This window comes from Zea mays, chromosome 4 (genome assembly GCF_902167145.1).
Source record: "Zea mays cultivar B73 chromosome 4, Zm-B73-REFERENCE-NAM-5.0, whole genome shotgun sequence".
NCBI classification, from domain to species: Eukaryota; Viridiplantae; Streptophyta; class Magnoliopsida; order Poales; family Poaceae; genus Zea; species Zea mays.
Window position 1 is genome coordinate 208,676,542 of NC_050099.1, and position 71,853 is coordinate 208,748,394.

Here is a 71,853-nt window from a genome sequence, read left to right on the forward strand (position 1 = left end):
AGTGGTTCGCGGGGCAGCCGTTGTGCGTGCGCGAGCCATTCGAGGAACAGGCGTCTTGCCTTTGAGTTTTGAATCTCGCGGCGGGTTCGGGCGAAGTGTTGAACGGGTCTTGCCTGTGCCTTTATATATTCGGGAGAGGGGCCGGTGACAGTTCTTTACTCTGCTGCTCGCCTCCCACTTAGGTTTCCGCAACCTGAGGGAATAGCCAGAGAAAGAAAACCACGCACCTCGTCCGCTCCGCCGCCACCTCTTCTGCTTGGTGATGGAAGACCGGGTGACCGTTGTTTCGTCGCGCGACCCGTGGCCTTTCTCCACCGTCACGGCGGATGATCTGGAGGCCCTTGTTGCCGATGGTTTGCTTCGTCCTCTCTCCGGTGACTCGCAGCCAGAGTGGATGGCCCCTCCGAGCGGAGCCGCCCCGTCCCCGCCGCCGGGGTATGTGCTGAGCTTCGTCTCTTTTCATGAGCGGGGGTTCGGAGTGCCGGCAAGTCGTTTCATGCGGGCGATTCTGCACGTCTATGGGGTGGAGCTGCATAATCTCAGCCCCAACTCCATCGCGCAAGCAACCATCTTCACGGCGGTTTGCGAAGGGTTTTTGGGGATTGCCCCCCACTGGGACCTGTGGACCCATCTCTTCTCCGCGGAGCTTTTTGCCTCGACAACGGGGGAAAGAAGAGTTCGCATGGCTGTGCGGGCTGGTGGCTGCATCCTCCAGTTGAGGCAGGCACGGGCGCAGCAGTACATCCCTGCTATCCTCGCGTCTTCGAACAAGGGGTGGCAGCGCCGGTGGTTTTATCTCCGAAATGACGACGGGAGGCTCCCGTTGTTTTCTCAACGAGTGGTGATCGCCGCCGGCGGTAACTGGCGCTACGGGGCCCCGCGCGAGAAACAGAAGAATCTCCAGCCCCTTTTGAAGGCCTTGGAGGAGCTGCGAGAAGGAGGGCTCACCGCCGCGGGGGTGGTTGCCGCCATTCATCGCCGGAGGGTGCTCCCCTTGACGGAGCGGCGACTACCACTTTGGGAGATGACGCCGGGGTCGACTTGGAGGGTTCGCAGATGTCCTCGGTCCCCCTTCCCGCCGATGACCTCCACAGGCGGGTAGCCGACACGGTAGGGAAGTTAGATGCCGGCGCCTTTACCCAGCTCTCGATGCGTCCCGATCGTGGGTGTGTGTCCCTGGTGAGTGTCCGCTCCTTCTTCCTTTTTGTGTCGGATTGCCCTTGGTTCTCACAGCCAAGACTTTTCGTCCGTCTCCAGGAGGTGGGGTTTCACAAGCCTTCCCTGCCACCGGTCCCGGAGGACGCGGTGGACCGAGCCGCGCGGAGGGTCACCGCGGAGAAGAGGAAGGAGAAGAAAGACGCGAAGAAGGCTCAGGCCCGCGAGCGGATGCGGGCTCGGGACGCCTTGGAGAGGCTTCGTCGTCGGCAGGAGAGGGATGGGCTCCTGAGGGAGCCGTCACTGGAGACGCCTGACAATGACGACAACGACGACGATGATGATGATGAAGACGATGACATGGCTGCCCGCCTCGGCCTCAGTCCGGATCTGAGGCTGGGCCAGGGGTCATCAAGCCAGCCCCCGAGCGGGCTGGCGCCGTCGGTATCCAGTGCCGGGACGTCGGGGTCCCGGTCCGAAGAACGGGGGCAGGCCGAGGGGGTACTTGACCCCTTGGCCGAGGTAGTTGAGGTGACCCCGGGGAGTCAGGCCGACCCACCTGTTCCCCAAGAACCGTTGCCCGTGCCGACTGCACAGGAGGGTGATCCTCGGGTCGTTGTGGCTGCGTCTGGGCAGTCTGCCCCTCTGGTGCCTCGGGCGCCCGAGGCAAGGATGGTACCGAAGCCGTCAGCGGGGCTAACCTCGGTGGTACCTTCACGGACCGAGGCTCGAAGGACCTCCCCGCAGGCACGATTGGTCGTGGCCCGGAGTGGGTAAGTATCTTAGGATATCTTCGTCCTGGCTCCTCCTTCGTGTGTCCTGATCCTGCTCTTCCTTTTCTTCTCAGCACACGGAGGCACGGTTCGACCGGTCTGGCTCCCCGGAAGGTCCTCAAGACGGCGTCGGCTTCTGCAGCCAGTGCCACACCGGGCCTCGCCGGCCAGCTGGCCTCCTCACAAGATGCCCCCAAAGCGGGGGGCCAGGCGGCACAAGTTGCCGTGGGGCGAGCTCCCGAGGCCGACTCCTCCGTCGAGGCGGTCGTCGTGCCGAGGGAGATTGATGGCGCGGCTGTGGCCTCGAGCCCACCAGACGTGTTGCCGGCGCTGGCACCGGCTCCTGCCGAGGCTGTTGCCGTTCTGGCCGTGGAGCCACCCGTCGCCGCCGACGCTGAGATGGCCGAGGCATCGCTACTTGATGCCTCGGAGGAGGGGGGCTCAGAACCGCGACCCGTCCTAGGGAGCGGCAACCTTGTCCCCGCGCGGCGCAGTCCCGACGGGCGGCGTCAGTCGCTCCGGTTCTAGACCCGTGGTGCTTCGGATCCCCTCTTCGTTCTCGACGATGAGCGAGAGGAGCAGTCTTGGGACGGGCTTCGTGAGTGTGCCGAGGCGATGGTGGGGTCGCTTCGGTTGACCTTGGAGGTCCTTTGCAGGGACGTTCCCAAGATCCTCTAGGTACATATTTCAGGCATATCTTTCACGTGATCAAGGCATTCTTTGTGACGCCCCGCTTCCTTTCCTCAGGATCTGGCGGATCTGAGCGCCGCCAAGTCGTCGTTCATCCGCCGCGAGGCCGATGTCTGGGGTTCGCTGCGGTTCCTGAGGACCACGCTTGACGAGGCTACCGAGCGCCTCTCCCAGCGGAGCGCCAAGGTGGCAGACCTTCGGTTGCTCTGTGTCGATCTGGGAGCGGAGGCGGCGGCGGCACGCGCAGAGGCGCAGTGGCAACAGTTGGAGCTTGGCCAGGTCATCGGCGAGCGGGACCAATCTCGGGGCTGGGCCGCCGAGGCTGAAAGTCGGGCTGAGGCCCTTGGAGACCAGCTAGCCGAGGCGTCTGCTCGGGCCGAAGCCCTTGCGGCAGACCAAGCCGTGGCCCAAGCTACATCCTCGGAGCAGCGTGCCCGAGCCGAAGGTATGTCTTCACTGTTTTAAGATTTTGATTCAGCTTCATTCTTCAACTCGTGTTTGAAGACTTCTGCTTTGGCTGTTTGCAGAGCTCGAGTCTGCTCTCGACGAGTCCACCAAGGCACTTGCCCAGGCGGCCGAGCAGAGGGAGGCCGACCACGTGGCCATGTCCGAGGCCATCTCGGCCTTCTGCCGGGTCTTTAGTTTCGACGACGTCCCCTCGGGGAGCTCCCCTCAGAGTCGCCTTCAGGCCTTGGGTGACCACACGCGCGGCAGGCTCCGCGAGGCGCTGCATCACGGCGTCAGGTGGGCCTTCACCGTGCTCGCTTCCCACTACGACGTGGATCTGGAGCGGGTCAGTGAGGGGTATTGCCTTCCCGACGAAGATGAAGCTGCCCTGGCCGAAGTCCAGAGGCTTGACACGGCCGCCGCGGGCCCAAGCGCGGTGCTGGCGACCACCTTCGAAGCAGAGATCCTTCCACTTGCGCCGTCGTCCGAGGCTGGGGCGGATCTCGCCGAAGGTAGAAACAAAGCCGAGGGCACAGCTCCTTCTCCGGGCGACGACTGATTCTGCCGGGGCAGTTTATCTTGAATGCGTATGTGTCTTTTGCGGCCGCCGAGGCCCGAACATTTTGTCGTCGTAATATAAAGTTGTGTCTCTTTTCCTCCTGTTTTGCGTATCCGGATTCGTTCGTCAGTAGCAGGATTGCTTTCTCAAGTAAGAGTTATTTTTCGCGGCAGGTGACGAGTGAGGTATCTGTATCTCGGAGGCGTAGGAGTCCCTCGGCTCGGTCGACCTTGCCGCTTACATGCACTCTTATTCATTTCTCAGGGTCCTGTTACTGATATAGCTGGGAGACGCGAAAGTCATTTTGGTGGAAGACTTCTCTCGAGGAAAATTTTGACGCAGAGGGGGTTCGCCCCTTCTAGCCCCCGAGGGAGGGTCGGGCTTTGCCGAGGCAAGGCTGACCCTTCCTTGATGGTTAGACTTTATTGGCGTATGTAAACGAGGTGTATGAACGACTTGAAAACATCTTAAGGGTAGAAGCAACGTAGCTGTCGGATGTTCCAAGCGTTGCTGTAGACCTCGCCTTGACTGTTGGCCAGCTTGTACGTTCCGGGCTTCAAAATCTTGGCGATGATGAATGGCCCTTCCCAGGGAGGCGTGAGCTTGTGACGCCCTCGGGCGTCTTGTCGCAGCCGAAGCACCAAGTCGCCCACCTGGAGGTCTCGGGACCGAACCCCTCGGGCGTGGTAGCGTCGCAGGGACTGCTGATACCGCGCCGAGTGTAGTAAGGCCATGTCCCGAGCCTCTTCCAGCTGGTCCAGTGAGTCTTCTCGGTCGGTTCGATTGCTTTGGTCGTCGTACGCCCTCGTCCTCGGGGAACCGTATTCTAAGTCTGTGGGCAAGATGGCCTCGGCCCCATAGACTAGAAAAAACGGCGTGAAGCCCGTGGCTCGGCTTGGCGTTGTCCTCAGACTCCAAACCACCGAGGGGAGTTCCTTCATCCATCGCTTGCCGAACTTGTTGAGGTCATTGTAGATTCGTGGCTTGAGTCCTTGCAGAATCATGCCGTTGGCACGCTCTACTTGCCCATTCGTCATGGGGTGAGCTACGGCGGCCCAGTCCACCCAGATGTGGTGATCCTCGCAGAAGTCCAGGAACTTTCTGCCGGTGAACTGGGTGCTGTTGTCGGTGATGATGGAGTTTGGGACTTCAAAGCGATGGATGATGTTGGTGAAGAACGCCACCGCCTGTTCGGACCTGATGCTGTTTTAGGGGTCAGACCTCGATCCACTTGGAGAATTTGTCGATGGCGACCAGCAGGTGCGTGTAGCCCCCGGGTGCCTTCTGCAAGGGACCGACGAGGTCCAGACCCCACACAGCAAACGACCAGGTGATGGGTATTGTCTGCAGAGCCTGAGCGGGCAGGTGGGTCTGCTTCGCGTAGAATTGACACCCTTGGCAGGTGCGTACAATCCTAGTGGCGTCGGCCACCGCAGTTGGCAAGTAGAAACCCTGTCGGAAGGCATTCCCAACGAGGGCTCGAGGTGCTGCGTGGTGACCGCAAGCCCCCGAGTGTATTTCTTGTATTAACTCCTGACCTTCGGCGATGGATATGCATCGCTGGAGGATGCCTGAGGGGCTGCGGTGGTTGAGCTCCTTCCCGTCCCCCAGCAAGACGAATGACTTGGCATGCCGCGCCAGTCGCCGAGCTTTGGCCCGGTCGAGGGGCAGCTCTCCTCGGTGGAGATATTGCAGGTACGGGATCTGCCAGTCTCGATTAGGCGGGACCCCATTCTGCTCTTCCTCGACGCGCAGTGCCTCACCCTCGGGGGCCGAGGGTGCCTCGGGCTGAGCCGAGGGCGCCTCAGGCTGACCCGAGGGCGCCTCGGGCAGGGCCGGGACCTTCTCGGGCTCGGGCGTGTCGTCGGTCTTGACTGAGGGTTGATGTAGGTCTCGAGAGAAGACGTCCGGGGGGAACCGTTGTCCGCCCCGAGGCTATCTTAGCCAGCTCGTCCGCAATCTCGTTGTATCGTCGGGTGATGTGGTTGAGCTCGAGCCCGTAGAACTTGTCCTCCAGGCGCCGAACCTCATCGCAGTAGGCTTCCATATTCGGGTCGCGGCAATGGGAGTTCTTCATGACTTGGTCGATGACAAGCTGCGAGTCGCCACGAGCGTCGAGGCATCAGACCCCTAGCTCGATGGCGATGCGCAACCCGTTAACCAGAGCCTCGTATTCGGCCACATTGTTGGACGCCGGGAAATGGAGGCGCAGCACGTAGCAGAGGTGCTTCCCGAGGGGTGAGATGAAGAGCAGGCCCGCGCCCGCTCCTGTTTTCATCAGCGACCCGTCGAAAAACATGGTCCAGAGTTCCGGCTGGATCAGAGCTGCTGGAAGCTGGGTGTCGACCCATTCAGCCACAAAGTCCGCCAAGACTTGGGACTTGATGGCCTTCCGAGGGGCGAACGAGATTGTCTCACCTGTTGGGGGCCTTCGGCTTCCGAAGGTCCTCAAAAACATAATTTGACAATGCTTTCTAAGTATGCGAGCAGGTATCTTCGGAATAAGAAATCAGGTTGCGGGTATACAGAAGCATGGTCAAGACGAAGCTTAGCTAGGACGGAGACGATCACGAAGCGATATGTGGAAGAGCTTCGGCATCACGACGGGAAGGGGAAACCGACTTAAAGATGAAAAGCCAAACTAGACCTCGAAGAATTACTATAGGTTCATTGATAAATGTAAAGGGCATTAATGTAATTTTGCATGGGCTGCGACCCGTGCCTATAAATAGATGAGCAGTATTCCCGTACTGTTCACGCTGATTTGGCATTGACTTTTGCGTCACACTTGTACTTTTACCTTCTCACGAGCCGAAGGTACATTTGTAATTTGATATTATTTCTATTCCGTCATCATAATAAAATAGAAATGGGTTGTCAATAATACATAACCGTTTATGTTAACTTATATGTTTCATATGATTCCTTCCTCATTATTATATTTTATGCTTATAAAGGTATGTCCTTCATAACCTTCGTCCAAAAATCATTATGTCCTTAGGGAAATAATGTTTCGAAGGACGAAGGATATTAACATTTAACATTTCGTGTTGCCTTGTTCTTAATTCATCGCATTTGAGAACAAGTCCCCAACATTGGCGCCCACCTCCGGTGAACTCACTTCCATTTTTTGAGTCTTGAACACTCGGCAAGCATCACCTTCGTCATGCCGCCGAAAAAAGCTTCAGCGACAGGGGCTGGCACTTTGCAGCCGCTGGATCCCAATCAGGATGTCCTTTCTCTTAGAGAGGCCCAAAGCCAGAAGAGGAAGGCTGTTAGTCCAACACCTCCGGAGGATGACCTGGATCAGGAGATCCAAAACCTGGAGATCCTTCAGCAATAGGTGCAACGCAAGAAGGAGAAGATGGCTCGTCTAGCTGATCTTCAGAGACAGATAGACGAAGCTTCCGAAGAGGTCCATCATCTTGTTCAAGATGATCAAAGCCGAAGGCCTCCACGCAGAGAGCTTCATCAGGAAGGCTTCCACAATGAGGACGACTGGTATGAAGATTTCCATCATGGAAACTTTGCTTTTGATGATGCTTCTCCTCTCTCAACAGAATTGCAGGCTACACCATGGCCCCAGTCCTACAAGCCACCACAGCTCCCCATGTATGACGGTCATACAGACCCCAAGCAATTCCTGATGAGCTACGAAGCAACAATATCTTCGTATGGTGGCAATACGGCAATCATGGCAAAATCTTTTGTCATGGCCGTCAGGAGCGTTGCTCAGACTTGGTACTCTTCTCTTCGGCCAGGGACAATCACTTCTTGGCAGAAATTGAAGGATATGCTGATAACTAGCTTTCAAGGGTTTCAGACGAAGCCAGTCACCGCTCAGGCTCTCTTCCAGTGTACCCAGGACCATGAAGAGTACCTTCAGGCGTATGTCCGAAGGTTTCTGCGCCTGAGGGCACAATCGCCGACAGTGCCCAATGAAATTGTCATTGAGGCCATGATTAAGGGGCTTCGGCCGGGACCATCAGCGCAGTACTTTGCCAGGAAGCCACCACAAACGTTGGAGAAGCTGCTCCAGAAGATGGACGAATACATTCGAGCTGACAATGACTTCCGCCAAAGAAGGGAGGAAGCATTCAAGTTCTCTGAAATGACCAGGGGCTTCGGAGGAAGATTTCACCCGAGGCATGTTAGGTCAATCCATAACTCTGCTCAAACTGATGATCGAGGGAGCCAGCAGCAAAGACCACAACACTCTTCACAGGCTTCGGCCCAACAGCAGAGTTCTTTTCGGCCGCCAGCGCCAAGGGGCAGAGGCGCCAGGGGCTTCGGGGGAAGGTTTGGAGACCAGCCAAGAAAAATATATTGCCTATTCTGTGGTGAAGACAAGGGCCATACTACCAGGATGTGCCATGTTACCATCCAGAAGCAGAAGGAAATAGCGGAAGCAGCAGTGCAACAGGGTCAGCCAAAGCAGGTCATGCATACTGCTTCGTATCATTCACCTTATATTCCAGAATATGTAGGCAACCGCCCTGCAGCTTCTGTTGCTTCGGTGAGCCAATCCCAAGCATCCTGGCAGCAACCTCCACCGCCACCGCTGATCCAGCGAGGACAACAGCCAGAAGGGAGTCAGCACAATCATCTTTAGAGGGATTTCAGAGAGGAGTCCGAAGCTCGCACAGTCAACAGCACTGTGCCAGAGTCGAAGCACATTTATTGACAAATATCCTACTTCAACAGCAGTTCTTTTGCAATTTCTACATTCACTATTTCCCTTTTTCAATAAGAAACAATTATGAAGAGTTTAAATGTCTTTTGTTGAATTTCAATTCCTTGTAATACTTTCGTCTTTTACCATAATAAAAATATGTTTTTTCCATAGGCTTGAGTTGCCGAAGCATACGAACTTATACTGATTGATCTAACAGACACAGTACAAATTGTTCAAAACAGTAAAAAGTCGTTCCTAAGGGAGCGCAGTGTAAGTTTTCTAAACCTACAGCGAAAAATAAACGCTGATTCCGCTGAAAGTAAAAGGCGAAGAAGCTCCTAAGGGAGGCTTACAGCGAAAAATAAACGCTGATTCCGCTAAAAGTAAAAGGCGAAGAAGCTCCTAAGGGAGGCTTACAGCGAAAAATAAACGCTGATTCCGCTGAAAGTAAAAGGCGAAGAAGCTCCTAAGGGAGGCTTACAGCGAAAAGTCAGCGCTGATATAAAAAGTGTGTGTGCTTTATTACAGGGATATGTATCTGCGGCACAAATATCATTTTGCATAACATAACATCATCACATCATTTTTGCATAACATAAGCATCATGCAGCATAATGCATCTGGAACAAGAAGGGGATACAATATTGACCTTCGAAACATATTTTGGGAAAGAGAAAATCGTGCTAAGGCACAAGGCAAATCGGGATGAAGTGTAGCCTCATTGGAAAAGCAACACAAAACCTTTTTATAGCTTCGAAGAATATTTCACGAAGCTTGGACATTTTTTATCAGAGAAGTAAGCAAATTCTTATAGAAAAGATTTTCTTCACGAAGCATGAAAAGAAGGGAAGGTGTTTTTCGCTGAAGGCTCAAAAAATGGTATGTATGCAAAGTTTCATGCATCGTAAAGAATTAAACTATAAATAGATTGTATATTACATTTAAAGTTACAATATATTACACATTTTTACATTTCAAATGTTTCTACAATGGCATTCAATCCTCTTTAAGCACTATTTCTGCAGCTTCGTTCAATAGTTGGTTGACAACCTTGTCCATAATGGCTTCGGTCATTTGTCTAATTTCATCGTCCCCCTTCGGGTGGGGGCCCGGAGATGCCTCAGCAGCTTCTGAGGGAAGAAAAGATATGGCTATATTACTATTACAAACCGAGAACAGAGTTTGGAAATAAAAATTACAGCATGATAAAAACCACTAATTAATACCTATGTGCCCTTCGGGCTCTGTACTTTTTTCGGCAGCTTCCGCTACTTTTCTAGCATCGTGGATGCCTTTTTCACTCCTTTGAATAATTTCTTGCGCCAGTTCTCGGCCGCCGTTATCCCAGATATTGGTGAAGAATTTTCCGCCGACCATGCTTGCTTCGGGTGAGGGGTCTTTAATGTCTTCAATAGACAAAGTAGCTTCGGACTGCGCTAAAGATTTTACATGCTCGCAACCTTTCTTCTCCAAAACAGTAGCAATCCCTCTAGCACCCGAAAAAGCGCAGATGTCGCCGCGGCTGTTCAGAATTTCCTCGAAGGCCTCTGCTTCGTGACTGATCCATTCCATGGGACCTTCAGGATTGTCTCTTGAAAAATTCTCTTCACTAGAAAACGCGCCAACGCTGGCGAAGCTAGATTTTATCTTTTTGACGCACTCTATGGATTTAACATAACATTTCCTCTGGGAGGCACGAAGCTCTTTGACACTTAACTCTAAATGATTGGCCAATTGGTCACTAAGCTCTCGTTTTGTCTCTTCAAGTATATGTTCTTCTTTAGCTCTAGCTAGCTGTTTCTGAAGATCTTTAATTTCACGTTTGTGAGCTTCGGTCTGAACCTTTGAAGCAACTTCGTCCTTTTTTACCTTGTCAACCAATGTAAGCAGAATTTTATCTTTTTCTAGAGCTTCGTTTCTCAGTTTAATAACTTCTGATCGTAGATTGTTGAACGCAATTTCATAGCTCTCGTCCTCGGCACTCTTTTGTGCTCTCAATGCGTTGCTTAGAATTAAACCGTATATGAAAAAGAGTTTGTATAAGAATAAAAGAATGAGTTACGAATTATAAAGTTTCCAAACGACTAATTCCCATACCTTCAGGCTATTGTACGCAAGACTATCCACGAGATCTTCTTTCGTCATAGCGCTTAAGCCAGCTTCGAGCTTCGGAAACCCCATGCTTCTAGACATCTCCCGGCAGACGGATAATTCTTTACTGTCTGGGAGGCAGTATAGGAAATCCTCTTCGTCCGTCCCATTGAATACTAGTGCCCCCCTCGGATATTTTAATTCTTTGGCATAGTGATTAGCTTCAAAAACTTCTTCTTCCGATAACTTTTTCCCCGAAGCATGACGCATAATATAATCGTATGTTTTGGAAGATGCTTCGGGGACAGCAGTATCAATTTCTTCGACCAAAATAGGCTCTGACATTTTTTCTACAGTTGCCTTTTCAATTCTTGCTTCTTCTGCTTCCAAAGGTATTACCTTGGTTCTGAAGGCCCAGTTTCAACTACAGTTTGTTGCTTCGGAGCCTTAGCAACGGATACTTCAGCAGGCGCCTCAGAAGTTTCAGCAATCTTCTTTGGAGTTGTGCTTGGAAGTTTAATTGTTTCCAAAACATCCAACACATTGACCATTCTTTTTCTTTTTGGGGTCACTGTCGGCCCCTTTTAAATTTTTGCTACTTCAATTTCTACTGAAGGACTTAAAATTTCTGATATTTTTGCTCCCTCAGTTGATGCTTTTGCTTCTTCCATCTTTTATATCGATGGCGCTTCGGCCATCTCTTTGGTTTCTGGTAACAGAATCTTTGGTTCCTCCAATTCTTTTATTGTTGGCGCTTCGGCCATTTCTGCGACTTCTGGCAGCAGGGTTGGCTCTTCAGCCTCGGTGGTCGAAGAGGTTCCTCCGGTGAATTCAGGCACTGTGGCTGGTTCAATATAGCGTGGCCGATGTGTGAGAACTTTTACCCTCTTTCTCTTCGGTGCTGGCTCACTGGGAGCAGCTGCAGCTTTTTCTTTCGCAGAAGTTGTGCCTTTTCTTTTTTGCCCTCGTATTGGATAGCGATAGTCGGGGTAGACGAACCCGATTGCATCAAATACCCGGTTGAGTCTTTTCCTTTTTCGGCCTCCGAAGACCGCTGACAAAGCAGTATCTTCGGCCTTCGAATATGCCCCAAGCAATTCATCACTTACAGTCTCAATGCTCTTTAACCAATCATCATCTGGTTCAACGAATTTGTCTCCATACTTGAATGTGTACTTCAGCCGGACTAGCCCACCTTCGTCAGTTTCTTTAATAGTTTCTTTCGGCATTTACCAATTATCCGCAAGAGGCCACACTCTGAAGGCAATATGTTCTTGTGTTAAATCCCTCGTCCCAATAAAAGAACAAACAACTCCGAAGGCTCTCTGGCATTCTTCGGCTGCTTCATTCATTTCCACCTTCGGCCTTCGCAGGCCAAAGCGTTGCCAGATGGGATGCATAATAATCTTCTTTATATCTTCTCGAGATTTCAAGTCATTTTTCACGTAAAACCATTCCGTCATCCAATCGCCAGGCCACCTCTTGCGAAAGGTCGGCACTGGGCAGCTTGACCCAGAACGAGAGCCGAAGCTATAGCAGCCAAAGTTGTTATGATATTGTTCCTTACCCCAGGGTTTTGTCTCATATAACAATTCGTGTATATTGCAGAAGCTCTTTGCATCAGGTTCCAAGCCTTGGCTCCTCACAGCCCACACGAAAATATTCATCCTTATGATCGCTTCGGGGATAAGTTGGTGAAGGTGGATTTCAAATATCTTCAGCACCTCCACAACAAAACGGTTCAGGGGAAATCGTAGTCCAGCTTTCAAGAAGCTTCGAAATATTACAACTTCATTTTCCTCAGGAGTTGGGCAAGTCTTCTCTCCCTCGTCGGCCCTTACAATAGACAAATCCCGGAAATATCTTCCCCTCATGTTGGCAAGATGACTTTCTTTAATACTTGATTTGCCGAAAACCGCATGGCTTGGTCGCCAAGGTCGATCTTCGGAGTCTTTGCCACCACTATCCGCATCATAGCTGTCGCTGTCACCAGTATCTTCAGATAAACCTTCCAAAATTTCTTTAGTGATCTTCTCTGTATTAGTCTTCGACATAGATCGAAGAAAACCCAGATGCATCTCTTCAGAAAGATTCAGCTTCATTTCGGCAACAACCTTCTTCTCCTCAGACATCTCTTCGGAATTCTTGCCTCTCGCTTCCGAAGCTTAAAACTAGGGAGGCAACAAAATATTTGTGGGCAGAAAACTATTTGAGCAGGCAAAACAGATGGCAAGGGAGCGTGCCAAATAAATTGTGGCGAGCTTGTATTTATACACTCATTATGTCGAAAACTGGAGGGTCCCGCTTGTCAAGGACTGTTGCTATTCTAGCAAAGGGAAGGTGTTTTTTCGGACCTTCGGCTCGAAGCCTTCGTCCATGTCGCAATATAAATTTATTATTCCAGCAAATTAATATTGCGAGGGGCTACCGTTGGGGGCCTTCGGCTTCCGAAGGTCCTCAAAAACATAATTTGACAATGCTTTCTAAGTATGCGAGCAGGTATCTTCGGAATAAGAAATCAGGTTGCGGGTATACAGAAGCATGGTCAAGACGAAGCTTAGCTGGGACGGAGACGATCACGAAGCGATATGTGGAAGAGCTTCGGCATCACGACGGGAAGGGGAAACCGACTTAAAGATGAAAAGCCAAACTAGACCTCGAAGAATTACTATAGGTTCATTGATAAATGTAAAGGGCATTAATGTAATTTTGCATGGGCTGCGACCCGTGCCTATAAATAGATGAGCAGTATTCCCGTACTGTTCACGCTGATTTGGCATTGACTATTTGACTTTTGCGTCACACTTGTACTTTTACCTTCTCACGAGCCAAAGGTACATTTGTAATTTGATACTATTTCTATTCCGTCATCATAATAAAATAGAAATGGGTTGTCAATAATACATAACCGTTTATGTTAACTTATATGTTTCATATGATTCCTTCCTCATTATTATATTTTATGCTTATAAAGGTATGTCCTTCATAACCTTCGTCCAAAAATCATTATGTCCTTAGGGAAATAATGTTTCGAAGGACGAAGGATATTAACATTTAACATTTCGTGTTGCCTTGTTCTTAATTCATAGCATTTGAGAACAAGTCCCCAACATCACCCATGATCTCCACCGCCCACTTTGCAACCCTACCCGAGGCCTCTCGGCACTGGATGATCTCCCCCAGAGGGAAGGATGACACCACAGTCACCGGATGAGACTCGAAGTAGTGTCGCAACTTTCGCCGCGTCAGAATTACCGCGTACAGTAGCTTCTGGATTTGCGGGTAGCGGATTTTGGTCTCGAACAGTACTTCACTAATGAAGTAGACTGGCCTCTGGACGGGCAATGCATGCCCCTCTTCTCGTCTCTCAATCACGATCGCGGTGCTGACCACCTGAGTGGTAGCGGCGACGTAGATCAAGAGGGCTTCTCCGGCAGCGGGGGGCACCAAGATGGGCGCGCTGGTAAGGAGCGCTTTTAGGTTCCCGAGGGCTTCCTCGGCCTCGGGGGTCCAAGTGAAGCGCTCGGTCTTCCTTAAGAGGCGGTACAGAGGTAGGCCTCTTTCGCCGAGGCGCGAGATGAAACGGCTCAGGGCCGCAAGACATCCCATGACCCTCTGTACTCCTTTCAAGTCCTTGATGGGCCCCATGTTGGTGATGGCCGCGATTTTCTCCGGGTTGGCCTCGATGCCCCGCTCGGAGACGATGAACCCCAGGAGCATGCCTCGAGGCGACTCCGAAGACACACTTCTCGGGATTGAGTTTTACGCCTTTCGCCTTGAGACACCGGAATGTCGTTTCAAGGTCGGAAAGGAGGTCGGAGGCTTTCCTCGTCTTGACTACGATGTCATCGACGTAAGCCTCGACCGTTCAACCAATGTGCTCTCCGAACACGTGGTTCATGCACCTTTGGTATGTCGCAACCGCATTCCTCAAACCGAATGGCATAGTAACGTAGCAGTACATGCCAAAGGGTGTGATGAAAGAAGTCGCGAGCTGGTCATACTCTTTCATCCTGATTTGGTGATACCCTGAGTAGGCATCCAGGAAAGACAGGGTTTCGCACCCAGCAGTGGAATCCACGATTTGATCGATGCGAGGCAGAGGGTAGGGAACCTTCGGACATGCTTTGTTTAGACCAGTGTAGTCTACACACATCCACCATTTCCCTCCTTTCTTTCTCACAAGCACAGGGTTGGCAAGCCATTCAGGATGGAATACCTCTTTGATGAACCCTGCAGCCATCAGCTTGTGGATCTCCTCGCCTATGGCTCTGCGCTTTTCTTCGTCGAATCGGCGCAGAGGCTGCTTCACGGGTTGGGCTCCAGCTCGGATATCCAGCGAGTGCTCGACGACATCCCTCGGTATGCCAGGCATGTCCGAGGGACTCCACGCAAAAACTTCGGCATTCGCGCGGAGAAAGTCGACGAGCACTGCTTCCTATTTGGGGTCGAGCTCGGAGCCGATCCGTATCTGCTTGGAGACGTCATTGCTGGGGTCGAGAGGGACGGACTTGACCGTCTCAGCTAGCTCGAAGTTGCCAGCGTGGCGCTTCGCATCTAGCGCCTCCTTGGAGAGGCTCTCCAGGTCGGCGATGAGGGCCTCGGATTCGGCGAGGGCCTCGGCGTACTCCACGCACTCCATGTCGCATTCGTACGCGTGTCGATATGTGGAGCCGATGGTGATGACCCCGTTGGGGCCCGACATCTTGAGCTTGAGGTAGGTGTAGTTGGGGACGGCCATGAACTTGGCGTAGCATGGCCTCCCCAGCACTACGTGGTAGGTTCCTCGGAACTCGACCACCTCGAACGTGAGGGTTTCCTTTCGGAAGTTGGAGGGAGTCCCGAAGACGGGCAGATCGAGTTGTCTAAGGGGTTGGACGCGTTTCCCGGGGATGATCCCGTGAAAAGGCGCCGCGCCGGCCCGGATCGAGGACAGATCGATCTGCAGGAGCCCGTGGGTCTCAGCGTAGATGATGTTGAGGCTGCTGCCTCCGTCCATGAGGACCTTGGTGAGCCTGACATTGCCGATGACGGGATCGACAACGAGCGGGTACTTCCCTGGGCTCGGCACGCGGTCGGGGTGGTCGCCCTGGTCGAAGGTGATGGGCTTGTCAGACCAGTCTAGGTAGACTGGCGCCGCCACCTTTACCGAGCAGACCTCCCCGCGCTCTTGCTTGCGGTGCCGAGCCAAGGCGTTCGCCACTTGCCCACCGTAGATCATGAAGCAGTCGTGGACCTCGGGGAACTCCTCTGCCTTGTGATCCTCCTTCTTGTCGTTGTTGGGGGCTCGGCCACCTTCCGCCGGTGGCCCGGCCCTGTGGAAGTAGCGCCGAAGCATGACGCATTCCTCAAGGGTGTGCTTGATGGGACCCTGATGATAAGGGCACGACTCCTTGAGCATCTTGTCGAACAGGTTGGCGCCTCCGGGAGGCTTCCGAGGGTTCCTGTGCTCGGCGGCGGCAACAAGGTCCGCGTCGGCGGCATTGCGTTTTGCTTGCGACTTCTTCTTGCCCTTCTTCCTCGCGCCGCGCTGAGCGGACGCCTCGGGGACGTCTTCCGGCTGGCGCCCCTGAGGCTGCTTGTCCTTACGGAAGATGGCCTCGACTGCCTCCTGCCCAGAGGCGAACTTGGTGGCGATGTCCATCAGCTCGCTCGCCCTGGTGGGAGTCTTGCGACCCAGCTTGCTCACCAGGTCGCGGCAAGTAGTGCCGGCGAGGAACGCGCCGATGACATCCGAGTCGGTGATGTTGGGCAGCTCGGTGCGCTGCTTCGAAAATCGCCGGATGTGGTCCCGCAGGGACTCTCCCGGCTGTTGGCGGCAGCTTCGGAGATCCCAGGAGTTCCCAGGGCGCACGTATGTGCCCTGGAAGTTGCCGGTGAAGGCTTTGACCAGGTCGTCCTAGTTGGAGATCTGCGCAGGAGGCAGATGCTCCAGCCAGGCTCGGGCGGCGTCAGAGAGGAACAGGGGAAGGTTGCGGATGATGAGGTTGTCATCGTCCGTGCCACCCAGCTGGCAGGCCAGCCGGTAGTCCGCGAGCCACAGTTCCGGTTTTGACTCCCCCGAGTACTTGGTGATGGTAGTCGGGGTTCGGAACCGGGTCGGGAATGGCGCCCGTCGTATGGCCCTGCTGAAAGCTCGCGGTCTGGGTGGTTCGGGCGAGGGGCTCCGATCCTCCCCACTGTCGTAGCGTCCCCCACGCCTGGGGTGGTATCCTCGGCGCACCTTCTCGTCGAGGTGGGCTCGACGGTCGTGGTGGTGGTGCTCGTTGCCGAGGCGACCTGGGGCCGCAGGCGCTGAGTTCCGCGTTCGCACCGTGTGGACCGAGGCTTCCCGCATGAACCGGGAAGTCGCGGCGCGATGCTCCGGGGGGTACCCCTACCTTCGGGAGGCAGACCTTTCGGCCCGTCGAACCGCGGCGTCTTCCAGGAGATTCTTGAGCTCTCCCTGGATACGCTGCCCCTTGGTGGTGGATGGTTCCGGCATCGCTCGGAGTAGTATCGCTGCTGCAGCCAGGTTCTGGCTGACCCCACTAGAAGCCGGAGGCAGCCTTGCCCTGGCATCGTCGGCGATGCGGTGCTGGACGTCCTGGGCCAGGTGACGCGTTTCTTCGGCCGGTGCTCGGCGTGCCCACTCCTGCCCGATATTTTGCCGAAGCTGCACAAGTTGTCCTGCTTCCTCGTCGAGCCTGGCCTGTACCTCGCGGATTTGCTCGAGCTGTGCGTCCTGACCCCCCGTAGGGACTGGGACCACAGCTAGCTCCCGAAGGATGTCAACGCGAGGCGCAGGCCTAGGGGGATCACCGTCCTCCGGCATACCAAGATGGTTGCCTTCGTCGAGACCCCCTAGATCGACGTGAAAGCATTCGGGACTTGGGCCACAGTACTCGTCGCTGAGGCTGTGGCTGCTATCGAAGCAATCAGAGAGGCAGTAGTCACATGCGGTCATGAAGTCCCGCATGGCACTGGGGTTATCGAGCCCGGAGAAATCCCAACCAGAGTCGGGCTCATCGTCTTCCTCGGAACCCATAGGCCCGTAGGTCGAGACGGTCGTCAGCCGGTCCCAGGGTGACCGCATACGATACCCCGGAGGGTTTGGACACGCCTTTACGAAAGCGTCCACCGAAGCGGGGTCGCTTGGTGGGTCGCAGCTGGATCTAAAAGGCATGGAACGGGAAACGGACTGTACCTCTTGATCGACGGGTGGTGACGAAGTCGCGTCAGGGACGGACTGCACCGTTGTCTCAGGTACGAGGCTAACGCCCAGCATGTCCTTCGCGAGCATGCTGGCGTCGTCCGTCTGCATGGAGTTGGAGTGTTGCGGGGAAACGACGCTCGTCTTCGTCTCAGACGAGAGGTCGACGCCCGACGTGTCCCCCGCTGGGGCGTCGGCGCCGTCGACTCGCTCGACAGCCGACGAGGTGCCGCCTCCTACTTGGCCATGCCTACCCCGCCTCCTCCTCCGTCGGCGGGGAAGGTGACGGGACAGACCCGGATGTTGCTCTTCCGCCACGAGGGGAAGACGTCGTCGATTCCGCCGCCGGCGGGCGGGCTGACGGCCGCCATTGTCGTTGTCGCACGGCGGAGGAAGGCGTATCATGTCGTAGCTGCCGTCGAGGGACATGAACTCCAGACTCCCGAAACGAAGCATCGTCCCGGGTTGAAGAGGTTACTGGAGACTACCCATCTGGAGCTTGACGGGAAGCTGTTCGTCAACACGCAGCAGGCCCCTACCTGGCGCGCCAACTGTCGGCGTTTCGACCCTGGGGGTCCCTGGACCGACGAGTAAATTGTCGTCGCGTGTCCCAGCCCAGATGGGTCGGTGCGAGACGGAGCACAAAGGAGAGGGAGAAACGGCAAAGGGGAAACCCGTGGCCTTCGTGTTGTCCTGCGCCCAGGTTGGGTGCGCTTGCAGTAGGGGGGTTACAAGCGTCCGTGTGGGAGAGAGAGAGAGAGCCTTGTGCGTCGTCCCGTTCTCCCGTGTGGCCAACCTTTTCGTATGAGAGCCCTGGACCTTCCTTTTATAGGCGTAAGGAGAGGGCCCAGGTGTACAATGGGGGTGTAGCAATGTGCTAACGTGTCTAGCAGAGAGGAGCTAGAGCCCTATGCCGTCGTGGCAGTCGGAGAGGTTTTGGCGCCCTGTTCATGTGATGTCGTGGCCGTCGGAGGAGTGCTTGAGCCTTGTGGAAGGACAGCTGTCGGATCCTTGCTGACGTCTCCTTGCTTCCGTAAGGGGCTGAGAGCCGCCGTCGTCACGGAGCACGCGGGGTGCCATCATTACTTGTTTACCGGGGCGAGCCAGATGGGACGCCGGTCTTGTTCCCCGTAGCCTGAGCTAGCTAGGGGTAGGGTAATGATGGCCTTCCCTGTGACGTGGCGGGTCTGAGCCCGAGGTCGGGCGAGGCGGAGGCTCCTCCGAGGTCGAGGCTGAGTCCGAGCGCTGGGGTCGGGCGAGGCGGAGTCCGTCTTCCGAGGTCGAGGCTGAGTCCGAGCCCTGGGGTCGGGCGAGGCAGAGTCCGTCTTCCGAGGTCGAGGCTGAGTCCGAGCCCTAGGGTCGAGCGAGACGGAGTCCGTCTTCCGAGGTCGAGGCTGAGTCCAAGCCCTGGGGTCGGGCGAGGCGGAGTCCGCCTTCCAAGGTCGAGGCTGAGTTCGAGCCCTGGGGTCGGGCGAGGCGGAGTCCGTCTTCCGGGGTCGAGGCTGAGTCCGAGCCCTGGGGTCGGGTGAGGCGGAGTCCGTCTTCCGAGGTCGAGGCTGAGTCCGAGCCCTGGGGTCGGGCGAGGCGGAGTCCGTCTTCCAGGGTCGAGGCTGGGTTCGAGCCCTGGGTCGGGCGAGGCGGAGCTTCCCATGGCGCCCGAGGCTGGACTTAGCTGCTGTCAGCCTCACTCTGTCGATTGGCACAATAGTCGGAGCGGGGCAGGCGGCGCTGTTTTCCTGTCAGGTCGGTCAGTGGAGCGGCGAAGTGACTGCGGTCACTTCGGCTCTGTCGACTCAGGAGCGCGTGTCAGGATAAGGTGTCAGTCGACCCTTGCATTAAATGCTCCTGCGATACGGTCGGTTGGCGTGGCGATCTGGCCAAGGTTGCTTCTCCGCGAAGACTGGGCCTCGGGCGAGTCGAAGGTGTGTCCGTCGCTTGAGGGGGCCCTCGGGCGAGACGTGAATCCTTCGGGGTCGGCTGCCTTTGCCCAAGGCTGGGCTCGGGCGTGGCGAGATCGTGTCCCTTGAGTGGACTGAGCCTTGACCTTAATCGCGCCCATCAGGCCTTTGCAGCTTTGTGCTGATGGGGGTTACCAGCTGAGATTAGGAGTCTTGGGGGTACCCCTATTTATGGTCCCCGACACCGATCTTCACTACTGAGGTGAATGGCTATGGATTCACTACGTAGACTTTACAAAGATTCTCCTGGTGTGTAACCACCTGTTAGTTTTTTCCAGTCGTACAAACACAGTACTCCTCCCTAAGGTGGGTGACTAACAAAACCAAATTGAATGAACCTCAACACCTACCCTTAGCAAAGCCAGCACTATGCCCCAACCCCATTGACGACACAATGGTGAAGCAAACTACACCCCCTAGGTTCTTCCAATTAATCAGCTAAGGGCGTCTCATTCCACCCTCATGGTTGTACTATTTTCCTGGGTGGTCATCTAACGAACAGGTCCTTACGGAGAGGTACTCGGTAAAACAGTCCGAGCCCCCTAAAATGCCATAAGCTCACTATCATAATTAGAATGAATTATCGTATCATAAAGTAATTCTCGTCATGTTCGTTGATTAGGGTAAAGCACTAGCATGTAGCTGATCATAATAGCCCAACCCAAAAAGGTAATGAAGGATAGGATAAATAGAAAGCTAGTCAATCCATAGGTTGATCATAGTATGCGGGACAATAAATTATAAAGTAAATAGAACATAATAAGTCACAAGACACCCGCCTTCACCAAACTGTTGTTGCTAAGGGGCTTCTCCTGCAACTTCCTCGGACTCTGCATACGGAACATTATCTAGGCGAGCGCGAATATACATTCCACATTCTTAGAATAGAAAGGAACAGCACACCATACAAGAGAACACATTATAAAAGCGGACAACACAAAATAGAGCTCGCTTCTACGGTCATATGAGAAAAATAAACGCCGAGATCGAAGTTACGATTGATAAGTTATCGCGTTTACGCTATATAAATACAAACTAGAACATTTAATTTGGTATACTCATATTAATCGACATTTATCAAATATAAGCTAGAGTTATTACCTAGTTCTAATTAATCTGCCACATTAATAGCTCTCGGTTAAATAAGTAATTTAAATAATATTAGTGACTCTAAGCGACGTGTGAAACAGCATGCGCACTAACGCGACACGCGAGGACTATTTAATAGATGATGTGTTTATACTAAATAGTTATTAATAAGAAATATTTAAGCTACTATTAACCATGTTGATGTTTATTTATAAACACGTAAGTTGAAAACCCTAAATCAGATTTAATTGGAACCCGAATTTAATAATCATTAGTCAAACAAACATTTAATAAATTATTTAAAATATGTAACAGCAGAAAATAATATTTCTAACATGTTGACAACTTCAATATGAATCTAACACGACTTGAACGGAGCGAATCGGATTTAAAACACAAAAGATATAACATTTTTAAATTAGACTACTTCTTTGGGCGCAGTTTTCAAATATTCTAGGGGTTATTTCACAAAATTACCATCTCCTACCTCCCTCCATATCCTTCCTCACACCATGGCAAGGGGAGAGAGGAGGGGGCTGCCGGCCACGACCGCGAGGGGGGCAGGCCCGGGCGCCAGCAGAGGAGGGGCGGGGTGTGGGTGGAGCCGCCGCCGCGGGGGCCGCGCGGAGGGGGAGAAGAGGGGCCGCTCATATAGGGTAAAATGAAGAAACCTCCATGGACAACAATGGGAACGCTCACCAGAGAAGAGGACCCTCGCCAGAGCCGAGGGAAATCCGTCAATTGACGACAAATCGAAAGCACCAGGATAAAGCTCTCGACGAGGCGAACGCATCGGTACTCTTGAATTTTGCAAACGACACACGAATTGAAAGTAAATGCTCACCGGAGTTGTAACCGCCACGAACTTCGGCGAGCAATTCCGGGAATTGTGGATTGAAACTGTGGAAACGATTACGAGATTTGGAAAGGTTTCAACGAGAGGGTTTCAGCCATATATATATTGATAGGGTTTGAAGAAATTTATTTTCGTAATAATTCTATTTTTAAAATTAAAATAATTACAGAAAAAGGCCGAAACCGTTTTTAGTGTCTGAAATATCTCGAAGGCTCCAAAACTTCTAGGAAAATTTCTAGACATGATTTGGCACCCAATGAACTAGAAATAGAAAAAGTACCTTAAATAAATAGATTTTGATTCTCGAGAAATAGAAAAATATTCAGAAAAATATGAAAATTTACAAGAAACTTCTACAAGATATATTAACATGTTTCAAACACTTCTTACACTTAGAAACACTATGCAGCAACATGAATGCAACACCAAAGCACCACTAGGGCTCACTTCACTATATAACAAAATAATTCTCCATTATTTTAGTAAAGGGAAAAGAAAAACGAAGAAAAAAAAGAGTAACACCTAAATTTTGAATATAGAGCAAATAAATTTTTATACCCTAAAATTTAGGGTGTTACAGGTGTCAGCCACCACGGTCGGTCACCCAGCTACTCTGTCCGTCAGCCAAGACTCATCACTCGTCCTTCACCGTTCCTGATCCATCAGCACAACCCGCATGACCTTACTGACCACTGTCCCTGTGCTCCATACCTACATACCACAAACCGACCAACATAGTTGTACATACATAATCTCACGCTCCGGTTAGCCTAATGGCTACTATAGAATGCTACCTCATCATCAAACGGATCACAAGAGACATGTCAACCTTATGTTTACACATAACCTTTTCTCTAATATCCTAATTAACGATATTATGTCACCCAGAATCTGCATTGCACATACAGCATGAAATCGATGCATCCATGTTTGCTGAACTGCATGAACTTGCCGATAGAACATTCAGTTTCATGACCGACCAATCGCATTCCGAGCAATTTTAAGCATATTCAGTCCCTGAAGTCTTGATGTTCCATGCTGCTTCATTTAAGCAGAACTCCAACCTGCTGCTAGACCATAGAATAGCACTGTGGCATACAAACTTTGGGAAATCTCAGTCTCATGACTGGCCAGATACATTCCCAATCCCAGCAGTGCTAGTCTGAGTGTTTGGGAAATCAGGAGGTAACTGACACCAAAAAAAAAACATCACAGAAGAAGTCGCAGTAACTGCGTGCATTAGACTTTGGGCAAAAGCTTACCAGCATAATCTTTCTAGGCTAAAAGAAAAAAGGTGTTTCAGAATATACGGCAAAACTTCTACAGGCCTTTCTATTCATATCAGTCTGAACATTCAGTTCACAACAGCACATGCTGCTGATGCCAGCATGATCTCTTCAGGCTTCATTTTCGTGGTGGCGGCGGCTGCCTCTTCACGGACCGGAGTTGCGGCGAGTTCTCAAAGCAGTGGTAGAACCCAAAGTGTGGGAACCGCTCGTACCACGTGTCCTGCGGGGCGTGCGTGTCCCAGTGCTCGCCACTGCTGCTGCGCCCGTACTTGTGCACCCACCCAGACCCGTTGTGCCGCTCACCCCAGGTGCGGTTCCACCGGTCCCCATGCTTGCCCGCCCACCATGTCTCCCCCTGCTTGACGCCATGCCCATTCAGGTCGAAGTGCTCGTCCCACTTGTCGCCCCATTTAGACCACCCGTCGCCCTCCGAACGCTCGGCCCACTTGTCGGTGTACTTTTCGCTGCCACCAAGGCCGTCGTACTTCTCGCCCCATCTGCAGCGAGAGGATAGCGGAACAGATTTTGATATGAGCATGCAGCTCGTTGCATATGAGCATAATGATCTGATAGTGGAATGTTCACTGACCAAAGTAGTTCGGTTCATGATGAATAATGGGAACTCTTACCTTTCATGCCAGACATGGGCATGGCCGACATCCAGCGGTGTGTTTGGATCCAAGCTGCACCATTTATCAGCCCATTTTTCGGTTTTGCCGGTCGAGTCATAGTGCTCAAACCATTGCTCTTGCCACTGCTCCCCTTTACCGTTCTGTCCCCACTTGTCTGCATTCTTCTCCATATGCATAACCCCACATGTGTAATCCTGCGACAAATGCAACATTCACTTAGAAAATGTAACCACAAATGAAGCAGATTGAAATACAGCAGCTGAAGAGTCACATGTCTAGATATGAATCTAGATGTCACAAGTCAGGGAGTCCTAATGGACAATCCATGAAAATATACTGCTACCCAATAAGCCACAAATTTACCTGCCACATTGACTCCTTCCAGTATTCCCGCCAAACGTTGCCCGCAGCATCACGCCCAGACTTCTCCGAGCCTAACTCTTTATGATCGAACCGGTCTGAGGCCTCCCAGTATTTGTCTTCCCATTCAACAGCGCCATCAGCACTAACTCCCCTGATCACGGTCCACTTGCAAACAACACCATCAGGTCTTCGTTCTACACCTACTTCCTTCCACCACATTGAGCCATCTAGATGTATTCCGTGTGATGGTTTCCCGACGCTCTCACTGAGCGCGCGAGCCACCTCGGCTGCATTTTTCGAGAACTGTTCTTCGAACGTGTCCTCTTTGTCAGCGGCCAGATCGGCCGAGGAATCCACATTCTCAGGCTCAGCAAATGATTGGAAGGGAGGAAGAGATCGATCTTCCTTCTTGAAGAAAGCTGTCTCGAAAGGGAGTGGTAAAGAATCCGCCAAGCGTTCCTTTTCCATCAACAGATCAGGCTGACTGGAAAAGGTATCTAATTTTTTGGATGGCTTCAAACCAGTATTGCTTTCCTTTTGTTTACTGCTATCTTGTACTGGAGGTAACCATGACCAGAAATCTGGACCTGGAGTACCAAGCTTGGAACTTGACTGGTTGTGAGGAGATGAGCCACCGGAGTCTTGCACTGAATGAATGACAGATTGCTGATGTCAGAGATGGAGCTTAAGTTTACAAGAAGCTGGATGCCGTTGTGGTAAGTAAAACGCTTTGGCTAAATGTACTGCATAAGACTAAAAATATCCTTCATGTACGACAAACAGGTAGATTGTGATGCTACTTGCAACTAGAAATGCCTTCTAAGTGAATGAAACTTATGATCGAAAATTCCCAAAAAGCAGTATATCGGTAGTATAATTGTTTCTTCATCCAAATTGCCTTTCAGAGAAAAAAAAACTATTGTGGGAAATTTGTTTACTATAATCTCTCATACCGGATGTAGGAAAATAGAACAACAACTTTTCAGTATATAGAGGACGACTACCAAACACTGTATTGGTTAATTAGCAGTTAGTGGTACATCTAGCTATATTCGCTTGATACAGTAAGCCCCAGGTGGTTTGACAAAATTAAGAACTCAGGCACTCAGCCTTGCGCTAAGAAATTTGTATCCGATGGGCCCGTGGATCCTCCAGATTTTAAGAATCCAGATAGAAAAAAATATCACAATCCTAAATTCTCATCCGAACGGTCTAGATTTTACATGGATTTTAACTAGCGGATTTTTAGGATCTCGAAATCCAATAAAACTGTTGGGATTCTTTTTATCCGGATTCTCAAAATCACTTGGTATCCAAATGGCGCCTAAAATTATCATGAATAATCTCGATTTCTATATATAGAGGATTACCAAGCACTGTCCTGGTCTGGTTAGTTGGCACTACTTCTAACCATGTTTCCATGGCAGCAGGCCACAGATAATGAGACAAATAAAGAATTAAGCATTTCACTGAAGAAAAATCATATTTGATGTCGAAATTGCCTCACTAGTGATGAAAAAATAAAGAGTATCCATGTCTCCTAAAAAGTTGATTTGCTTAGAGGTAACTGAAAGAAAGGGTTTCTATTCATTCACACACATGGCAAACCGACAATCATCAAGATCCTTCGGTTATCCAACACATTTTGCCTATTCGAATTTCCAAATCTTCTTTTAAGGCTTCATGGCTTGATCCTTTGTTACCCAATGCAACACATCCCTCAATATAACTCCCTAAGAAATTCATGATCTTTTTATTGTTTATCCACTCATACCTTTCTGATTAGAAACAATCTCACGTGCACCCAGTGTAAACCAATACCTTCCGCCGAGGGCGACAGCTGTGCCCGTGCCGCCGACCGGGAATTCCGATCTGATCCCCTAGCAGCACCGCCCCCGGCCGATCCCACCTTGCCCGTCTCCGCCACCTGCGGCGGCGTCGGGGGCGGCGAGAAGGCAGGCGGCTCCTTGAGCACGGCGCGGGCGGCGGCGAGGGCGGCCGCGGCGCGGTCGATGACCTGGTTGCGCTGCACGCGGTCGCGCTCCTCCCGCGGAACCCGCAGCATCTCCTCGAACCGCGCCGTCCGGCGCCGCACGTCCTCCACGGGCGGTGCGGGCGCGGGCGCGTCTGCCTCGGCGGGGGGCGCCTGGAGCCTGCGCGCGAGATCCGCCGACCGCCGCTCCCGTTCCACCGCCTTCTTCCACATGTCCAGGTACGACCCGCCGCCGGCGGCGGCGCGGAAGCGCGCATTGCGGTGCTGCGCGCTGCCGCTGGCTCCTCCGCGGCGGCGGAGCAGGAGCAGGCGGGGCGCGGCCGAGGAGACGGATGCAGCGTTGGAGGCCGCCATTGTACCTCGGGCTCTCCGCTCCTGTCTATCCGGACGGGTCGGGGTCACGGGGAGTGTGCGGGGGTGTGGAGGCCGAGAGGATCAGAGGAAGAAGAAGAGTGTGGACTGTGGACGTGTGGTGGAGGGGAAAACTGGAAAAGGGACGGGTGTGGCCGGCCGTGTGGGTCCATTGACTGCTGACGTGGAAGCGAGCAAGTGGAGGAGATTGTGGTTCGTGTCTCGGCGTCCCACGTGTTGTAAAGGTGAAGTTGCTTTTGGACCACTACTAGATGCTAGACCACCAATTTCCTTGGACCGGATGATTTTTCAGCATTTGTCACCGACTAAAATGCATATTTATCCTTAAACTTGGTATACTATATCACTTAGATCCTCAAACTCTCAAAACCAATAAAACCGGTATTTGGACTTAGCTAGCCATTCAAATTAAATTTATTCAAACCAGATGATAGCGTGATGTGCCACATTAAAGTCATTTGGGTCCCCGGATTTAGCAATGTTGTATCACTCGATGCTTAAACTAGACATTTTGTATCACCAGGGTCCCGAATTTTCATTATGATTAACCAAGCTTGAGGATTGTTTTGCTGGTTTTTGAAGTTTGATAATCCAAGTGACCCAACATGCCAAATTCAAGGACCCTGTTGATGTATTTTACTTTTTGTCGCCCTAGAAAAGTCCAAAATAACAATTTTTAACAAAAGTTAAATGCATTCGTGCCCTAAACTTGTTAAAAGATGTTACTTAAGTCCACAAACTTTGAAAATGCATGTCTAGATCCTTGAACTTGTTAAGTGATGTACGAGACATCTCTAAACTTGTAAAGATGGTCATTGCTAGGGATGGCAGTGGGTACGGATATGGGTAACCGTTGGGTACGGATATGGTGGAGTTTCATATCCGTGGGTACGGGTATGGATACTATATGATATCCACGGGTAATAATTTCGCGGGTATGGATATCGGCTATCCATATCCGTCACCCGATGGACATATGACATGTGGACCCAAACAGTGGACGCATCCTAGATCCCAACGGCCAGCGTCCAGCCTCCTTGGGGCTTGTACTTGTTCACTGAATCACTACTTCGCGAGGTCAGCCGTCAACGCATCAGCAGCAACTAGCAAGGCCGCCAAGCGGCCCAGGACCCAGGCCAGCTCCAAGCGAACAACCTACGTACGACTCTATACCTCTCGCCCTCTGAGTCTCGCGCGGTCAGTCGGTTTCTCTCTCAATCTATCTTGTCTCCAAGTTTGTAACCCTAGCCGCCAAGCTTGAAGCTCCAGCCGTGCTCGTGTAGGGCTGCAGGCCATCTGGGCTCCGGCTTCCAGCATCCACCAGACGTCCTTAGAATACGGTGCAGCGAGCAGCGAGCAGCAAGTCACCGAGCAGCCGAGCGACCGCCGAGCACAGGGCACCACCAAGCAGCCGAGCCACCGCCCAGCGCCGAGTCTTCTCTGGTAAATTAAACAGGCTTGGATAAATTAGTGTTTCAATTTAGAGTTTTAGACAGATTGCTTGTAGGGATTTGAAAAGATTACTTGTATGGATGAATGGATTTTGTTTGTACAGATTGTATGTACAAATTGTGTTAAAAATATTATTTGATGTTGTTGGAATGTTAATTTGTGATAAATTTCTGTTAGAATGATGTAATTTTAGTGGGCGGGCGGGTAACGGATATCCGTTGGATAACGGATACTCGGCGGGTACGGGTACGGATATAGATCCGTACCCACGAGCGTAAATGGGTATGGGTATGGATTGGGTTTTATCTCGCGGGTATGGATACGCGAAACATATATCCGTGTTGTACCCGCCCGATTGTCATCCCTAGTCATTGCTTCTCCATTTCTCGACCATATTGACTACTGCGGTTCCACTTAACAAGTTCAAGGACCTAGATGACATCCCTTGATAAGTTTAGGGGACACTAATATGTTTAGCTCTTTTAAAAAATAACTTCACAAATTTGACATCTGGTCCTTTAAAATTATTTTGGCACCATACCTAGAATGTGTCTAGTTGCTAACCCATAATGTCAAGTCTTTAATATACTTGGCTGTGATTTGGAGTAGGTACAACATATGAGAAATTTGATAGAGTGCTAGTTAGCACAAAATGCAGAAATAAATTCCCAAGAGCAATTGTTGAAGCACGAAATAGAAACCAACTGAATCACACTTCTTTAGTTTTAAATACAGGTACATCGACCCGTATAGATGAACCATCTCTATTCAAATTTGAGAGAAGATAGCTTATTAGAAACATTTTTTTGTGTATGGTTGCTAATATATGGCAGTCACATAATAAAGAAGATAAATCAATAGAAAGGTGATTCAATAAGATAAGGCATATTCGTCAATATCTCAGAGGATAGGCTAAGCATATTGCAGGGTCATATAGAAGATCATCTCAATTATAGATGCCTTGGATAAAAAGGCAGAATCAACCATGTTATTAGATAGTGAAATAAATGTGAAACATTATATTAAACAACAACTCATCTCTTTATTAAGAGAAGAGGAAATTAAGTGGTATGAAAAGGCACAAGTGAACAACCTTATGGAGGAATCAACTTCTTTCATCTCGTAGCTAATGAAAGCATCATAATAAATACATCTTTCATATTAGAACAAGAAGATGGGGAATTAATTGGAGATGAAAAATTAAAGTCATATACAACCAAATTTTCTAGAATAGCATAATACTAACGATATACCTCAGGTCAGTCAGATTGAGAATGAACTCCTAACCTCAAAATCAATGGAGGATGAGGTTAGAGAGGCAATATTCCAAATGGAACACAAGAAAGTTCTAGGCCCAATTGGCTCTCCGACAAACCATCACTTTGTAGACTAACTTTTTTTGGTATAATTACATTCTTGTCCAAAATTAAAGAGGCTATTGTTGGGACCACCGACATGTGGACAGGTGGGCCCAAACACTCAGGTGGAGGGAGAGCTTAGGTGCACATCAAAACAGTAGGCAGCAACTGTAACGTCTCATTATGCATGTCGCATCCGTGTATAGTGCGGGGGTATTTATAGGTAACCGGACGAATTGGTGGGTACCCAAGTACCGTTATACCCTCGATTACCTGCTACATTCCCGGAATATTCCCCCTACGGAGTGATTACAATGGTGCGAGGTACAATTAGACTAGACATACTATGGAACCTACCCCAAAGAGGGGCTTACAAGTGGGCCCAGAAGGTAACGGGGCATAGCCTGGACCCCACCGTAGAACAGCGTAGCCTTCAACTGTGCTTTGTGCCTTTCACTCTGCGAAGTCGCGAGCCTTCGACCTCGTCGGGACTATTTTGCTGAGTGGAAGAGTCCAAGTCATCGGGGCGCATCCGTGAGGCTGTAGCGAGCCCCCTCGAGTAGTGTGGCCCTTCGCTCCATCCCCTCCGAGAATCCCAGTCGAAGACCTCTTTTCTGGTACTGGTCGTAATACCCTTCACTTCTTGTACTTGCGCCAAAAACATGTTTGATTATGGTTGGATTAGTCTAACCGAGGGGCATTCACCTTCGCTCCAACACTAGCCCCTTGAGGGGCCAGTTGAACTTGGTGAGCTGGTCCCAAAGTCTTTTTCTAGGAGATGGTCAAACGCTAGCCTCGCCAAGTTGAAGTGGTCCTCGCGGGGGTTTGAAATATGACCGTTGGAATGTGATGTTTTACTGTGGGACCTTTGGATTCTCAAGGCGTTTTTGGGCCTATAAAAGTCGGTCCCGACCGTGGTGTGAGGCTTTCTTACGCTAGTAAAAACTTTCACGCACAGTGTTGCAAACGTTGTTGCACATCTTCCAGCGCCGCAGACTGCTCGTCGCCGCAGACGGTACATGATGTCGTCTTCTTCGTCGTCGTCTGCCTCAACCGCGTCATCGAACGTGTCGTCAACGGAGAGGACTGCTAGCGATTTGGCGACGGTTGCGGACTATTGCCGGGGCATATAGTGGAGTTTGGTACATCCAGAATCTACTCAGGCCGCATGCAGGAAATGCAGCATTTAGAGTATTTTGGAAACGGTGTAGGGCGTGCTCCGGGGGCCAAAGAGGTCCTGGAACCTATCACACCCGGTTTTGGTAGGCAAATCGAATGCGAACCATGTACGTCCCAGGATCAGAATCTCATGTACACATCGATTACATAATTAGACATCATCACACATTGCTCAAAATAAATAGCCAAAATAGTACTTTATTACATCAAGATGTCCAAGACATCCACAGAGTCATTATTTAACATAGTCATTAACATTATCAAAGTGCGGAAAAGTGAACGTAGCGGATAAGGCCTTCATAGCTGACTGGGAGTGCCACTAACATAGCTAGAACTCATCGCAGTCCTGGACTCCTCAAAGTCCTCCATGTTGCCTGCATCTCCTCCTGAGCACTGAATACAGTGGAGACAACCTGGGGTGGGGATAGTTTTTAAATTAAGGGTGAGTACACGTCAACGTACTCAGCAAATGTCCCGTTTGGCTAAAGTGGACTAGTTGTATGGGGAGTTTAGGTTAAGTAGTTGCCTTCAGTTGATCAAGTATTTATTACTAATTGTATAGCCAGGTTTTAGTAATAAACTCAGTTATTACCCAAAAGTACTCCCTCTAAGAGTAAATACTAGAGATCAGAATGATAATCATCAATAATAATCATCATCATAAAAGTATCCAGAGTTCTTCTAATCAAAGAGGATCCCAAGGCTGCTCTTAAACGTGAGCACGACTAATATACCACTTTCTAACACTCTGCAGAGGTTGCACACTTTACTCACGAGTCGTGATCCCTTTCCAGCCTGGGTTGTACAGACTCGATCTTTACTACCGAGGTGAATAGCTAGGGATACACTACGTAGCCTTTACAAAGATTCCCTAGAGGTCATAGTCGCCTGTTAGGTTTCTCCAGTTTGATAAACTCAGCACTTCTCCCCATAGGAAGGGTGACTAACAAAACCAAATCGAAAGAACCTCGGCAACCAGCCTCGGCAGAGCAAGTACTATGCCCGGACCCCATTGACGGCCCTACGGCGAAGCCAACTACACCTCAAGTTCCTCTAATTAATCAGGTAAGGGTGTCCCATTCCACCCTCATGGTTGCACTGTTATCTCGAGTGGTCACTCAACGAACAGGTCCTTACGGAGAGGTACTGAAAGTCGCCTAGAGGGGGGTGAATAGGCAAATCTGAAATTTATAAACTTAAGCACACACTACAAGCCGGGTTAGCGTTAGAATTAAATGTGAGTCCGAAAGAAAGGGCGAAAACTAATCACAAGCGAATAAGAGCGGATGACACGATAATTTGTTTTACCGAGGTTCGGTTCTTGCAAACCTACTCCCCGTTGAGGTGGTCACAAAGACCGGGTCTCTTTCAACCCTTTCCCTCTCTCAAACGGTCACCTAGACCGAGTGAGCTTCTCTTTTCAATCAATCGGGACACTAAGTCCCCACAAGGACCACCACACAATTGGTGTCTCTTGCCTTGATTACAATTGAGTTGGAAACAAGAAAGAAGGAAGAAAAAAAGCAATCCAAGCGCAAGAGCTCAAAAGAACACAATTGTCTCTCTCTCTCTAGTCACTAATTTAGTTGGAGTGATTCCGGACTTGGGAGAGGATTTGATCTCATTGTTTGTGTCTTGTATTGAATGCTATAGCTCTTGTATGAGGTGTGAAGGCTGAAAACTTGGATGCAATGAATGGTGGGTGGTTGGGGGTATTTATAACCCCAACCACCAAAGTGGCCGTTGGTGAAGGCTACTATCGCATGGCGCACCGGACAGTCTGGTGCGCCACCGGATACTGTCTAGTGCGCCAGCCACGTCACCCGACCGTTAGGGTTCGACCATTGGAGCTTCTGACTTCTGGGCCACCGGACAGTCCGGTGGTGCACCGGACAGTCACTATTCACTGTCCGGTGCGCCTTCTGGCGCCTGCCCTGACTTCTTCGCGCGCAGGCGCGCACTGTAGCGCATTTATTGTTCGTTGCAGACGACCGTTGGCGCTGTGTAGCCGTTACTCCGCTGGCGCACCGGACAGTCCGGTGAATTATAGCGGAGCGGCTCCCAGAATTCCTAAAGGTGGCAAGTTCAGAGTTGGGTTCCCTAGTGCACCGAACACTGTCCGGTGCGCCAGACCAGGGCACACTTCGATAGTCTTTTGCTCTCTTTATTTGAACCCTTTCTTGGTCTTTTTATTGGTTTGTTGTGAACCTTTGGCACCTGTAAAACTTATAATCTAGAGCAAACTAGTTAGTCCAATTGTTTGTGTTGGGAAATTCAACCACCAAAATCATTTAGGAAAAGGTGTAAGCCTATTTCCCTTTCAATCTCCTCCTTTTTGGTGATTGATGCCAACACAAACTAAAGCAAATATAAAAGTGCAGAATTGAACTAGTTTGCATAATGTAAGTGCAAAGGTTGCTTGGAATGAAACCAATAATTATTTCTACTAGATATGCATGGATGGCTTTCTTCTAATTCAAAATTTTGGACCACGCTTGCACCACTTGTTTTGTTTTGCAATGTTTTGGAAATTCTTTTTTAAAAATCTTTTGCAAATAGTCATAGGTATATGAATAAGATTTTGAGAAGCATTTTCAAGATTTGAAATTTTCTCCCCCTGTTTCAAATGCTTTTCCTTTGACTAAACAAAACTCCCCCTTAATGAAATCCTCCTCTTAGTGTTCAAGAGGGTTTTAGATATTAATTTTGAAGAGGGTATTCGAATTTAAAATTATATCACAAGTAAGATACCAATTGAAAAAATCTTTTCTTAACACAAACTTGAAAGACTATATTTTTGAAATTGGTGGTGGTGCGGTCCTTTTGCTTTGGGCTAATACTTTCTCCCCCTTTGGCATGAATCACCAAAAACGGATACTTGTGAGTGAAATATAAGCCCTTTCTTTCTCTCCCTTTGGTAAATAATATGTGAGTGAAGATTATACCAATTTGAAGAGCGTTGCGGAGCGACGGCGAAGGATGAATAATTTGATGGAGTGGAGTGGAAGCCTTGTCTTCGCCGAAGACTCCTATTCCCTTTCAATCTATGACTTAGCATGAAATGCACTTGAAGAACACATTAGTCATAGCAAATGAAAGAGAGATGATCAAAGGTATATAAATGAGCTATGTGTGCAAAAATATCAATCAAAATTCCTAGAATCAAGAATATTTAGCTCATGCCTAAGTTTGGTAAAAGTTTTCTCATCTAGTGGCTTGGTAAAGATATGGCTAATTGTTCTTTGGTGTTTATATATGCAATCTCGATATCCCCCCGTTGTTGGTGATCCCTCAAAAAGTGATACCGAATGGCTATGTGTTTAGTGCGGCTGTGCTCAACGGGATTATCCGCCATGCGGATTGCACTCTCATTATCACATAGGAGAGGAACTTTGGTTAATTTGTAACCATAGTCCCTAAGGGTTTGCCTCATCCAAAGCAATTGCGCGCAACAATGGCCTGCGGCAATATACTCGGCTTCGGCGGTAGAAAGAGCTACATAATTTTGTTTCTTAGAAGCCCAAGACACCAGAGATCTTCCCAAGAACTGGCAAGTCCCTGATGTGCTCTTTCTATCAATCTTACACCCTGCCCAATCAGCATCGGAATAACCAATTAAATAAAAAGTGGATCCCCTGGGGTACCAAAGGCCAAACTTAGGAGTGTAAACTAAATATCTCAAGATTCGTTTCACGGCCCTAAGGTGAACTTCCTTAGGGTCGGCTTGGAATCTTGCAAACATGCATACGGAAAGCATAATATCCGGTCGAGATGCACATAAATAGAGTAAAGAACCTATAATCGACCGGTATACCTTTTGATCTACGGATTTACCTCTTGTGTCGAGGTCGAGATGCCCATTAGTTCCCATGGGTGTCTTGATGGGCTTGGCATCTGAGAGCACCTAGAGGGGGGGTGAATAGGTGATCCTGTAAAACTTAAACTTATAGCCACAAAACTTGATTAAGAGTTAGCACAGTTAATGCCAAGTGGCTAGAGTGAAGGCCTTGCACAATATGATAACCACAGAAGATCAAACACAGAGAAGACACAGTGGTTTATCCCGTGGTTCGGCCAAGTACAAAAACTTGCCTACTCCACGTTGTGGCGTCCCAACGGACGAGAGTTGCACTCAACTCCTCTCAAGTGATCCAATGATCAACTTGAATACCACAGTGTTATGCTTTTCTTTTCTTATCCCGTTTGCGAGGAATCTCCACAACTTGGAGCCTCTCGCCCTTACACTTTGATGTTCACAAAGAATCACGGAGTAAGGAGGGAATGAGCAACGCACACAAGACTTCAAAAGATCAGAGCAACAACACGCACACAAGTCGCACAAAGAGCTCGCAACACAACTCAAAAACTCCACAAGAGCTCTATATGCTATCACAATGAAACGAACGCGTGAGATTGACGTCTTGGTGCTTAGAAGTGTTGTAGGAATGCTTGGTGTTCTCCTCCATGCGCCAAGGGGTCCCTTTTATAGCCCCAAGGCAGCTAGGAGCCGTTGGGAACAAATCTGGAAGGCCATCTTTGCCTTCTGTCTCGTGGCGCACCGGACAGTCCGGTGCACACCGGACACTGTCCGGTGCCCGATTTGTTTCCATAAAAAGCGCATCCGACCGTTGCTGTCTGATGCAGATCTGCGCACCGTTGGCGCACCGGACATGTCCGGTGCACACCGGACAGTCCGGTGCACACCGGACAGTCCGGTGCCTCCTTCCGACCGTTGGCCCGGCCACGTGTCGCGCGCGGATCGCGCGACCGACCTTTGGCCCGGCCGACCGTTGGCTCACCGGACAGTCCGGTGCACACCGGACAGTCCGGTGAATTTTAGCCGAAGTCGCCGGAGAAAACCCGAGAGCGGCTGGTTTGCCCCGCGCTGGTCTGGCGCACCGGACACTGTCCGGTGCACACCGGACAGTCCGGTGCCCCAGCCCGAAGCAGCCTTTGGCTGTACACAGCCACTCTCCACTTCTTTTTCTTTTTCCTGTTTCTAACACTTAGACAAGAATATTAGTATTCGAAACTAATGTACTAAGGCTTAGAAACATACCTTCACTTGTGATTTGCACTTTGTTCACCCATGAGCATATTTTCACATTTAAGCACTTGTGTTTGCACCCAATCACCAAAATACTTAGAAATGGCCCAAGGGCACATTTCCCTTTCAATCTCCCCCTTTTTGGTGATTTATGCCAACACAACATAAAGCAACTAGAACAAGTGCAAAATCACTTCAAATAAAAACTAACTTTGAGTTTTATTCAACTTTGGCATATATGGATCATCTTTTGCCACCACTTGGTTTGTTTTTGCAAATCAAACTCAAATCTCTATCTCTAAGTCAAACACACATGTTGAAGCATAAAGAGAGTCATTCCAAAAGAGATTGATCAAAGATTTCAAAAACTCCCCCTAATTCCCATAATCAATACTTCTCCCCACAAGAAGCCAACTTTTGACGAAAGAGACAATGCAAGAGTTTTGAACAAACCAAATACTCTATTCTACTATTTTCAAAATCTCTCAAGTGGTAGCTGATCCATTTATTGCTTTGGCCTTTATTTTCTCCCCCTTTGGCATCAAGCACCAAAACGGGATCAATCTTGGCCCTTGAACCCCATTGCCTCACCAAAATCTTCAATTAAGAGCCAATGACAATAAGAGTTCATGAGATGAACTTGGAATAAGTTACCCTCTCATCGGAGTGCAGTGGAAGTCTTTCGTGGTCCAAGTCCACCTTTTCCCTTTCAATTCTCCTTCGAGACTAAATCAAGCAAACTCAAGCATATGGTTAGTCTCAAAGGGTCAAGTTGTAACACATCTCCCCCTAAACATGTGCATCACTTTGCAACGGACTTGTGAGGTCCAGGGAGTGTTTGTACAACTTGAGCACCACAATAAGCAACAAAATTGCAGAATGAACATGATCAAAGGCATAAACACATGTATGCTACAATTCAATCCAAGTTCCGCGAATCTAAGACATTTAGCTCACTACGCAGCCTGCAAAAGGTCTTCTCATCTAGAGGCTTGGTAAAGATATCGGCTAGCTGGTTCTCGGTGCTAACATGAAACACCTCGATATCCCCCTTTTGCTGGTGGTCTCTCAAAAAGTGATGCCGGATGTCTATGTGCTTTGTGCGGCTGTGCTCAACAGGATTTTCCGCCATGCGGATAGCACTCTCATTATCACATAGGAGTGGGACTTTGCTCAGATTGTAGCCAAAGTCCCTGAGGGTTTGCCTCATCCAAAGTAGTTGCGCGCAACACTGTCCTGCGGCAACGTACTCGGCCTCAGCGGTGGATAGGGCAACGGAGGTTTGTTTCTTAGAGTTCCATGACACCAGGGACCTTCCTAAGAATTGGCACGTCCCCGATGTACTCTTCCTATCGACCTTACATCCAGCATAGTCGGAGTCTGAATATCCAATTAAGTCAAAGGTAGACCCCTTTGGATACCAGAGTCCGAAGCAAGGCGTAGTAACTAAATATCTAAGGATTCGCTTCACCGCCACTAAGTGACATTCCTTAGGATCGGATTGAAATCTAGCACACATGCATACACTAAGCATAATATCCGGTCTACTAGCACATAAATAAAGTAATGACCCTATCATTGACCGGTATGCTTTTTGATCGACGGACTTACCTCCTTTGTTGAGGTCGGTGTGTCCGTCGGTTCCCATCGGAGTCTTTGCGGGCTTGGCGTCCTTCATCCCAAACCGCTTTAGCAGATCTTGCGTGTACTTCGTTTGGGAGATGAAGGTGCCTTCCTTGAGTTGCTTCACTTGGAACCCAAGGAAGTAGTTCAACTCGCCCATCATCGACATCTCGAATTTCTGCGTCATCACCCTGCTAAACTCTTCACAAGACTTTTGGTTAGTAGAACCAAATATTATGTCATCGACATAAATTTGGCACACAAACAAATCACCATCACATGTCTTTGTAAAAAGAGTTGGATCGGCTTTCCCAACCTTGAAAGCATTAACAATTAGAAAGTCTCTAAGGCATTCATACCATGCTCTTGGGGCTTGCTTAAGTCCATAGAGCGCCTTAGAGAGCTTACACACATGGTCGGGGTACCGTTCATCCTCGAAGCCAGGGGGTTGCTCCACGTACACCTCCTCCTTGATTGGCCCGTTGAGGAAAGCGCTCTTCACATCCATTTGGTACAACCTGAAAGAATGATGAGCGGCATATGCTAGCAAGATACGAATTGATTCTAGCCTAGCCACAGGAGCAAAAGTCTCCTCGAAATCCAAACCTGCGACTTGGGCATAACCTTTTGCCACAAGTCGAGCCTTGTTTCTCGTCACCACCCCGTGCTCGTCCTGTTTGTTGCGGAACACCCACTTGGTTCCCACAACATTTTGCTTCGGACGAGGCACCAGTGTCCAAACTTCATTCCTCTTGAAGTTGTTGAGCTCCTCCTGCATGGCCAACACCCAGTCCGGATCTAGCAAGGCCTCCTCTACCCTGAAAGGATCAATAGAAGAGACAAAGGAGTAATGCTCACAAAAATTAACTAATCGAGATCGAGTAGTTACTCCCTTGCTAATGTCACCCAGAATTTGGTCGACAGGATGATCCCTTTGAATCATCGCTCGAACTTGGGTTGGAGGTGCCGGTTGCGCTTCTTCCTCCATCACATGATCATCTTGTGCTCCCCCTTGATCACGCGCCTCCTGTTGATGAACCTGTTCATCGTCTTGAGTTGGGGGATGCACAGTCGTTGAGGAAGAAGGTTGATCTTGCTCCAAGTGTTCCTGTGGTCGCACATCACCAATCGCCATGGTGCGCATAGCGGCCGTTGGAACATCTTCTTCATCTACATTATCACAATCAACAGCTTGCTCTCTTGGAGAGCCATTAGTCTCATCAAATACAACGTCGCTAGAGACTTCAACCAAACCCGATGATTTGTTGAAGACTCTATACGCCTTTGTATTTGAGTCATAACCTAATAAAAACCCTTCTACTGCTTTGGGAGCAAACTTAGAATTTCTACCCTTCTTCACTAGAATGTAGCACTTGCTCCCAAATACACGAAAGTAAGATACATTGGGTTTGTTACCGGTTAGTAGCTCATACGACGTCTTCTTGAGGAGGCGATGAAGGTAGACCCTGTTGATGGCGTGGCAAGCCGTGTTCACGGCTTCCGTCCAAAAGCACTCGGGGGTCTTGAACTCTCCTAGCATCGTCCTCGCCATGTCGATGAGCGTCCTGTTCTTCCTCTCTACCACACCATTTTGCTGTGGTGTGTAGGGAGCGGAGAACTCGTGCTTGATCCCTTCCTCCTCAAGGAACTCCTCCACTTGAAGGTTCTTGAACTCGAACCCGTTGTCGCTCCTTATCTTCTTCACCTTGAGCTCAAACTCATTTTGAGCTCTCCTGAGGAAGCGCTTGAGGGTCCCTTGGGTTTCAGACTTATCCTGCAAAAAGAACACCCAAGTAAAGCGGGAAAAGTCATCAACAATAACTAGACCATACTTACTTCCTCCTATGCTCAGATAGGCGACGGGTCCGAAGAGGTCCATATGCAGCAGCTCCAGAGGTCTTGAAGTGGTCATCACATTCTTGCTGTGATGTGCTCCTCCCACTTGTTTACCTGCTTGACAAGCTGCACACGGTCTATCTTTTTCGAATTGAACGTTAGTCAAACCTATCACGTGTTCTCCCTTTAGAAGCTTGTGAAGGTTCTTCATCCCCACATGTGCTAAGCGGCGATGCCACAGCCAGCCCATGCTAGTCTTAGCTATTAAGCATGCATCTAGACCGGCTTCTTCTTTTGCAAAATCAACTAAATAAAGTTTGCCGTCTAATACACCCTTAAAAGCTAGTGAACCATCACTTCTTCTAAAGACAGACACATCTACATTTGTAAATAGACAGTTATATCCCATATTGCATAATTGACTAACAGATAGTAAATTATATCCTAGAGACTCTACTAAAAACACATTAGAGATAGAGTGCTCATTAGAAATTGCAATTTTACCTAACCCTTTTACCTTGCCTTGATTCCCATCACCGAATATGATTGAATCTTGGGAATCCTGATTCTTGACGTAGGAGGTGAACATCTTCTTCTCCCCCGTCATATGGTTTGTGCATCCGCTATCAATAATCCAGCTTGAACCCCCGGATGCATAAACCTGCAAGGCAAATTTAGGCTTGGGACTTAGGTACCCAACTCATGTTGGGTCCTACAAGGTTAGTCACAATTTCCTTAGGGACCCAAATGCAAGTTTTGTCACCCTTGCATTTTGCCCCTAACTTCCTAGCAATTACCTTTCTATCCTTTCTACAAATTGCAAAGGAAGCATTCAAAGCATGATATATTGTAGAAGGCTCATTAACTTTCCTAGGAATATTAACAACATTTATCCTAGGCATACTATGAACAACATCCCTTCTACCAACATTTCTATCATGCACATATGAAGAACTAGAAGCAAACATAGCATGAGAAAAATCATCGTACGCATTATAGCTCCTATAAGCGTTTCTAGTTTGTCTCCTATCATGATACAAAAAGGCATGGTTCTTTTTAGCACTAGTAGCCATAGGGGCCTTCCCTTTCTCCTTAGTGGGAATGGGAGCCTTATGGCTTGTTAAGTTCTTGGCTTCCCTCTTGAAGCCAAGTACATCCTTAATTGAGGGGTGTCTACCGATCGTGTAGGCATCCCTTGCAAATTTTAGTTTATCAAATTCATTCTTGCTAGTCTTAAGTTGGGCATTAAGACTAGCCAATTCCTCAGTTAATTTAGAAATTGAAACTAAATGATCACTACAAGCATCAACATCGAAATCTTTACACCTAGTGCAAATCTCAACATGTTCTACACAAGAATTAGATTTACTAGCTACTTTAGCATTTAAGTCATCATTAACACTCTTTAAAGTAGCAATGGTTTCATGACAAGAAGATAATTCACTAGAAAGCACTTCATTTCTTTTAACTTCTAAGGCATAAGACTTTTGTGCCTCTACAAATTTGTCATGCTCTTCATACAAAAGGTCCTCTTGTTTTTCTAAGAGTCTATCTTTTTCATTCAAGGCATCAATCAATTCATTAATTTTATCTACTTTAGTTCTATCCAACCCCTTGAACAAACTAGAGTAATCTATTTCATCATCACTAGACTCATCATCACTGGAAGAATCATAAGTGACATTGTTTTGATTACATACCTTCTTCTCCCTTGCCATAAGGCATGTGTGACGCTCGTTGGGGAAGAGGGATGACTTGTTGAAGGCAGTGGCGGCGAGTCCTTCATTGTCGGAGTCGGAGGAGGAGCAATCCGAATCCCACTCCTTTCCGATATGTGCCTCGCCCTTGGCCTTCTTGTAATGCTTCTTCTTTTCCCTCTTGCTCCCGTGTTCCTGGTCACTATCATTGTCGGGACAGTTAGCAATAAAATGACCAAGCTTACCGCATTTGAAGCATGATCGCTTTCCCTTGGTCTTAGTCTTGCTTGGCTGTCCCCTGCGACCCTTTAGTGCTGTCTTGAATCTTTTGATGATGAGGGCCATCTCTTCATCATTAAGACCGGCCGCCTCAATTTGTGCCACCTTGCTGGGTAGCGCCTCCTTGCTCCTTGTTGCCTTGAGAGCAATGGGTTGAGGCTCATGGATTGGGCCATTCAACGCGTCGTCCACGTACCTCGCCTCCTTGATCATCGTTCGCCCGCTTACAAATTTTCCAAGAATTTCTTCGGGCGACATCTTGATGTACCTAGGATTTTCACGAATATTGTTTACCAAGTGAGGATCAAGAACGGTAAATGACCTTAGCATTAGGCGGACGACGTCGTGATCCGTCCATCGCGTGCTTCCGTAGCTCCTTATTTTGTTGATAAGGATCTTGAGCCGGTTGTATGTTTGTGTCGGCTCCTCGCCCCTTATCATCGCGAATCGTCCGAGCTCGCCCTCCACCAGCTCCATCTTGGTGAGTAAGGTGACATCATTCCCCTCATGAGAGATCTTGAGGGTGTCCCAAATCTGCTTGGCATTGTCCATGCCGCTCACCTTGTGATACTCGTCCCTGCACAAAGAGGCTAGCAACACAGTAGTAGCTTGTGCATTTTTATGGATCTGTTCATTAATAAACGAAGGGCTATCCGAGCTATCAAATTTCATTCCACTTTCCACAATCTCCCAAATGCTTGGATGGAGAGAAAATAGGTGAGTACGCATTTTGTGACTCCAAAATCCGTAGTCCTCTCCATCAAAGTGAGGAGGCTTGCCAAGTGGAATGGGGAGCAAATGAGCATTTGAGCTATGCGGAATGCGCGAATAATCAAAAGAAAAGTTTGAGTTAACCGTCTTTTGTTTGTCATAGTCGTTGTCGTCGTTGTCCTTTTGGGAAGAAGAAGATTCGTCGCTGTCGTCGTAGTAGACGATCTCCTTGATGCGCCTTGTCTTCTTCTTCTTCCCTTCCTTCCGTCTATGGCCCGAGCCGGAGTCGGTAGGCTTGTCATCTTTGGGCTCGTTGACGAAGGACTCCTTCTCCTTATCGTTGATCACGATTCCCTTCCCCTTAGGATCCATCTCTTCGGGCGGTTAGTCCCTTTCTTGAAGAGAACGGCTCTGATACCAATTGAGAGCACCTAGAGGGGGGGGGTGAATAGGTGATCCTGTAAAACTTAAACTTATAGCCACAAAACTTGATTAAGAGTTAGCACAGTTAATGCCAAGTGGCTAGAGTGAAGGCCTTGCACAATATGATAACCACAGAAGATCAAACACAGAGAAGACACAGTGGTTTATCCCGTGGTTCGGCCAAGTACAAAAACTTGCCTACTCCACGTTGTGGCGTCCCAACGGACGAGAGTTGCACTCAACTCCTCTCAAGTGATCCAATGATCAACTTGAATACCACAGTGTTATGCTTTTCTTTTCTTATCCCGTTTGCGAGGAATCTCCACAACTTGGAGCCTCTCGCCCTTACACTTTGATGTTCACAAAGAATCACGGAGTAAGGAGGGAATGAGCAACGCACACAAGACTTCAAAAGATCAGAGCAACAACACGCACACAAGTCGCACAAAGAGCTCGCAACACAACTCAAAAACTCCACAAGAGCTCTATATGCTATCACAATGAAACGAACGCGTGAGATTGACGTCTTGGTGCTTAGAAGTGTTGTAGGAATGCTTGGTGTTCTCCTCCATGCGCCAAGGGGTCCCTTTTATAGCCCCAAGGCAGCTAGGAGCCGTTGGGAACAAATCTGGAAGGCCATCTTTGCCTTCTGTCTCGTGGCGCACCGGACAGTCCGGTGCACACCGGACACTGTCCGGTGCCCGATTTGTTTCCATAAAAAGCGCATCCGACCGTTGCTGTCTGATGCAGATCTGCGCACCGTTGGCGCACCGGACATGTCCGGTGCACACCGGACAGTCCGGTGCCTCCTTCCGACCGTTGGCCCGGCCACGTGTCGCGCGCGGATCGCGCGGCCGACCTTTGGCTCGGCCGACCGTTGGCTCACCGGACAGTCCGGTGCACACCGGACAGTCCGGTGAATTTTAGCCGAAGTCGCCGGAGAAAACCCGAGAGCGGCTGGTTTGCCCCGCGCTGGTCTGGCGCACCGGACACTGTCCGGTGCACACCGGACAGTCCGGTGCCCCAGCCCGAAGCAGCCTTTGGTTGTACACAGCCACTCTCCACTTCTTTTTCTTTTTCCTGTTTCTAACACTTAGACAAGAATATTAGTATTCGAAACTAATGTACTAAGGCTTAGAAACATACCTTCACTTGTGATTTGCACTTTGTTCACCCATGAGCATATTTTCACATTTAAGCACTTGTGTTTGCACCCAATCACCAAAATACTTAGAAATGGCCCAAGGGCACATTTCCCTTTCAGCATCCTTCATCCCAAACTTGGTGAGTATGTCTTGAATGTACTTCGTTTGGCTAATGAAGGTGCCTTCTTGGAGTTGCTTTACTTGAAATCCTAGAAAATACTTCCACTCCCCCATCATAGACATCTCGAATTTTTGAATCATGATCCTACTAAATTGTTCACAAGTGGATTTGTTAGTAGACCCAAATATGATATCATCAACATAAATTTGGCATACAAACAAATCTTTTGCAATAGTTTTAGTGAATAGAGTAGGATCGGCTTTTCCGACTTTGAAGCCATTAGCTATAAGAAAATCTCTTAGGCATTCATACCATGCTCTTGGGGCTTGCTTGAGCCCATAAAGCGCCTTAGAGAGTTTATAGACATGGTTAGGGTACTCACTATCTTCAAAGCCGGGAGGTTGCTCAACATAGACCTCTTCCTTGATTGGTCCATTGAGGAAGGCACTCTTCACGTCCATTTGATAAAGCTTGAAGCCATGGTAAGTAGCATAGGCAAGTAATATACGAATTGACTCAAGCCTAGCTACGGGTGCATAAGTTTCATCAAAATCCAAACCTTCGACTTGTGAATAACCCTTGGCCACAAGTCGGGCTTTGTTCCTTGTCACCACACCATGCTCATCTTGCTTGTTGCGGAAGACCCACTTTGTTCCTACAACATTTTGGTTAGGACGTGGAACTAAATGCCATACCTCATTCCTCGTGAAGTTGTTGAGCTCCTCTTGCATTGCCAACACCCAATCCGAATCTCTTAATGCATCTTCTACCCTGTATGGCTCAATAGAAGACACAAAGGAGTAATGTTCACAAAAATGAGCAACACGAGATTGAGTGGTTACCCCCTTTTGAATATCGCCGAGGATGGTGTTCACGGGGTGATCTCGTTGTATTGCTTGGTGGACTCTTGGGTGTGGCGGTCTTGGACCCTCATCATCTTCCTTGTCTTGATCATTTGCATCTCCCCCTTGATCATTGTCCTCCTCTTGAGGTGGCTCCTCTTGATCTTCATCATCATCATCTGGAGCTTGATCCTCATCTTGAGTTGGTGGAGATGCTTGCATTGAGGAAGATGGTTGATCTTGTGCATGTGGAGGCTCTTCGGATTCCTTAGGACACACATCCCCAATGGACATGTTCCTTAGCGCGACGCATGGAGCCTCTTCATCATCTAGCTCATCAAGATCAACTTGCTCTACTTGAGAGTCGTTAGTCTCATCAAACACAATGTCACAAGAAACTTCAACTAGTCCAGTGGACTTGTTAAAGACTCTATATGCCCTTGTGTTTGAATCATAACCAAGTAAAAAGCCTTCTACAGCCTTAGGAGCAAATTTAGATTTTCTACCTCTTTTAACAAGAATAAAAATTTGCTACCAAAGACTCTAAAATATGAAACATTGGGCTTTTTATCGGTGAGGAGTTCATATGATGTCTTCTTGAGGATTCGGTGAAGATATAACCAGTTGATGGCGTAGCAAGCGGTGTTGACCGCCTCGGCCCAAAATCGATCTGAAGTCTTGTATTCATCAAGCATGGTCCTTGCCATGTCCAATAGAGTTCTATTCTTCCTCTCCACTACACCATTTTGTTGTGGCGTGTAGGGAGAAGAGAACTCATGCTTGATGCCCTCCTCCTCAAGAAAGCTTTTGATTTGAGAGTTCTTGAACTTCGTCCCGTTGTTGCTTCTAATCTTTTTGATCCTTAAGCCAAACTCATTTTGAGCCCGTCTCAAGAATCCCTTTAATGTCTCTTGGGTTTGTGATTTTTCCTGCAAAAAGAACACCCAAGTGAAGCGAGAATAATCATCCACAATTACAAGACAATACTTACTCCCGCCGATGCTTATGTAAGCTATCGGGCCGAATAGGTCCATGTGGAGTAGCTCAAGCGGCCTGTCGGTCGTCATGATGTTCTTGTGTGGATGATGAACACCAACTTGCTTTCCTGCTTGACATGCGCTACATACCCTGTCTTTCTCAAAATGAACATTGGTTAGTCCCAAAATGTGCTCTCCCTTTAGAAGCTTATGAAGATTCTTCATCCCAACATGGGCTAGTCGGTGGTGCCAGAGCCAACCCATGTTAGTCTTAGCAATTAAGCAAGTGTCGAGTTCAGCTTTATTAAAGTCAACTAAGTATAGCTGACTCTCTAACACTCCCTTAAATGCTACTGAATCATCACTTCTTCTAAAGACAGTAACACCTAAATCGGTAAAAAGACAGTTGTAGCCCATTTTGCATAATTGAGAAACATAAAGCAAATTGTAATCTAAAGAATCTACAAGAAAAACATTGGAAATAGAGTGGTTAGGAGATATAGCAATTTTACCAAGTCCTTTGACCAAACCTTGATTTCCATCCCCGAATGTGATGGCTCGTTGGGGATCTTGGTTTTTCTCATAGGAGGAGAATATCCTTTTCTCCCCTGTCATGTGGTTTGTGGACCCGCTATCGATGATCCAACTTGAGCCCCCGGATGCATAAACCTACAAAACAAGTTTAGGCCTTGTTCTTAGGTACCCAAACGGTCTTGGGTCCTTTCACATTAGAAACAAGCACCTTGGGTACCCAAACACAAGTCTTTGACCCCTTGTGTTTGCCCCCAACATATTTGGCAACTACTTTGCCTGATTTGTTAGTTAGCACATAAGATGCATCAAAAGTTTTAAATGAAATATTAGGTTCATTTGATGCAATAGGAGTTTTCTTCTTAGGCATTTTAACATGTGTAGAACGCCTAGAGCTAGAAGCCTCATTCTTATAAATAAAAGCATGATGAGAATGAGTCTTCTTTGCATGAATTCTCCTAATCTTATCCTCAGGATAACCAGCAGGGTATAAAATATACCCCTCGTTATCTTGAGGCATGGGAGCCTTGCCCTTAACAAAATTAGGCAATCTTTTAGGAGGGGCATTAAGCTTGATATTGTCTCCCTGTTGGAAGCCAATGTCATCCTTAATGCCAGGGCGTCTCCCACTATAAAGCATGCTACGAGCAAATTTAAATTTCTCATTTTCTAGTTCATGCTCAGCAATTTTAGCATCTAATTTTGCTATATGATCATTTTGTTGTTTAATCATAGCAATGTGATCATGAATAGCATCAATGTTAACATCTCTACATCTAGTGCAAATGGTAACATGATCAACGGTAGATGTAGAGGGTTTGCAAGAATTTAGTTCAACAATCTTAGCATGTAAAATGTCATTCTCATCTCTAAGATTGGTAATAGAAACATTGCAAACATCTAATTACTTAGCCTTAGCAATTAATTTATCATTCTCAAATTTAAGGCTAGAAAGCGATGCATTCAAATTGTCAATCTTAGTAATCAAACTAGCATTATCATTTCTAAGACTAACAATTGAATCATCACAAACATCTAGTTTCTCAACCTTAGCAATTAATTTAGCATTCTCATCTCTAAGGTTGGAAATAACATCACGACAAGTGCTTAGCTCACTAGTTAATTTTTCAACCTCTAGAGCATAAGCATTTTTAACTTTAACATGCTTTTTGTTTTCCTTAATTAGGAAGTACTCTTGGCTATCCAAGAGTTCATCCTTTTCATGAATAGCACTAATCAATTCATTCAATTTTTCTTTTTGTTGCATGTTCAAGTTGGCAAAAAGGGTGAGCAAATCATCCTCATCATCACTAGAGCTAGCCTCAACACTAGAAGTTGCATATTTAGTGGAAGCTCTAGATTTTACCTTCTTCCTTTTGCCGTCCTTTACCATGAGGCACTTGTGGCCGACGTTTGGGAAGAGGAGTCCTTTGGTGACGGCGATGTTGGCGGCGTCCTCGTCTGAGGAGGAGTCGGTGGAGCTCTCGTCGGAGTCCCACTCCCGACAAACATGGGCATCGCCGCCCTTCTTCTTGTAGTACCTCTTCTTCTCCTTCTTCTTCCCCCTCTTGTCGTTATCCCTGTCACTATCACTAGACAAAGGACATTTAACGATAAAATGATCGGGCTTACCACACTTGTAGCAAACCTTCTTGGAACGGGACTTGTAATCTTTCCCCTTCCTTTGCTTGAGGATTTGGTGAAAGCTCTTGATGATGAGCGCCATTTCCTCGTTGTCGAGCTTGGAGGCGTCGATGGGGACCCTACTAGGTGTAGAGTCTTCTTTCTTCTCCTCTGTTGCCTTGAATGCAACGGGTTGCACATCGGGTGTGGAGGAGGCGCCTTGCTCGATGATTTTCTTGGAGCCTTTGATCATCAACTCAAAGCTCACAAATTTTCCTATCACTTCCTCGGGAGACATTAGCTTATATCTAGGATCACCACGAATTAATTGTACTTGAGTAGGGTTAAGAAATACAAGTGATCTTAGAATAACCTTGACCATTTCATGGTCATCCCACTTGGAGCTCCCGAGGTTGCGCACTTGGTTCACCAAGGTTTTTAGTCGGTTGTACATGGCTTGCGGGTCTTCTCCTTGGTTGAGCATAAAGCGACCGAGCTCCCCCTCGATCGTTTCCCGCTTGGTGATTTTGGTCACCTCATCTCCTTCGTGCGCGGTCTTGAGTACGTCCCAAATCTCTTTGGCGCTCTTGAACCCTTGCACCTTATTATACTCCTCTCGACTTAGAGAGGTGAGGAGTATAGTAGTTGCTTGAGAGTTGAAGTGCTCGATTTGGGCCACCTCGTCCTCATCATAATCTTCATCCCCTACGGATGGTACCTATACTCCAAACTCAACAACATCCCATATGCTTTTGTGGAGGGAGGTTAGGTGATATCTCATCATATCACTCCACCTAGAATAATCTTCACCATCAAACGTCGGTGGTTTGCCTAATGGGACCAAAAGTAATGGAGTATGTCTAGGAATGCGAGGGTAGCGTATGGGGATCTTACTATACTTCTTGCGCTCTTGGCGCTTAGAAGTGACGGACGTGGCGTCGAATCCTGATGTAGAGGGCGATGAAGAGTCGGTCTCGTAATAGACCACTTTCTTCATTTTCTTCTTCTTCTCGCCACTCTTGTGCGTCCTTATGCGTGAAGGGGATCCCTCCTTTTTGTTGCCGGACTCCTTTGATGCAGCCTTCCCGTGGCTTGTGGCAGGCTTCTCGCCGGTCACCATCTCCTTCTTGGCGTGATCTCCCGACATCACTTCAAGCGGTTAAGCTCTAATGAAGTACCGGGCTCTGATACCAATTGAAAGTCACCTAGAGGGGGGGGGGGTGAATAGGCAAATCTGAAATTTATAAACTTAAGCACACACTACAAGCTGGGTTAGCGTTAGAATTAAATGTGAGTTCGAAAGAGAGGGCGAAAACAAATCACAAGCGAATAAGAGCGGATGACACGGTGATTTGTTTTACCGAGGTTCGGTTCTTGCAAACCTACTCCCCGTTGAGGTGGTCACAAAGACCGGGTCTCTTTCAACCCTTTCCCTCTCTCAAACGATCACCTAGACCGAGTGAGCTTCTCTTCTCAATCAATCGGGACACCAAGTCCCCACAAGGACCACCACACAATTGGTGTCTCTTGCCTTGATTACAATTGAGTTGGAAACAAGAAAGAAGGAAGAAGAAAAGCAATCCAAGCGCAAGAGCTCAAAAGAACACAATTGTCTCTTTCTCTAGTCACTAATTTGGTTGGAGTGATTCCGGACTTGGGAGAGGATTTTATCTCTTTGTTTGTGTCTTGTATTGAATGCTATAGCTCTTGTATGAGGTGTGAAGGCTGAAAACTTGGATCAATGAATGGTGGGTGGTTGGGAGTATTTATAACCCCAACCACCAAAGTGGCCGTTGGTGAAGGCTGCTGTCGCATGGCACACCGGACAGTCCGGTGCGCCACCGGATATTGTCCGGTGCGCCAGCCATGTCACCCGACCGTTAGGGTTCGACCATTGGAGCTTATGACTTCTGGGCCACCGGACAGTCCGGTGGTGCACCGGACAGTCACTGTTCACTGTCCGGTGCGCCTTCTGGCGTCTGCCCTGACTTCTGCGCGCGCAGGCGTGCACTGTAGCGCATTTATTATTCGTTGCAGACGACCGTTGGCGCTGTGTAGCCGTTACTCCGCTGGCGCACCGGACAGTCTGGTGCTACACAGGACAGTCCGGTGAATTATAGCGGAGCGGCTCCCAGAATTCCCAAAGGTGGCAAGTTCATAGTTGGGTTCCCTGGTGCACCGGACAGTCCGGTGCGCCAGACCAGGGCACACTTCGGTAGTCTTTTGCTCTCTTTATTTGAACCCTTTCTTGGTTTTTTTATTGGTTTGTTGTGAACCTTTGGCACCTGTAAAACTTATAATCTAGAGCAAACTAGTTAGTCCAATTGTTTGTGTTGGGCAATTGAACCACCAAAATCATTTAGGAAAAGGTGTAAGCCTATTTCCCTTTCAAGTATCACAATATCATCATCGTGATAACATCATTGTATAATAAATATTCACATCATGTCTGTTGATTAAGGTAAAGCAATAGCATAAAGCTAACCATGATAACCCAAAGGTAAACATGGGTAAGGTAAATACAGACTAGTTAATCCTTAGGGTTCAATAAAGTAATACGGGACAGTGAATTATAAAGTAGTAGGACATAATAGGTCATAGGACACTTGCCTTCACCAGATTGTTGCTCAGGAAGATCTTCGGCAACACACTGAGGAACCATGGGCCGCTCGTTGTCTAAACAAAGCGATCATGCATTCAATACATTTGGATAAAGACAAATGAACAATACACCAAACATATACAACCAAGTGAACACAAGTTTGATAGAGCAGTGTAAACACAAAAGGTCAACTTAGGTGCTAGGGTGAACTGGCACACTTAGAGGTTTGTGATTCCCTAAATATTATCTATCTCCATGGATTACATAATTTAATTCCACTAATTTTAGTGAGACACAAAATTATACCAGGGATAAATTCATACCTTACATATTATTAATCTCATAAGGTTAAAATCTAATTACCATTAGGGTTTTCCTTTTTATTTTCTTATTTAATAAACAAACTATTACATATACTAACCTATAGTCTAGGCATAAAATTAACATGTGCAGACTATGGGGGATAGATATCCCCTGGGTCCACTAGTAGGCGAAAACCCTTACATGGGGCCATGGACCAGTCGCCCCACAAGGTTGTCTCATCGTGGGCCGGACAAAGACTACAATTGAAATGGGCCGACCCAAGAAGGCAGTGGGCTCGTGCCCGGATCATCGGTGGATTATGCATAATCTTAAGGGAATCGTCCGTTTTTCCCGTGCCCAGCGCCCTCAAAATCCGGAGATAGATCGGGATGAAGTGGTCGGGTTTTCCTTAAGATAAGCTAAGTTAGTTCGCTATTAGCTAGGAGATAAGTTGGAAGAGTGTGATCATCATGTGCGTAGGGAGTGTCCCACAGTAGTGTATATAAGGCCCAAGGGGAACCCCATCATTTTCATCTGATTACCACCACTCTGTTCGGGAAACACCACTTGTAAACACACCACGCATACAAAGCCACCCTAGGAAGTAGGGTATTACGCCTCTCAAAGCGGCCAAAACCTGCAGAAAATCGCCCATCTCTCTCTCTCTCTCTCTCTCGTGCACCTGTCACGAACCATCGAGCTACGATCAGCAACAACATCGTCCTACCCAAAAGCACCATGAGGGTATCCCCAGGTGTGCGGTCGAACACTAGACACCGACAGCTGGCGCACCAGGTACGGGGTGTGTCGTTGATCAAAGTTAGCTCAATGGTTGTCACCTTCAAGAACAAGATCACTGTCAGCCAAGGGGCTATGTTCCGTTTCGGAACCATCTCATGCATAGCGGATGAAGAAGGGACTCTAGATCGCGTAGCGGATCCACCCAAGAAGAAGCCTTCCTCGGGACTATCGAGAGAAGCCAAAGCAAGACTGTGGACAGTGCCCCCGCTCACAGCTCAGGGGAAGATGGTCCCTTGCAGACTAGGTTTTAGGAGCCCTCGGGAGAAGGAAGACCGATCAGTCGGCGCTTCACTAACCCGAAAAATTTCATTGTCCACCTCGCCCACTAAGGAGTGGACACGGATCACTCGGAAGAAGGAAGTAAACATCCCAAGTCAGGGAAGGAGAGCACGTCAATCCACCTTTCCGATACCTTTGCCCTCAAAGGAGGATAGGAGGAAGAACACTGTCGTGCCGGCTCCTTTCTACCCTGACATCCTCTTCATATAGGGGACATTGGAGTCAGTGCCCATCTCCGACGATGAGCCTACCATGCAAGGGGAGGAACCTCCCCAGCGTGATGCCCGGCGACGAAGAAACAGACGTCGGAACATGCGGTGACATCATGAAGCCGGGGAACAGGATCCAGTGCAGCCCGTGTCCTAGGACGAAGCCTTGGAAGTGGGAGAAACTCTCGACGAACGAGTACACCGGAAAAGACGTAACTCCCGCCGCCGTGATCGCCGTCAGGCTCAAGATCGGGAGCGAGAGCTAGCCGAACAAGATGCTAGGCTCTGGCAAGAGAACCCTCTCCTCGCTCGAAACCTGTACCCCGATTTCGCTTGAGCACTAAACACACCGAGTGAAGTTGGAGGAGTACTAGCACAGGTAGCTGACAGCCTTCTGCGAACCCCAGATGCAGAAGGTTACCAGTGGCTACTTACTCAGGTGGCAAATCATCTTCTACCCCTCGCTCATCTTGCGAATGACCTGTGTCACGCCATTAACAGCCGACGAGACGTGCGGAGCACCATCAGCGCATCGCGTGACCGGCGACATGAAAATGAGATAAGGCGTCGAGAGGAGTACGACCGAGATCACAGCGTACCGCGCGCGGAGTCGTGCCACCCGAATTGAGTCGGCGGTCGCGTCGACCAGTGGTCCGTTCCGGGGACGGTCGAGACGACCAACTACGACTCCCCTTCCCGGGACCGACGACACGAACATCGGCAGGAGGATACGTGTGGAGTTTCCACGCTTACCCCCCCGTCTCCAAGCCATCCAATTTTCTCCCAACTTCAAGGTCTCCAATGTAGACAAGTACGAGCTTAAGCAGGACCTAGGAGGCTGGTTGGCCGTCTATACGATCGCCACCTGGGCTGCAGGAGCAACAGAGGACGTCATGATGACGTACTTGCCCATTGTCCTGGGACAAGACGCGATGTAGTGGCTCCGGCACCTATCTCGACACTGCATCGACGATTGGGGTGACTTCAGTCGCTGGTTTATCGCGAACTTCCATTCTCTCTCTGATAAGTCGGCGCAGCCATGGGACCTTGTTGGGGACTTGTTCTCAAATGCTAAGAGTTAAGAACAAGGCAACATAAAAAGTGTTAAATTTTAAAGTCCTTCGTCCTTCGAGACATTATTTCTCTTCGGATATAATGAATTCCGGACGAAGGTTGTGAAGGAAAAACTTTCGTAAGCACAATAAATGATGAAGAAGAATTCATATGCAAGATACGAAAAATAACATAAACACTTAAACATTATTATCAACTTATTTTTATTTGCATTACCATATCAACAATAACAAATTATAAATGTACCTTCGATTTGAAGGAAAGCAAGGGTACAAGCGTGATGCAAGAAGCGAATGCCAAGTCAGCGTGAACAGTACGGGAGTACTGTTCATCTATTTATAGGCAAGGGACGCAGCCCATGTAAAATTACATTCATGCCCTTTACATTTGCTAATAACTCTATAGTAATTCTTCGAGGTCTAATTTGCCTTTTCATCTTTAAGTCGGTTCCCCTTTTCTGCTGCCATGCCGAAGCTTTTCTGCGCACAGCCTCGTGATTACCTTGTCCTTTGTCATAATCACCCTTCGTCTTGCTCAAGCTTCGTCCGGACCATGCTCTGTACGCTCATGATCCGAATCCGAAGATACCTGTTCACATATTTCACTTGGAAAACATTGTCAAATTATGTTTTCTAAGACCTTCGGAAGCCGAAGGCCCCCAACAGTAGCCCCTTGCAATATTAATTTGTTAGAGTGATAAATTCAGATTGCGACATGGACGAAAGACTTAAGCCAAAGGTCTGAAAAAACACCTTCCCTTTGCTAGAATAGCAATAGTCATTGACAAGCGGGACCCTCCAGTTTTCAACGCACTAGGCGTATAAATAAGAGCTTACCACGACTTCATTTGGCACGCTTTATTGCCATCTGCTCTTGCTCACCCAACTTTTAGCTCTTGCGCACCAACACTTGCTTGGCTTTTTTTTAAAAAAATTTAAGCTTTGGTTTCGAGAGCACTTTCTCAGCATTTTCGAAGGTGTCTGAAGATAAGAAAGCTGTCGCTGAAACGAAGCTGAGCCTTTCTGAGGAGATGAATCTCGGCTTTCTTGAACCAATAGCAAAGACAAATACAGAGAAGATTACTAGGGAGATTTTAGAGGGTTTGTCTGAAGACACTGGTGACAGTGACAGCTATGATGTGGAAAGTGGTGGTGAAGATTCCGAAGATCGACCTTGGCGACCAAGCCATGCAGTTTTTGGAAAATCAAGCATTAAACAAAGCCATCTTGTCAATATGAGGGGTAGATATTTTCGGGATTTATCTATTGTGAGGGCTGACGAAGGAGAGAAAACTTGTTCGACTCCCGAGGAGAATGAAGTCGTGATATTCCGAAGCTTCTTTAAGGCTGGACTCCGGTTTCCTTTGAGCAGTTTCGTGGTAGAAGTTTTGAAGATATTTGAAATCTGCCTCCATCAAATTACTCCCGAAGCAATCATAAGGATGGGAATCTTCGTATGGGCCGTGAAGAGCCAAGGTTTGGAGCCAAATGCAAAAAGTTTCTGCAGTATGCATGAGTTATTGTATGAGACGAAACCATGGGGTAAGGAGCAATATCACAACAATTTTGGCTGTTACAGCTTCGGTGCCCGCTCTGGGTCAAGCTGTCCCGTGCCAACTTTTCGGAAGAGATGGCCCGGGGACTGGATGAAGGAATGGTTCTATGTGAAGAACGACTTGAAGACGCAAGAAGATATTAAAGATACCATCATGCGCCCCATCTGGCAGCGTTTCGGCCTTCGGAAACCGAAGGTGGACATTGACGAAGCAGTCGAAGAATGCTGGAGAGCCTTCGGTGTAGTTTGTTCTTTCATTGGGACGAGGGATTTGATCCAGGAGCATATTGTCTTCAGAGTATGGCCACTTGTGGAAAGGTGGGAAATGCCAAAAGAAACCATCAGCAAACCTGATGAAGGTGGACTAGTTAGGCTAAAATATACCTTCAGATATGGAGATCAGTTTGTCGAGCCAGATGATGACTGGCTGAAATGTATTGAGGCCACAAGCGATGAACTGCTTGGACCATACTCAAAGGCAGAAGATACTGCACTGTCTGCAGCCTTCGGAGGCCGAAAGAGGAAAATACTGAATCGAGTATTTGATGCCATTGGGTTCGTCTATCCTGACTACCGTTACCCAACACGGGGTCAAAAAAGGAAAAATACGGCTTCTGCGAAGGAAGTTGCTTCAGCCGTTCCTAGTGAGCCAGCGCCGAAGAGGAAAAAGATGAAGGTTCTTACGCACCAGCCACGCTATATTGAACCAGCCACAGTGCCTGAATTTGTCGGTGAAACCTCTTCGGCCCCCGAAGCCAAGGAGCCGGCTCCCCTGTCGAATATCGAAGAGCCGGTCATAATGCCGGAGACAGAGAAAATAGAAGAACCGAAGGCTAAAGAAACAAGGACATCTGAAATTTTAAGTCCTTCAGCAAAAGTTGAAGTACCAAAAAGCCAAAAGGGTCCAGCAATGACCCCCAAAAGAAAAAGGATGGTTAATGTACTGATTGTATTGGAGACAATAAAGTCTTTAAGCACTACTCCGAAGAAAATTGCCGAAACTCCCGAAGTGCAAATCGAAGCCTTTGGTGCCGAAACTTCAAAGCACCAAGCTGAGACTGAAGCTGGGCCTTCAGAGCCCGCCAAGGTGAAATCCTTGGAAACCAAAGAAACAGAAGAAGCAGAACAAATTTTGGCTGAAGAAACTGGCACTGCCGCCCCCGAAGCATTTTCCGAAGCTTTCAATTATATTTTACGACATGCTTCAGGGAAAGAGTTGACTGAAAAAGAAAAGCAAGAGGCTCAGTTCTATGCCCAAAAACTGAAATATCCAAAGGGGGCGTTGATATTCAACGGCAGCGGAGAAGAAGACTTCTTGTATTGTCTCCCTGACAGCAAGGAGATTTCTGTCTGTCGGGAGATGAGCAAGAGCTTCGGATTCCCAACATTAGAAGACAGGCTCTCGGTGTTGTCAAAAAACGAGCTGGCCGACAGCTTGGCGTACAATAGCTTAAAGGTGAGCAAGAGCTTTGTATTATTTCTTGAAACCAAAATTTTTCGTTTGCCTGAACTTATTAACACATTTTTTATAGGGCCTTATACTTAGCAATGCCCTCAGGGCACAAAAAGATGCCGAAGACGAAGGATGTACCATAGCCTTGAGCAACCTTCGTTCCGAAGTAATTGAACTAAGGAACGAAGGTCTCGAAAAAGATAAAATATTACACTCATTAGTGAATAAAATAAAAGAAGACGAAGCTGCTTTCAAAGCTCAAGCTGAGGCTCAGAAGCGTGAAATTGAAGATCTTTGGAAACAGCTAGTCAGAGCTAAAGAAGAGTGCACACTTGAAGAAACAAAACGAGAAATTAGTGAACAATGGGCCAATCATTTAGAAAAAAATGTTAAAGAGCTTCGTGCATCCAAGAAAAGGTGTTATGAAAAATCTATAGAATGTGTTAAGAAAATAAGAACCAGCTTCGCCAGCGTTGGCGCATTCTCAAGTGAGGAAAACTTCATAAGGGGTGACCCCGAAGGGCCAATTGGATGGATCAGCCACGAAGCTAAAGCTTTTGAAGAAGTTTTGAATAGCCACGGAGACTATGTGCCTTTTCGGGTGCCAGGGGGATTGCCACTATTTTGGAGAGGAAAGGCTGTGACCATGTGAAATCCTTGGCACAATCCGAAGCTGCCTTATCTTTTGAAGATATAAAAGACCCCTCGGCCGAAGCGAGCCTGGTCGGTGGAAAATTTTTCACCGACATCTGGGACAATGGTGGCCGGGAGATGGCCCAAGAAATTATACGAAAAAGCGGGAAAGGTATTCATGACGCTAGAAAAGTAGCAGAGGCCGCTGAGAAAAGTGCGGATCTCGAAGGGCAAATAGGTATTGACTAGTAGTTTCTGGCTCTTTGTTGTAATTTTTTGATTTCGAACTTGTTTACACTTTGTAACACAGTTGCACTTCTTCCTCCCTTAGAGCCTGCCGAGCCATCGGCGGTCCCCCACGCGAAGGGGGACAACGAAATTAGAAAAATGGCCGAAGCTATTATGGATAAAGTTGTTGATCAACTACTAAACGAAGCTGCAGAAGTAGTTCTAAGGGAAGATTAGATGTTATTATAAAAATATTTGGAATGTAATATCTGTTGAACAACATGTGTAATATTTTGTAACTTTGAATGTAATATATAAGCTATTTATGGTTCAATTCTTTACGATGCATAAAACTTTACATACATACCGTTTTTTGAGCCTTCGGCGAAAAAACACCTTCCCTTCTTTTAATGCTTCGTAAATAATATCCATAGTTTCATAAAAACATCCAATCGTCGTAAAATCAGTAACCAATAGATCTTTTCATTTCGGAGTTTGAAGAAGGTATGCTTCTTCGATAATTATTCTTGTGCCTTGGCACTGTTTCTTCGAAACAATCTTCGAATACCAACATTGAACCCCCTTCTTGCGTCATTGATGCAATATGATGTATGATGTTATGCTATGCAAATGATGTGATGATGTAATGTTATGCAAAATGATATTTGCCGAAGATCGACGTTTATTTTTCACTGTAAGCCTCCCTTAGGAGCTTCTTCGCCTTTTACTTCAGCGGAATGAACGTTTATTTTTCGCTGTAAGCCTCCCTTAGGAGCTTCTTCGCCTTTTACTTTCAGCGGAATCAGCGTTTATTTTTCGCTGTAAGCCTCCCTTAGGAGCTTCTTCGCCTTTTACTTTCAGCGGAATCAGCGTTTATTTTTCGCTGTAAGCTCTGCATTCCCTTCGGAACGACTTTTGAGCCGAAAACTTACGCTGCGCTCCCTTAAAATGACTTTTTGTTATTTCGAAGGTTCTTGCTGTAACCATAAATTCTTATGCTTCAGTAACTTCGCCATTCTGCGGAGAAGGTATATTTTTACTATGGCGAAAACGAAGCTATTACAAGAAATTGAAAACGACAAGAAGCACTTAGGCTTTCAATAATTGTTCCTTATTAAAAAGAAAATGATACTGAATGCAAAAACTGCTGCCAAGGTAGGATATTTGTTAGTAAATATGCTTCGATTCTGGCACAATACTATTGACTGTGCGAGCTTCGGACTCTTCTCTGAAGTCCCGTTGGAGATGGGTATGCTGACTCCCTTCTGGCTGCTGGCCTCGTTGCATTGGTGGTGGCGGTGGAGGCTGTTGCCAAGATGCCTGAGGTTGGCTTGCCGAAGCAACAGAAGCTGCAGGGTGGTTGCCTACATACTCTGGAATGTAAGTCGAATGGTACGAAGCAGTATGCATGACTTGCTTCGGCTGGCTCTGTTGGGCTGCAGCTTCTGCTATCTCCTTTTGTTTCTGGATGGTAACATGGCACATCCTAGTGGTGTGATCCTTGTCCTCACCACAGAATAAGCAATAAATTTTCCTGGGCTGATCCCCAAATCTTCCTCCGAAGCCCCTGGCACCTCTGCCCCTTGGAGCTGGCGAGGATAGCTCTGCTGCTGCCCCGAAGCCTGGGAGGAATATTGCGGCCTCTGCTGCTGGCTTCCCCTGTCATCAGTCTGAGTGGAATGAATCGATCTGACATGACTGGGATGAAACCTCCCTCCGAAGCCCCTGGCTATTTCGGAGAATCTGTAAGCTTCCTCCCTTCTCTGTCGAAAGTCATTGTCAGCGCGGATGTATTCATCCATCTTATGAAGCAATTTCTCTAGAGTCTGAGGGGGTTTCCTGGCAAAGTATTGGGCTGAAGGTCCCGGCCGAAGCCCTTTAATCATGGCCTCAATGACAATTTCATTGGGCACTGTTGGCGCTTGTGCCCTCAGGCGTAAGAACCTTCGGACATACGTCTGAAGATATTCTTCGTGATCTTCGGTGCACTGAAATAAGGCTTGAGCGGTGACCGGCTTCGTTTGAAACCCTTGGAAACTGGTGATCAGCATATCCTTCAGCTTCTGCCATGATGTGATTGTTCCTGGCCGAAGGGAGGAGTACCAGGTTTGTGCAACGTTCTTGACAGCCATAACGAAAGACTTCGCCATGACTGCAGTATTGCCACCATAGGAAGATATTGTTGCTTCGTAGCTCATCAGGAACTGCTTCGGATCTGAATGTCCGTCGTACATGGGGAGTTGAGGTGGCTTGTAAGACGGAGGCCAAGGTGTAGCCTGCAGTTCTGCTGACAGAGGAGAAGCATCATCAAAAGCAAAATTTCCATGATGAAAATTCTCATACCAATCCTCCTCGTTGAAGAAGCCCTCCTGATGAAGCTCTCTGTGCTGAGGCCTTCGGTTCTGCTCATCCTGAGTAAGATGGCGAACTTCTTCGGAGGCTTCGTCTATCTGCCTCTGCAAGTCGGCTAGCCTAGCCATCTTTTCCTTCTTCCTTTGGACCTGCTGATGGAGCATCTCCATATTTCTAATCTCTTGATCCAAGTCATCCTCCTGAGGCGTTGGACTGGTGGCCTTCCTCTTCTGGCTTCGGGCCTCCCAAAGAGAGAGGGTCTCCTGGTTGGTGTCCAGCGGCTGTAGAGCGGCAGCCCCTGTTGCTAAAGCTTTCTTTGGCGGCATGACAAAGGTCTATGCTTGCTGAAGGTGTTCGAAACTCAAAAAGTGGAAGTGAGTTCACCGGAGGTGGGCGCCAATGTTGGGAACTTGTTCTCAAATGCTAAGAGTTAAGAACAAGGCAACATAAAAAGTGTTAAATTTTAAAGTCCTTCGTCCTTCGAGACATTATTTCCCTTCGGATATAATGAATTCCGGATGAAGGTTGTGAAGGAAAAACTTTCGTAAGCACAATAAATGATGAAGAAGAATTCATATGCAAGATACGAAAAATAACATAAACACTTAAACACTTAAACATTATTATCAACTTATTTTTATTTGCATTACCATATCAACAATAACAAATTATAAATGTACCTTCGATTTGAAGGAAAGCAAGGGTACAAGCGTGATGCAAGAAGCGAATGCCAAGTCAGCGTGAACAGTACGGGAGTACTGTTCATCTATTTATAGGCAAGGGACGCAGCCCATGTAAAATTACATTCATGCCCTTTACATTTGCTAATAACTCTATAGTAATTCTTCGAGGTCTAATTTGCCTTTTCATCTTTAAGTCAGTTCCCCTTTTCTGCTGCCATGCCGAAGCTTTTCTGCGCACAGCCTCGTGATTACCTTGTCCTTTGTCATAATCACCCTTCGTCTTGCTCAAGCTTCGTCCTAACCATGCTCTGTACGCTCATGATCCGAATCCGAAGATACCTGTTCACATATTTCACTTGGAAAACATTGTCAAATTATGTTTTTTAGGACCTTCGGAAGCCGAAGGCCCCTAGACCTCAAAACCATTAGGCGCTAGAATGATGAGATCCTCCGATCATTCCTCAAAAGATTTCAAATAATGAGGAACTGCAACCCCGAAGTCACTGAGGCGACTATAATTGAAGACTTCTATCAGGGATCCAACGACTTGGCCTTCGTTCGAGCCATACTCCAAAAGGCGCCAACCACCTCCAAACAATTGTTCTGGGAGGCGGACATCTACATCACCACGGATGAGCGGACCCAGGACCTCATCAGAGGCACAAAATCCGCACCACCCGAGCCACGGCGGGATACGAACCAGTAGCCGGACAAGCGCTGGGAAAAAAGGCCTCGCGAGGAGGTGGACACCGTCGGCCCGTTTGCCGCTCAAGCCCGCGGCACACCCCACGGAGGAGTGCAGACACTGGACGAAATACTCGACTCCCAGTGTTCGTACCACAAGGACATGCGCCACACCCTACAGAACTACAGATACTTCAAACATTCCATCGGGCATGGCTGATCGTTCCAGCCACTACCACCTCCCCTATCACGAGGAGAGCCTGGCAAGCCTAGGCAGCCTCGGGAAGAGGGGAGGGGTGGAGCTTTCCCATGCGTTGACAGGGAGGTCAACGTCATATTTGGAGGCCATGGGGCACAAGAAAATAGGAGGCAACAAAAGCTCAACGATCGACAGGTCCTGGTGGCTACGACCAGTGCTCCGGCCCCTTACCGATGGTCAGAGCACGCGATAACCTTCAGCCGAGCTGATCAATGGCTTAACTTTGATCACCCCGGCAAATATCCGCTACTCATTGATCTGGTGATCCGAGAAAGCCGGGTTAAGGAAGTGTTGGTGGACGGGGGAAGCAGCATCAACGTCACCTTCCCCCGGATGCTCCAGGCCCTAGGGGCCGCCATCGAAGACCTCACTGAGTCAGATACTCCCTTCTTCGGCATCGTGTCGACCGAAGGGGAATACCCACTCAGACACATCTACCTGTCTGTCACCTTTGGAACCCCAGAGAACTACAGAACCGAGTTCTTGAGGTTCGAGGTGGCGTGCTTCGACTGCGGGTACAACACCATCATTTGAAGACCAGGACTGATGAAATTCATGGCTATTCCGCACTACCCGTACATGATACTCAAGATGTTAGGACCTCAGGGGATTATCACCATGTGCGCTGACTTCCATGGCGCCATGGAATGCTTTCGGGGCGCCATCCAAATGGCTCTCACTGTCGGGCCTCCGGTAGCCCTTCCCACACAGGAGAACGACAGACTGAAGGATGAAAATCTCACGATCCCCTCAAACGAAGCTCAGGCTATGACCTCTATGTGGCCGACTGAAGAAACTAAAAGGATCAATCTGGGATTCTCGAATGAACGCAAGACTGCAATCATCAGCTCCAGGCTCGATGACAGATAGGAAAGCGCGCTCGTCCAGTTCCTGCAAGACAACCGGGATGTATTCGCATGGCAACCTGCGGACATGTCAGGAGACCCGAGAGAACTGGCCAAGCACAAACTTAAACTAGGCGAGACCGACAGAAGCTGCATGCTTCACGTCCGATAAGAGAGGCGCCATTCATACAGAGTCAGCTTGCCTAGTGTCGGTAGGATTCATTAGAGAGGTACTGCACCCAGACTGGCTGGCAAACCCCGTTCTTGTACTAAAAAAGAATAAAGTTGATTGGCGCATGTGCGTCAACTATACCGATCTCAATAAGCACTGCCCGAAGGATCCCTTCGGACTCCCTAGGATAGATCAGGTAGTTGACTCGACCGCCGACTGCTTTATGCTCTCCTTCCTAGACTGCTACTCTGGGTATCATTAGATCAGTCCGGCAAAGGAAGACAAGGAGAAGACTGCATTCATCACACCGTTCGGAGCCTTTTGCTATACCTCTGTGTCGTTCAGCCTCAAGAACGCTGGAGCGACTTACCAAAGGACCATCCAGACATGCTTAGCCGACCACTAGGGCAAGCGAGTGCATGCTTATGTTGATGATGTGGTTATCAAGATAGAAAACTCAGAAAACTTCATCGAGGACCTGCAACAAGTCTTCAATAGCTTGAGACGCTACCGATGGAAGCTAAACCCAGAGAAATGTGTATTTGGAGTGCCAGCCGGAAAGCTACTTGGGTTTATCATCAGTCATTGGGGAATAGAATCAAATCCAGAGAAGATTGAGGCCATTATGAGGATGGAACCTGAAAGGGAAATGTGCCCTTGGGCCATTTCTATAATGTTTTGGTGATTAAGTGCCCAACACATATTATTTATGTCCTAATGTGCCAAAGATTGAAAAGTGCAAATCAAGGCATGAGGTATGTTTCTAGACTTAGTACATTTGTTTTTGAATACTAATGAAGTTATATAAGTTCTAGAAATAGTGAGAAAAGAAGAAGAAAAGAAACCGAAAAGACGTGGCTTTGTGCAGCCAAACTTCAGCTCAGTCTACCACACCGGACTGTTCGGTGGTGCACCAGACAGTGTCCGGTGCGCCAGGCTGGTCTCCAGTGAAAAGGCCGCTCTCGGAAAAAGATCAGCGGCGTACGGCTAAAATTCACCGGACTGTCCGGTGGTGCACCGGACTGTCCGGTGAGCTAACGGTCGCCAGCGCAACGGTCGGCCGCGCAATCCGCGGGCGACGCGTGGCCCGCAGCAATGGTCGGTTGGGCACACCGGACTGTCCGGTGCGCCAACTGCCCCCGAGGACCAACGGTCGGATGCGCCAGAAAAGGAAGGAGATCGCGCACCGGACAACTACAATGACTGTCCGGTGGTGCACCGGACTGTCCGGTGCACCACCCGACAGAAGGCAAGTTTGGCCTTCCAAGTTGGCCTCCAACGGCTCCTAGCTGCCTTGGGGCTATAAAAGGGACCCCTAGGCGCATGGAGGAGTTACCCAAGCATTCTCTGAGTATTCTAAAGCATCCAGACTCCGCTCCCACGCATTTGATTCTCTGTGTTAGCGATTTGAGCTCCATTTGAGTTGCGAACTCCGTGTGTTGTACTTCGAGCTCAAGTTGTGACTTGTGTGCGTGGTTGTGCTGTGAATTTGAGTCTTGTGTGTGTTGCTCTCCCCTCCCTTACTTCTGTGCTTCTTTTGTGATCATCATTGTAAGGGCGAGAGGCTCCAAGTTGTGGAGATTCCTCGCAAACGGGAGAAAGACTAAGGAAGAAAGCCGCGATATTCAAGTTGATCATTGGATCGCTTGAAAGGGGTTGAGTGCATGTAACACCCCGTCCAATCCCTGGACCGGCGGTACTTACTCCTGGGAGCTCTCTAGGATCATATATTGTCCCCACAGACCAACACGAGTCTTTTGTGCGCACTTTGTCCTCACTCATGCGCACCCGAGAAAACTTCCCGGTCGGTCACCCATCCCAAATTGCTCCAAGCCAAGCACGCTTAACTTGGAGGTTCTTTCGAGATAGGCTTCCGAAAAAGAAGATGCACCTTGTTGGTATGGATACTCTATTAATTATATTAAGCCTTGGGCCAGGACATCCCATCCCAGGGGTCAGGATATCACAATCCACCCCCCTTAGAAGACCGACGTCCTCGTCGGTCAACCCCAATCCAGGAACCTCCCCTTTTGGCCACGTCTGTATGTCTAGTGTCGTCATATGCCATGCCATGTGACCACTCCGGGCCCACATGCGCCATGCGCCATATACCCGAACCCCCTAGCCCACACACGCCCATGAAACCGCGAGGGTCGGTTCTGATACCACTTGTAACACCCCGTCCAATCCCTAGACCGGCGGTACTTACTCCTGGCAGCTCTCTAGGATCATATATTGTCTCCACAGACCAACATGAGTCTTTTGTGCGCACTTTGTCCTCACTCATGCGCACCCGAGAAAACTTCCCGGTCGGTCACCCATCCTAAATTGCTCCAAGTTAAGCACGCTTAACTTGGAGGTTCTTTCGAGATAGGCTTACGAAAAAGAAGATGCACCTTGTTGGTATAATTACACTATTAATTCTATTAAGCCTTAGGCCAGGACATCCCATCCCAGGGGTCAGGATATATATTGTCTCCACAGACCAACACGAGTCTTTTGTGCGCACTTTGTCCTCACTCATGCGCACCCGATGGGATGTCCTGGCCTAAGGCTTAATAGAATTAATAGTGTAATCATACCAACAAGGAGCATCTTCTTTTTCGGAAGCCTATCTCGAAAGAACCTCCAAGTTAAGCGTGCTTAGCTTGGAGCAATTTAGGATGGGTGACCGACCGGGAAGTTTTCTCGGGTGCGCATGAGTGAGGACAAAGTGCGCACAAAAGACTCGTGTTGGTCTGTGGAGACAATATATGATCCTAGAGAGCTGCCAGGAGTAAGTACCGCCGGTCCAGGGATTGGACGGGGTGTTACAAGTGGTATCAGAGCCGACCCTCGCGGTTTCACGGGCGTGTGTGGGCTAGGGGGTTCGGGTATATGGCGCATGGCGCATGTGGGCCTGGAGTGGTCACATGGCATGGCATATGACGACACTAGACATACAGACGTGGCCAAGAGGGGAGGTTCCTGGATTAGGGTTGACCGACGAGGACATCGGTCTTCTAAGGAGGGTGGATTGTGATATCCTGGCCCCTGGGATGGGATGTCCTGGCCCAAGGCTTAATAGAATTAATAGTGTAATCATACCAACAAGGTGCATCTTCTTTTTCGGAAGCCTATCTCGAAAGAACCTCAAAGTTAAGCGTGCTTGGCTTAGAGCAATTTAGGATGGGTGACCAACCGGGAAGTTTTCTTGGGTGCGCATGAGTGAGGACAAAGTGTGCACAAAAGACCCGTGTTGGTTTGTGGAGACGATATATGATCCTAGAGAGCTGCCAGGAGTAAGTTCCAACGGTCAAGGGATTGGACGGGGTGTTACAAGTGGTATCAGAGCCGACCCTCGCGGTTTCACGGGCGTGTGTGGGCTAGGGGGTTCGGGTATATGGCGCATGGCGCATGGCGCATGTGGGCCCGGAGTGGTCACATGGCATGGCATATGACGACACTAGACATACAGACGTGGCCAAGAGGGGAGGTTCCTGGATTGGGGTTGACCGACGAGGACGTCGGTCTTCTAAGGGGGTGGATTGTGATATCCTGACCCCTGGGATGGGATGTCCTGGCCTAAGGCTTAATATAATTAATAGTGTAATCATACCAACAAGGTGCATCTTCTTTTTCGGAAGCCTATCTCGTAAGAACCTCCAAGTTAAGCGTGCTTAGCTTGGAGCAATTTAGGATGGGTGACCGACCGGGAAGTTTTCTCGAGTGCGCATGAGTGAGGACAAAGTGCGCACAAAAGACTCGTGTTGGTCTGTGGAGACAATATATGATCCTAGAGAGCTGCCAGGAGTAAGTACCGCCGGTCCAGGGATTGGACGGGGTGTTACAGTGCAACCCTCGTCCATTGGGACGCCACAACGTGGAAGTAGGCAAGTGTTACTTGGCCGAACCACGGGATAAAAATCACGTGTCTCGTGTGCTGCTTATTGTGATTGCTTTGTTTGCACGAGAACGTTTCTTAGCCACTTGACTACACTAACACCTTGATAATCAAGTTTGTGGCTATTTAGTGTTTTGTTTTTACAGGATCACCTATTCACCCCCCCTCTAGGTGCACCGGACTGTCCGGTGAGCCAATAGTTGCCAGCGCAACTGTCGGCCGCGCAATCCGCGGGCGACGCGTGGCCCGCAGCAACGGTCGGTTGGGCACACCGGACTGTTCGGTGTGCACCGGAAAGTGTTCGGTGCGCCAACTGCCCCCGAGGACCAACGGTCGGATGCGCCAGAAAAGGAAGGAGATCGCGCACCGGACAGCTACAGTGACTGTCCGGTGGTGCACCGGACTGTCCAGTGGTGCACCGGACTGTCCAGTGCACCACCCGACAGAAGGCAAGTTTGGCCTTCCAAGTTGGCCTCCAACGACTCCTAGCTGCCTTGGGGCTATAAAAGGGACCCCTAGGCGCATGGAGGAGTTACCCAAGCATTCTCTGAGTATTCTAAAGCATCCAGACTCCGCTCCCACGCATTTGATTCTCTATGTTAGCGATTTGAGCTCCATTTGAGTTGCAAACTCCGTGTGTTGTACTTCGAGCTCAAGTTGTGACTTGTGTGCGTGGTTGTGCTGTGAATTTGAGTCTTGTGTGTGTTTCTCTCCCCTCCCTTACTTTTGTGCTTCTTTTGTGATCATCATTGTAAGGGCGAGAGGCTCCAAGTTGTGGAGATTCCTCGCAAACGGGAGAAAGACTAAGGAAGAAAGCCGTGGTATTCAAGTTGATCATTGGATCGCTTGAAAGGGGTTGAGTGCAACCCTAGTCCATTGGGACGCCACAACATGGAAGTAGGCAAGTGTTACTTGGCCGAACCACGAGATAAAAATCACGTGTCTCGGGTGTTGCTTATTGTGATTGCTTTGTTTGCACGAGAACGTTTCTTAGCCACTTGACTACACTAACACCTTGATAATCAAGTTTGTGGCCATTTAGTGTTTGATTTTTATAGGATCACCTATTCACCCCCCCTCTAGGTGCTCTCAATTGGTATCGGAGTTGTACTCTTCATCTAAGGGACTAACTGCCCGAAGAGATGGATCCTAAGGGAAAGGAGATGGTGGTCAACGACAAGGAAAAGGAGTCTGTCTTCAACGAGCCAAGAGATGACAAGCCCACTGACTCAGGCTCGAGTCAAAAGAAGAGAGACAGGAAGAAGAGGCGCATCAAGAAGATCATCTACTACGGCAGCGATGCCTCGTCTTCTTCACCACACGACGAAGACAACGACTCTTCAAAAAGGAAAACGGTTAATCAAAATTATTCATTTGATTATTCCCGTATGCCATTTAATTCAAATGCTCATTTGCTATCAATTCCTTTTGGGAAACCCCCCCCCCCACTTTGATGGAGAAGACTATTCTTTCTGGAGTCATAAAATGCATAGTTATTTATTTTCTCTCCATCCTAGCATCTGAGAAATTGTTGAAAACGGAATGCACTTTGATAGTACTGACAATGCCGTTTTTATAAATGAGCAAATTCATAAGAATGCCCAAGCTACTACTGTATTGCTAGCATCTCTTTGCACGGATGAGTACAATAAGGTGAGTGGCTTGGACAATGCCAAGCAAATCTGGGACACCCTCAAGATATCTCATGAGGGAAACGGCGCCACCATGATCACCAAAATGGAGTTGGTGGAAGGCGAGCTGGGAAGATTTGCGATGATCAAGGGAGAGGAGCCAACACAAACCTACAATAGGCTTAAGACCCTTGTCAACAAGATTCGAAGCTATGGAAGCACAAGATGGACGGACCATGACATTGTACGACTCATGCTAAGGTCATTTACAGTAATTGACCCCCATCTTGTGAATCTTATCCGTGAAAACCCTAGGTACACAAAGATGACGCCCGAGGAGATACTCGGAAAATTTGTGAGCGGGTGCATGATGGTAAAGGAGGCACAATATATAGATGACACCTTGACGGTCCACTACCCGTCTATGAGCCACAACCCGTTGCGCTCAAGGCAACAAGCAGCAAGGAGACGCTACCAAGCAAGGTAGCACAAGTAGAGGCTGTCGGGCTCAACGAGAATGAAATGACGCTTATCATCAAGCGCTTCAAGACCGCACTCAAAGGACACAAATAATATCCCTCCAAGAGTAAAACAAGGGGGAAGCACTCCTGCTTCAAATGCGGTAAGACTGGTCACTTTATTGCAAATTGTCCCGATAATGATAGTGACCAGGGACAAGAAAAGAGCGGGAAGAAGGAGACAAACAAGAGCTATAGGAAGGCAAAGGGCGAGGCGCACCTTGGAAAGGAATGGGACTCGGACTACTCTTCTTCCGACTCCGACGACGAAGGACTCGCTGCCTCGGCCTTCAACAAGTCTTCTCTCTTCCCCAACGAACTCCATACATGTCTTATGGCCAAGGAAAACAAGGTACATGTTCGAGATACCCCTAAGTACACTACTTCTAGCGATGATGATTCTTCCAATGATGAAGTAGATTACTCTAGCTTATTTAAAGGTTTAGATAGAGCTAAAGTAGAGAAAATTAATGAATTAATTGATGCTCTAAATGAAAAAGATAGATTGCTAGAAAAGCAAGAAGATATTTTGTATGAAGAGCATGACAAATTTATCAGTGTTCAAAAATCTCTTGCTTTAGAAACTAAGAGGAATGAAATGCTATCTTCTGAGTTATCTGCTTGCCATGAAACTATATCTAGTTTAAAGAGTTTAAATGATGAATTAACTGCTAAGCTAGAGGAAGTTAGTAAAATAAATTCATGTGTAGAGCATGTTAGTATTTGTAATAGATGTAAGGACTTTGATGTTGATGCATGTAATGAACATCTTATTTCTATTACTAAGTTGAATGATGAAGTGGCAAATCTTAATGCTCAACTTAAGACTTGCAAAAATGATTTTGATTAATTAAAGTTTGCTAGGGATGCCTACACTGTTGGTAGACACCCCTCAATTAAGGATGGACTTGGTTTTCGAAGGGAAACCAAGAACTTAACAAGCCATAAGGCTCCCATTCTCAACAAGGAGAAAGGGAAGGCCCCTATGGCAAGTAGTCCTCAAAGGAACCATGCTTTTATTTATGATAGGAAAATTGCTAATTGTGCTCATTATAATAGGAGTTATGATCATGATGTTTTTAATTCACATGCTACGTATGCCTCTAGTTCCACTTGTGTTCATGGTAGAAGTAGGCCTAGGAGAAATCATGTTGAGCATCATGTACCTAGGAAAATGTGCAATGAATCTACTACTATTTTCCATGCTTGCAATACTTCTTTTGTTCTCTCATGTAAGAATGCAAAAGTAGTGGCTAGGAAATTGGGATCCAGATGCAAGGGAGACAAAACTTGCATATGGGTTCCAAAAACTATTGTGACTAACCTTGTAGGACCCAACAAGAGTTGGGTACCTAAAACCCAAGCTTAAATTCCTTGCAGGTTTATGCATCCGGGGGCTCTAGCTGGATAATCGACAACGGATGCACAAACCACATGACGGGGAAGAAGAAGATGTTCACCTCCTATGTCAAGAACAAGGATTCCCAGGATACGATTATCTTTGGAGATGAGAATCAAGGCAAGGTAAAGGGTTTGGGCAAGATATCCATCACCAACGAGCACTCCATATCGAATGTATTTCTAGTAGAGTCGCTTGGTTATAACCTTCTGTTTGGAAGTCAATTGTGTCACATGGGTTACAATTGTCTTTTTACAAATGTTGATGTATTTGTCTTTAGAAGGAGTGATGGTTCATTAGCTTTTAAGGGTGTATTAGACAGCAAACTCTACTTAGTTGATTTTTCGAAAGAGGAGGTCGATCTAGATGCATGCTTAATAGCTAAGACTAGTATGGGCTGGCTGTGGATTCGCCATCTAGCACATGTTGGGATGAAGAACCTTCATAAACTTCTAAAGGGAGAACATGTGTTAGGACTAACCAATGTTTGTTTCGAGAAAGATAGACCTTGTGCAGCATGTCAGGCAGGAAAACAGGTGGGAAGCACTCATCACAGCAAGAATGTGATGACAACATCAAGACCACTGGAGCTTCTTCACATGGACCTCTTCGGACCCGTTGCATACCTTAGCATCGGGGGAAGTAAGTATGGTCTTGTAATTGTTGATGACTTTTCCCGCTTCACTTGGGTGTTCTTTTTGCAGGAAAAATCAGAAACCCAAGGGACCCTAAAGCGCTTTCTAAGGAGGGCTCAAAACGAATTTGAGCTCAAGGTGAAAAAGATAAGAAGTGACAACGGGTCTGAGTTCAAGAATCTATAAGTGGAGGAGTATCTTGAGGAAGAAGGCATCAAGCACGAGTTCTCCGCTCCCTACACACCACAACAAAATGGTGTGGTAGAGAGGAAGAACAAGACGCTTATCGACATGGCGAGAACGATGCTTGGAGAATTCAAGACGCTCGAGCGGTTTTGGTCGGAAGCTGTGAACACAGCTTGCCACGCCATAAACCGGCTCTACCTACATCACCTTCTCAAGAAGACCTCATACGAACTCCTTACCGGTAACAAACCCAACGTCTCTTACTTTCGTGTATTTGGGAGCAAATGTTACATTCTAGTGAAGAAAGGTAGACATTCTAAATTTGCTCCCAAGGAAGTAGAAGGGTTTTTACTAGGGTATGACTCAAATACAAAGGCGTATAGAGTCTTCAACAAATCATTGGGTTTGGTTGAAGTCTCTAGCGACGTTGTATTTGATGAGACTAATGGCTCTCTAAGAGAGCAAGTTGATCTTGATGACATAGATGAAGATGATGTTCCGACGGCCGCAATGCGCACGATGGCGATAGGTGATGTGCGACCACAGGAACAACAAGAGCAAGATTAGCCATCTTCCTCCACAATGGTGCATCCTCCAACTCAAGACGGTGAATAGGTACCTCAATAAGAGGGACAGGATCAAGGGGGAGCACAGGAAAAACAAGTGATGGAGGAAGAAGCATCACGGGTCCCTCCAACTCAAGTCTGAGCGATGATCCAAAGAAATCACCCTATCGATCAGATCCTGGGTGACATAAGCAAGGGAGTAACAACTCGCTCATGTTTAGCTAATTTTTGTGAGCATTACTCGTTTGTCTCTTCTATTGAGCCTTTCAGGGTAGAAGAAGCCTTGCAGGATCCGGACTGGGTGTTGGCCATGCAGGAAGAGCTCAACAACTTCAAGAGGAATGAAGTTTGGAGCCTGGTGCCACGTCCAAAGCAAAATGTTGTGGGAACCAAGTGGGTGTTCCGCAACAAGCAAGACGAGCACGGGGTGGTGACAAGAAACAAGGCTCGACTTATGGCAAAAGGTTATGCACAAGTCGCAGGTTTGGATTTCGAGGAGACTTTTGCTCCTGTGGCTAGGCTAGAGTCTATTCAAGTATTATTAGCCTATGCCGCTCACCACTCTTTCAGGTTGTTTCAAATGGATGTGAAGAGCGCTTTCCTCAACGGGCCAATCAAGGAGGAGGTATACGTGGAACAACCCCCTGGCTTTGAGAATGACAGGTACCCCGACCATGTGTTCAAGCTCTCTAAGGCGCTCTATGGACTTAAGCAAGCCCCAAGAGCATGGTATGAATGCCTTAAATATTTCTTAATTGCTAATGCTTTCAAGGTTGGGAAAGTCGATCCCACTATTTTTACAAAGACTTGTGATGGTGATCTTTTTGTGTGCCAAATTTATGTCGATGACATAATATTTTGTTCTACTAACCAAAAGTCTTGTGAGGAGTTTAGCAGGGTGATGACTCAAAAGTTTGAGATGTCGATGATGGGTGAGTTGAAATACTTCCTTGGGTTCCAAGTGAAGCAACTCAAAGACGACACCTTCATCTCCCAAACGAAGTTCTCAAGCGGATTGGGATGAAAAACCCAAGCCCGCAAAGACACTGATGGGCACCGATGGGCATGTTGACCTCAACAAAGGAGGTAAGTCCGTTGATCAAAAGGCATACTAATCCATGATAGGTTCATTGCTTTATTTATGTGCTAGTAGACCGAACATTATGCTAAGTGTATGCATGTGTGCTAGATATCAATCCGACCCCAAGGAATGTCACCTTGTGGCCGTTAAGTGAATTCTTAGATATTTAGTTTCTACGCCTTGCTTCGAGATCTAGTATCCAAAGGGGTCTACCTTTGACTTGATTGGATATTTAGACTCCGATTATGCTGGATGCAAGGTTGATAGGAAGAGTACATTAGGGACGTGCCAATTCCTAGGAAGGTCCCTGGTGTCTTGGAGTTCAAAGAAACAAACATCTGTTGCCCTATCCATCGCTGAGGCTGAGTATGTTGCCGCAGGACAGTGTTGCACGCAACTACTTTGGATGAGGAAAACCCTCCGGGACTTTGGCTACAATCTGAGCGAAGTCCCACTCCTATGTGACAATGAGAGTGCAATCTGCATGGCGAATAATCCTGTTGAACACATCCGCACTAAGCACATAGACATCCGGCATCACTTCCTGAGAGACCACCAGCAAAAGAGAGATATCGAGGTGTACCATATTAGCACCGAGAACCAGCTAGCCGATATCTTCACCAAGCCGTTGGATGAGAAAACCTTTTGCAGGTTGCGTAGTGAGCTAAATGTCTTAGATTCGCGTAATTTGGATTGATCTATAGCATACATGTAGTCTATGACTTTGATCATGTTACTTCATACATTTATGTGCTTTGTTGCTTATTTATGGTGCTCAAGTTGTGCAAGGGATCCCCGGACCTCACAAGTCCATGTGTGAATGATGGACATATTTAGGGGGAGAT

The 71,853-nt window shown here is 48.2% G+C and overlaps 1 protein-coding gene and 1 long non-coding RNA gene across 2 annotated transcripts; one reads left to right on the forward strand and one right to left on the reverse strand.

The window, feature by feature from the left end:
* Positions 1–22,556: 22,556 nt before the first annotated feature.
* Positions 22,557–26,220, reverse strand: LOC103654538 (uncharacterized). The gene is made up of 4 exons (XM_008681374.4): positions 25,591–26,220; positions 23,770–24,416; positions 23,404–23,600; positions 22,557–23,271 (listed from the first exon to the last, which is right to left on the reverse strand). Exons 1-4 carry the CDS (start codon positions 26,114–26,116, stop codon positions 22,890–22,892), a joined length of 1,752 nt encoding a protein of 583 aa, XP_008679596.1. The 5' UTR covers positions 26,117–26,220; the 3' UTR covers positions 22,557–22,889.
* An 874-nt stretch (positions 26,221–27,094) lies between these two features.
* On the forward strand, positions 27,095–27,732 carry LOC103654539 (uncharacterized). The gene is made up of 2 exons (XR_002268880.2): positions 27,095–27,331; positions 27,418–27,732. It is a non-coding gene; the product is annotated as an uncharacterized lncRNA (long non-coding RNA).
* Positions 27,733–71,853: the final 44,121 nt, after the last annotated feature.

What these genes read in the sequence shown, in the direction of transcription:
- LOC103654538 (XM_008681374.4), bottom strand. Translation starts at nt 26,116, where the DNA reads ATGGCGGCCTCCAACGCTGCATCCGTCTCCTCGGCCGCGCCCCGCCTG. An exon ending in GCTGTCGCCCTCGGCGGAAG is followed by an intron (nt 24,417 to 25,590) that starts GTATTGGTTTAC and finishes TCATTCATTCAG; the next exon opens with TGCAAGACTCCGGTGGCTCA. An exon ending in GGAAGGAGTCAATGTGGCAG is followed by an intron (nt 23,601 to 23,769) that starts GTAAATTTGTGG and finishes CATTTGTCGCAG; the next exon opens with GATTACACATGTGGGGTTAT.